At 35.0% G+C, this 72,089-nt stretch overlaps 4 protein-coding genes across 4 annotated transcripts in view; 1 reads left to right on the forward strand and 3 right to left on the reverse strand.

The window, feature by feature from the left end:
- Positions 1-23,299: 23,299 nt before the first annotated feature.
- On the reverse strand, positions 23,300-24,608 carry LOC149960377 (uncharacterized). The gene is made up of 6 exons (XM_090155081.1): positions 24,457-24,608; positions 24,262-24,375; positions 24,088-24,195; positions 23,805-24,025; positions 23,588-23,747; positions 23,300-23,518 (listed from the first exon to the last, which is right to left on the reverse strand). The coding sequence occupies exons 1-6, from the start codon at positions 24,515-24,517 to the stop codon at positions 23,376-23,378; spliced, it is 807 nt and encodes a 268-aa protein (XP_090011207.1). The 5' UTR covers positions 24,518-24,608; the 3' UTR covers positions 23,300-23,375.
- Positions 24,609-24,647: 39 nt separating this feature from the next.
- LOC149960378 (uncharacterized) lies at positions 24,648-26,171 on the reverse strand. The gene is made up of 5 exons (XM_090156168.1): positions 25,582-26,171; positions 25,355-25,513; positions 25,149-25,295; positions 24,695-25,074; positions 24,648-24,653 (listed from the first exon to the last, which is right to left on the reverse strand). Exons 1-5 carry the CDS (start codon positions 25,766-25,768, stop codon positions 24,648-24,650), a joined length of 879 nt encoding a protein of 292 aa, XP_090012294.1. The 5' UTR covers positions 25,769-26,171.
- Positions 26,172-26,235: 64 nt separating this feature from the next.
- On the reverse strand, positions 26,236-29,081 carry LOC149960379 (uncharacterized). The gene is made up of 3 exons (XM_090156179.1): positions 28,985-29,081; positions 28,779-28,865; positions 26,236-28,647 (listed from the first exon to the last, which is right to left on the reverse strand). Exon 3 carries the CDS (start codon positions 28,354-28,356, stop codon positions 26,236-26,238), a length of 2,121 nt encoding a protein of 706 aa, XP_090012305.1. The 5' UTR covers positions 28,357-28,647; positions 28,779-28,865; positions 28,985-29,081.
- A 42,231-nt stretch (positions 29,082-71,312) lies between these two features.
- Positions 71,313-72,089, forward strand: part of LOC149960380 (uncharacterized) — a 3,544-nt gene continuing 2,767 nt past the window's right edge. Inside the window, exons 1-2 of the mRNA XM_090156192.1 lie at positions 71,313-71,381; positions 71,426-71,959. Coding sequence (XP_090012318.1) covers positions 71,313-71,381; positions 71,426-71,959 — 603 coding nt within the window. The remainder of the gene's footprint in view (positions 71,382-71,425; positions 71,960-72,089) is intronic.

Consider the following 72,089-nt stretch of genomic DNA (forward strand, 5'->3'; position numbering starts at 1 on the left):
AGGAGCTCATCAAAATGTTTATTAATACTACTTATATTAAGATGCATTATTTTAAATCCGTTAATATTAAATAAATCGTAACACTCTGTTAGGGTCGTGCAAAATATTCCTTATTATTTTGAGTATTGGAAAAAAATACACTTAGTCATAAAAAAGAAGAAAATAAATTATACTACAATATTTAGTCCTCAATAAAAAATTCATTTTTCCCTTCCGCTAATGTTTTCAATATCCAAGCAGTTTTTATCTTCGACGCTTTTGAACCCTCTTCTTTCCGAATAAAAACTTGGCCTGATGCCACCCAGACATATTTGTAACCCCTCTTACTCGCGAAAGCCTTGGCTTCGTACAGAATTTTTTCCTATAACCAGTTAACAGCTCATTTAAATAAACCTTATTCTTTGGTAGCGAATTGGCAATATTAGTCGCGTAGTAGCCATCCATTTTTTGTTTTTTATATTCCATAAGCCAGTCGTCACGAGTGTCTTCGTTTTTAAATTCGAATATTATATTTCGTGGTTGATCTTTTAGACTTCCTTCCGCGTGTTTTTATAAGCTCTGTATCCCTTTTTCATCAGTTCTTTTTTAAAAGGAACTCCCTAATATTTAGAAATTGCGGACGCCATTTCCGGAAAATCTTCATTAGTCGTTTCGGGTAGGCCTACAACCTCAACGTTATTTCTAAGCTTGTCTTGTTCCGTTTCTTGTATTTTAGTGTCCATATATGATACCTTATGCTCTAAATCTGCAACCTTGGCCTTCAAATTATAATTTTCCTTTAACAAAGTGTCTGTGGCCTTGTTTAATTTATCCATATCGATAAGGAAATCATAAATTTTACCGCAACAAAAGTCAACATATGTTTCAAAATTTTTTATCCGTACTTCAATTTGGTTGAGCTTGTTAAGTTTAGTAGTTATTTCGTTAAGTTTAGCCATAATTAGCGATTGCTCACCAGAAGAATCCATTTTCTGACTCGTAGTTTCTTCCGATGTATTTTTAGCACCCTCAGTCGCTTGTGCTTACAACTAGAACACACCCATTAATTTTTCCTACTTCCGAGTTTGCTGAGATTAGTCTCCGTTTTAATATTCGTACATTGTACGTTAAATGCGCCTCCACAGTCACCTTTACAGTCTATGGTTTCTTTTAACGTACCGAGAGGTTTATTACAGGCTTTGCAACTCATTTTTCATTTATAACAATAGCAGAACGTACACTTGATAAATATACTCCGCGTGTTTGCCACTTAATACGAATTAATACTTAAAAGGACTATCCAACATACCAGGGACACAACCGGGAATTTGGGGTTTCGGGCGGGGGAAATATATCCCCCGAATTAATAGATATAAGAACCTTAATACTCTTAACGTGTTATATCCCAGAAAATCGCGTTTTTCAAGTGGCACGGATGGGAAAAATTCATCCAAAAAGGCACTTTTTCCGAGATTGAAAGTGGCACGGACGCGTGCCTTATATATATATATATATATCGAGACGACGCTAATAAAGCTGGCTAGGTATTGTCGCCTAACGGCGACGCGCACTCACTTCGCTCGAGCGCTGGGGGCGCCCCCCTTACTTTGGTTGGGACCGTTCCCTCAGGTATCGTTGCCTGAAGCGACGAGCTTCTCGACACGCCTTCAACGCGCCCGATTTTTGGCGAAAAAACCTTTAAAACGAGATAAATATAAACGTTAATTAATAATTATCCGAGCCGTCGACGACGGGACTCGCTCCATTCGCTCGGAAAAGAGCTTCGCTTCGAAAATCTCGTTCCTCTTCTTCCTCCTCCTCCTCCTCCGCCACCACCCTCCTCCTTCGATTTTCGCCTAGTCATCGACTTTTTCAGTCGCGGCTTCGAAAATCGAGTTACCCCTGGAACTTTGTTGGAATACTCGTTCCGAGTATTGACTGCATTTTACTTTCCACGTTTCCGCGGCATAACCAGACCCGTTTATTTAGGCGTTATGTCGCGGCAACGTTTCAGATCCATCGAAATGCGTATAACGGGCCGCCATTCGACGGCGTTTTTAACGAACCTGCGGTACGCGAGGACGACGGGTGGGAGTTAGCCCGCGTTTATTTTTCATTTGCCAATCCCGTCTCGGTGCTACGGTAACGCCGGGTAATTACGCTAAGCAAAGATGTAGCGCGATGATGGGCTGCAAGCGGAGGATCCCGACGAGGTCGGTCCAAACGTGGACGGTTGAGAAGACTGCATCCGCTGGCTTGGACGAGCTAGAGCCAGGGTGCAGTTTTTGGCCAGACGCCCCGTCGGAAGCGCGCCCACCAACACCACCAACAGTGTGGCAGAATTTATAGCCCGGTGTACCTAGTTACAGAGACCATACCACCGGAGGGCTATCATCATAGTGGCCTACGCCAGTGTTCACCTAGCCCGGACAGGTGACAAATCCAGTGTGGGTAGCAGAACCCAACTACTGATGGTCGCACCTTTGACGCAAGCCATTCAACCCAGCAGAAGGTGCAGCAATGGGTGGAACAATCCCCACTTCGCACACAGCACTGGGATTTAGAATGGATGCTATAGCAACTCCAGTCGACAACCTACCTACGTAGGTAAGGAGTCAAACCCTTTGGAGAGAGCTCCTAAAGGGGAACGCCGAGCACACAGCATAACCCGGCACAGCTGGCACCGGAGATGCCGGTGGGAGTCCAAAAGGCCGGGAGATGGGTCCGCCGTGCCCTCATACGGAGGCTCGCCGCCCCACAGCAGGCTACCCAATCCGCCGAGGCGACCAGTTTGCCTGGACCCTCTCCGTTTGCCTGATTCGAAGTTCAGTATCCAGCCCAAACCTGAGCGAAGTCGGAGGTGGAGATAGGACCAATTGATCAGAGCTAACATCTCCTAGTGCGCCACCGCCCTTATGGGTTACAAGAGCCGGACCCTGACTCCCCGGAAAGCCACCAGTTATTGCACACTCTAACCCAATTGGGGCCTCAGCAGCGCCCGGTCCGCCGTTTGAAAAGTTAGAAGACGTCGACTTCGACCGAATTTTAAACGACGCGGACGTGCGCGAGGAGTCCGCCCTGGAGAAAAAAGAACCACCACAATCCCGCCCCGTCCGCCTCTCGCTAACTTTATGTTAGAAATCGAAGATGAGGAACGTTGTCCCTCGACATAATGTTGGACGGGGCGGACGAATTCTTCGAAAATTTATTTGAGTAATCGTTCATTCTTATAATCTTTAACTTTCAAATAAAAAACACATAATCATTAAGTACATTATAAGGACCGCCATAGAGGGCGCCCCAGGAGGGGGCAAACTCCAACACCTCTAGTGGTTAAGTACCAGAGGTGCAGGAGAAATAGATATAGATGACGACGAGACTAGAGAAGGGAAGATATGAGACAAGCGGCGGAACAATTAAGCGTAAGAAAGTATCGTTGGGTAAACTAGTGAGTTCTAATAAATAGTAATTTATGATGTTTAACCAAACTCAGGCGTCTCTTATATTTAAAAATCTAAGTAATTTATTGTAATACTCGCTACGTAGAAGAGAGTTCATTACAAACACCAGGTATTGCTTATATTTTGTTTTATTCTAGGAAAGTTGATACCGCCATATACCGTGTTTATTTCCGAAACCATTGGCAGAAACAAAAAAAAACGATCATGACGCACCTTTTGCTGTGGATCAGAGCTGAATTGACACGTCATCTGGCTACCATCGGGATTTTGATTTCGGTAAAAGTCGATCAGTTTCAATTTAATTAATTTGTTCATTTATTTCTTTAAATAAATTAGTTTATTTAGTTTATTTAAACAAATAAATGTGTTATTTTATTTTATTTAAACAAATAAATTTGTTCATTAATTTTATATCAACAAATAAACTAAATACATATTTTCATTATTTAAAGAAAATTAAATAAATTTGTTAATTTTTAAAAAATAAATAACTATTATTTTTTAAAGTAAATAAATTTGTTCTTTTATTTTATTTAAAACAATAAATGTGTCCTGAGAATAATGAATAATTTGACCTGTATGTAATTGTAAAATCGTTATTTCTCGCTTTTCTCGTGTGAAAAATAATATCTACTTGGTTACGTATTTTGGTTTTTGGAAGTGATCATAAAATGGCATTTGAAAGTTGATTGCTCTGTAGCGAAGAAGATAATGTAAATATTTTCAGGTCTCAGGATCATGCGTTAGGGACAAGAAATTATTTTAGTTCGAGAGGGATAGCGAGTACCGGTAAAAGACATTTTAATATAGTCCTTCGCTCTTATGACAAATACATAGTTAACTTTCTACCGAACAATAAAATATCTCCAGTAATAATTAGTATTCTGCAGTACCGATTTGGTGATCATTGTAGGTTTTGTTGCTCACAGTTTCTATTGCCATTAATGGGTTTATTGATTGAGAATAAACAGCACAAAAATAATATTACTTTTTTCAATTATTTATCTTTTGAAAAGAGGTAAGCACGACAGGGCATAATCAGTTTGTCGGCCAAAAATTCGCCTTGCAATAAGTTACCCAAGAGGAAACGCTCACAGGTAATACATTGATTTACATGCCAAAACGCCTTCTCAAGCTGCGAACTTACTTCAGAAACGAAGTGAGTATTTGTTATTGGTAAGTTTTATCTTCCGATTTCAAAACTCATCTATTATAGTTTTGGAGACAAATGCTATATAAGGGCAAAATTAAACACCCTGTATAATCTTGCGTTCGCCATTCGAGTTGCTTTTCCTCTTCCAAAAAAATCAACTCTGCTGAAAATCATTATCGTGAAGCGTTGCTTGCAGATAGTCCCAGTGAAGTTCTTGTACATCATCTTCTAGCTGTCGAAAATATGACTCTTGCGCTTTTGTAATGCAGTGGTGCTCTTAAGCATTCTTCATACTAGTCGCTAGTTTATCAATAAAATCACTGTCTGACAGTGCTTCGGGTTTTGGCCTGAAACGTCTGGTTCGACGAGAGAATGCGTCTCTTTCATCAGTTTTCTTATCTTGGGAATGTCTGGCAGTCAGTGACCAACAGGCGGCATGAGGACGCAGAAGACGATTTACGGCTGCTTGACCATCATTTTCTGATTGGAATGCCTGGGATGTAGATCATCTGTGTGGTTGGCGATGATAATTTCGTTCGCGACATTGCGCGAGCGTTTCAGAGAGGGTTATAATCTGAAGTTAATTAAATAAGAGATTCGAGAGTGACTTTATAGCGCATTCTTTTATATTGCTTCCGACATCACTTCGTATTAGGGACAGAATCAGACTTTTCTCGCAGCAGTTGGAAAACCAGAATTCTGACCTTTTGAGCTCTGTCCTCTGGTTTTGTTCTGGGAATTGTTCACTGAAGTAAAACAAAAAACAAAAAATGCGTTCACTCACTTTTGACATGAGTTATTGATTAATTTGGAACTTAAGTCTCATTAACTTCGCTCATGGTTGATGCATGTTGACCTCTGAGACTTCACCCCTTAGTTGAAACTAATCAAGTATGCATTTCAAAGCTTCGTTTTTGGGAATTCGAATAACGATGTCTCCAAATTGATAATATAACCTTCTGGGAGTTCCCAAGATTATCCAAGTCTTGTGAAGGTTTCTTGGAATTTCTTTAATATTTCCAGTGCTTAAAGTTTACCTTTACCAGTGAGCGCACTCACGGTGTCGCAACCGGTGAACACGTACAAACCGACTAGAGCTTTACAAAAATAAGATCTGAGAACACTGTTTAGCTTGCAAATAACACGAAGATGTCTACAACCTTTGTTATTTACCTTATGTAACATCTGACTTGGTTTGTCGCTTGGTTGAATAATGATATATTTATAGCCATGTTTTGACGCGTGACTAGCATCAAGAAATATTCTCGTTTCGGTTTCTTCCTGAGTGGATTTTAATTCCAACACTTCGGACCAGCATTCCTCCATTATTCGATAGCACTTGTCCTTGTTCGTCACCAAACCATTTTGTCCATCAGTTTTGTTTTAATTGCAGGCTTTTTCCACTATTCGACCATAACGTATAATGGTGTCAGTAGTAGATTCTAAATTAGACTGAAATTAAGAACAATTTATTAATTTAGTATAGCGAGTATTTTGGTGTAATCGCGTGCCCTGTTGTACTTTATGTTCGTATTTTTATTTAGTCCGAGTGAAGTTGTAAATGCCGACTGACGTCACTAAAATGTCTTTATTTATTTAAACTCGTTGTATACATTTCTACCTACCTAAGTTCTAGGTTTAAGTAAAATACTAACAGGTTATGGGCCCAGGCCGTTTATAATGTTTGTTTAAAGAAGAAATACAACATTAAAGTTAAGTGTTTAGTGAAGAAAAGCACTCCTGCGAAGAAGCCGAGTATTAAGATTTGCTTTGTTCGAACCTTGTAATAGGTAGGCACTAGGAACCAACGAGGGACAATAATACTGAAGAAGTGAATAAACGGAACTATAATTATGGGAGATGAATATAGGATTGAAAATTAAATTATCAATGAGGGCGCATGGACTTTTAGAAGCAAAGGGTTGTTGGGATGCCATTGACTCTGGTTTTGGTGTTGATTTCTCAGCCGCTCAGAAGTCATTAGACCACAAGGCCATAGCTATATTTTTTATAATCGTCAACGATGAAAGCTTAGACATATGGGCAACTCTTAAATCCATACATACGAGTTTTGACACATGGCACGGCTTACTTTTACTGAAGGATTTCGTTCTAACGCAGACGAAAACTAACGAATCCATTGGCGATTATTTAACACGGCGTAATGCCTTATATCACAAAGTCAAGAATGCTGTATTCGAGTTAGAAGAAACTGCGTTGGCTGGTTTCGCAGTATTAGGACTTCTGAAGGAATATGAATTTGTGTCACGGAGTCTATGCTTAGATGACAATTATTTAACAATGACGAAACTAAAATCTAAACTAGTTGAAGAAGAACGTTGATTGGAATTTGCCACAGCAAATGAAGGCAATAACCAGAGTGAAAGTAATAAAGCGCTTGCTACTCAAAGTCATTACAAAGGAAATGGAAGGCGTCGTGGATTTTCTGGCAATGATAGAGGATTTGGTCGCCAATATTCCACAAAAATGGAAGCATAAGGCGGACGTCGAAGAGATACTCGCGCAAAGACACTACCGAAAGAAGACAATCGCGATTACTCCGATAGACGTTGTTACAAATGTCTGGAATTTGGACATTTTTGCAAGTAGTTGTCCCTATCAAGGTCAAGACCACGATGCCGATATTGAAACGAAAACTACACATAAGTCTAAAAACAGCTCTTCCAAATTTCATAGAAGTGAAGCTAACACGCTCGACTACATCACAAAGCGTTGAGGGCAACCAGAATTATCAAAGTACTGGCGTATGGGTGATGTATAGCGGCGCCACAGATCATATGACCTCTTGCCGTGAAAATTTCGTTACATTTTACGACGAACTGAAAACAGTGGAAGTTGCAAATGGTGGAGTTTTAGAAGCGACTGGACGAGGAGATGTAAGTTTAATTTTAACTAAAGATTGTGGCGGTTGGGAACTAACATTACTCAACACACTTTATGTTCCTGAACTTCGGGGGAAATTGCTGTCAGCGCCACAAATTACTTCCAAGGGAGTCAACGTACTGTTCCACGATGAGGAAGTTTTAATACAGACAGATGACGAAATAATAGCCACTGGGACGAAAGAAGGAAGTTTATATTATTTCTACGAAAACGTTGAAGATATACCGAAAACAATGGCTTCGAAAGCTAAACCTTCTGCAAAAGCCTCCCTCCATGGTGGAATATCAGAGACTGACGTTCTTTGGCACAGACGTCTTGGCCATTTGCATACTGCTGCTGTTAAGAAGTTAACTGGTCAGACGACGCTTCGCATTGATCCAAATGACAGTCGTATTATCAGTAACTGCGAAGTTTGTACGACTGGGAAACTAAAAACAAAGCCGTTCCCGAAGAAAAACCTGTCACGTGAAGCTGAGCCATTACGGTTAATTCACTCGTTCGTCGTTGGTCCTGTCACTCCTATTTCCAAAAGAGCCAGCAAGTATATTGTAACATTAGTTTTTGATTATTCTCGCTATACTGAAGTGCATATGATGACGCGCAAAAGCGAGGTATTTGAAAAGTTTAACAGCTACCGACGACGGGTTGAAATTTGCCATGGAAAGAAAATTGTATCTCTACGCAGTGACAACGGCGGCGAATATATCAACAAGGATTTTGAGGAATATCGGCAATCCTGAAGGTAGGTTCATTGACGGAAGTGACACGACCGCGGTAGACCCGGAATATAAGGCTTTGGCTCTTGGATGGGTTGATGGAGAAGTGCCGGTCGGACATGAATGACGTGAGGCAGTCTAAGAGAACACGCATGCCCACCTCGCTACTGGGAACCAAGATTAGGTCATCTGCGAAACATATGGAGTTTACTCTCGAAGTACCAATAGGCACGCCAATAGTGGTAGGGAGCAAGCAGAGTAACTCATCCATCAGAGCGTTGAAGAGAAGCGGCGAAAGGGGGTCGCCTTGTTTGACCCCGCTAGAGAGAGCGAACGGCCCGATGGTCCGGCCATCATTGAAGATGGTGGTATCCGCCTCGGAGTACGAGTTTAGGATGTAGTCTATCATTGCGGGCTCGATGTTTAACCGGGTGAGCGCACGTCGTAGGGAGCAATGAGAGACGGAGTCGAAAGCCTTGGCGATATCGACGGAGATTAGCGAGAGGCTGGAACGGGACTTTCGAGCGTTATTGACCAAGTAGTCCAACAATAAGGTGTTGGACATAGAGCCATCTTCGGAGATAAATGCTTGCTGGGCGCCATGTAGATCCAGGGCGGAACAGAGTCGGCGAGCCAGGATATTGTGGAGCACACGGACGAAGAGCGACAAGATGGTGATAGGGCGCCAGTTAGAGGCGTTGCGCAGGTCGCCCTTCTTAGGGATTAAGATTGTGCGGCATTCCTTCAGTTGGACGGGTAAGTTTTTAGAGGTAAATATGGTATTGTACAGTAGAGGTAATACGCTCTTTATTTTCGTTAGATATTGCAGAAGTAGCCCGTCCGGACCGGGCGACGAAGCGGCTTGACGACGTAGTGCATCGTCTACCTCGGTTTGTGTGACAGGGAAGTAGACAGCACCTATACGAAAAACACATCCTATTCTAAAAATCTTAAATTCAGCATTAATCGATTTACCAAACATTTCTTATTGATGAAATTTTGGATCACTCCTTATCCTTTGTTTAGCCATTCAAGTAACCACAGGTATTTTCCTTGCAATACACTACACCCCTGATACTAATATAGCTTTCAACTCCATCTCCCATATCATACGAGATGTTAACTATGGCTGACTTTTCCGTTTTTCTCACGCCAACGGCGCGAGAATATTTTTTGTATGTATTTATATCCATATTGCACGAGGGATTTACTATGCTTCTTACAAAAACTTAGCTACATGAATAACAGGAGTTATAATTCTTCTTTTACTAATAGCAACAGCATTCCTTGGTTATGTCTTACCATGAGGACAAATATCTTTTTGGGGAGCAACAGTTATCACAAACCTATTCTCAGCAATTCCTTATATTGGGCCCAATCTAGTAATCTGAATTTGAGGGGGATTTTCAATTGTTAACGCCACACTAACACGATTTTTCACCTTATATTTTTTACTACCCTTTATTCTAACCGCACTAATTTTTATCCATATTGTTTTTCTCCACCAAAAAGGCTCCAATAACCCATTAGGATTAAATAGAAATTTAGATAAAATTCCTTTCCACCCTTATTTTTCAATTAAAGATATTTTGGGGTATTATAATTGTCCTTATTGATCCGAATTTCTTCAATGACCCTGAAAACTTTAACCAAGCTAATCCTCTTGTCACACCACCTCATATCCAACCTGAATGATATTTCTTATTTGCATATGCTATTTTACGTTCAATCCCAAATAAGTTAGGAGGCGTCCTAGCTTTAATCTCTTCAATCTTAATCTTATTAACACTACCCCTAAATAAAAGAAACTTTCAAGTTGCTCCAATTCTACCCGTTAAATCAAATTATATTCTGAAGCTTTCTTACCTTAATTATGCTATTAACATGAATTGGTGCCTCCCCCATCGAGGAACCTTACCTCAATTTAGGACAAGTTTTTACAATTAGATACTTCACTTACTTCTTATTAAGACCACTAGCTATAATGATTCAAGATAATAGACTAAACTAGTCATTAAGCTAAATAAAAGCAATTTGCTTTGAAAGCCAAATATAGGTAACCTAATGATTTATTTAATTCAAAACTAGATCTTAGAACACCCATAAGCCAAAGAGATAAAGGGAGAATTAACATTCTTATTAATACTATTATATTAATATAGACATTAAATTTAACGAATTAACATATCTATACTTCCAGTAAAGACTATATAGTTATTCTTCATTTGAATTTTTACTATTTTTTTTTTAAATCTCATAAAATAGTAAAAGGTCAAATAAGGGTATTTTAATAATTTTGTTAAATAATTATATCATTATACCCCTCCAAGCTAACATTATTAACTTATCATAACGGTAACGGGGGAAAGAACCCCGCACTCACAAAAAGAAAAATATAACCACAGACAAGACTAAAAAAAAGTCTATATTAAAAAACAAGTAACAGCTAAACAAACTTATGAAAATAATATTGCCATATTCTGCAATAAAATTTAAAGCAAAACCCCCAGATCCATACTCCACATTAAACCCTGAAACTAATTCAGACTCACCCTCACCAAAATCAAAAGGACTACGGTTAGTCTCAGCAAAACAAGATAAAAACCACACTCCTAATAAAACTAGTAAAAGACCCAACTTCACTAAAGAAAAGCTCTAACTCTCCCCCAAATTAAAACTACCCACCAACTGGACAATACTCAATAAAATTAGAGCCAAACTTACCTCGTAAGAAATAGTTTGAGCCACAGCCCGGTAACACCCCAACATTATATTAATAGAATTGGAGCTCCAACCAGCCCCTAAAAGGGAATAAACCCCTAAACTCGATAAAACTAAAAAATAAATTAAACCATACTGATAAAAAAACAGCACCCCCTAAATTACATAAAGCTCAATAAGCTAAAACTAAAAATAGACCTAGCACCGGTCTTAAGTAAAAAATCATTTTATTACTATATAAGGGCCAAATCTGCTCTTTAGTCATTAACTTTAAACCATCCGAAAAAGGCTGTAAAAGACCCATATAACCCACCTTATTAGGCCCTTTACGAATCTGAATATAACCTAATACCTTACGTTTCAATAAAGTAAAAAAGCAACACTTAACAAAATTGTTAAAAAAGACATTGTCTTACAAATGAAGCATAAATTCAACGCACTAATCTGCCATATTAACCAAAATAATTTTTACTAATTAGCATTATATAAATAATTCATAGATTCTGGTCCTTTCGTACTAAGAAACTTTTTAAAAACTATAGATAGAAACCGACCTGGCTTAAACCGGTTTGAACTCAAATCATGTAATTTTTTAATAGTCGAACAGACTAACTAGTAAAGCTTCTTCACCTTACAGTTTAATTAATTCAACATCGAGGTAACAAACATACTCTTCGATTAGAACTCCAAAAGTATATTATCCTGTTATCCCTAAAGTAACTTAGTCTTATTTCACCAAAAATGGATCTTCATTAATTTTAGCTACCGCCCCAGTATAATTAGCTTAGCTGTAAAACTAGAAAAAAAATTTAAAACTAAAAAAATTAAGCTTTATAGGGTCTTATCGTCCCATAGACTAATTCTAGCATTTTTACTAAAAATTTAAATTCAAAATATTTAAAAAAGATAGACATACCCTATTTATCCCTTCATACCAGATCTCAATTAAAAACCAAATGATTATGCTACCTTAGCACAGTCAGGCTACTGCGGCCCTTTAGTACAACCAGGGGGCAGAATTTACTTTAAATAACCATTCTTAAAGAAATGTTTTTGATAAACAGTTAAGGTAAATGATTGCCGAGTTCCTCTATTAAACTTAAATCCAAACTAATTCAACTAAAACTTAACCAAAAATAACAGCTCTTATCTCTACTAATTAAATCATTATGAACAATTTTTAAAAACTAAAATCTTCTCTTTATAACCCTTCAATTCTTAACAAAAAAATGTTATTAAACAACAAGCCACTATTAAGCCTCACTAACTACCCCTAACAAAAAAATATAAAAATCATATGCTAAGCATAACCCTAACAAACTTTTGCTATTCTTTGTATCTGAATAACACCTACCTTTTTAATTTCTAAAGAAACCAGATAACCTAAAATTCGAATAGCATCTCACTACTAAGTACTTATTCCATTAATTTTGTCACAATTAACACTTAAGTACCTAACTCATTCTAATTCGGGAAACTAAAATATATCTAAAATTTTAACCTACCCTGAGACAAAAGGTACAAAAAATTCTACTTTTAACTAAATCTTTTAACACCTTCACAGTTCACACTTATCTAACTTTTTCAAAAAAATTAATAAAGCAAAAAAAATAATTAGCTTATTCAACCAAATTCCCCCTATTATTCAAACTAAAAAATACTCATAAGAGCACTCCGTTATACAAAGAACTATTTAATGTAAATAAATCGCTTTAAAGCTCTACTCTAACCTCTAGATGCAAGTTCCCTTACATCTACTTTGTTACGACTTATCTAATATTAAAATTAGAGTGACGGGCGATATGTGCATGTTCTAGAGCCTGATTCAACTCATCTTATTAATAAAAATTTACTAATAAATCCTTTTTCACATAAAAATTCAATTCACGATCCAAATCTTAACTAAAGTAACACATCTCTACCCTAGCATAAACTACACCTTGATTTGAAGTAACAAAACTAACCTATCTATAATGAAAACTAACAATTTATTTAGCTAAGTAATCTAACAACAACGGTAAATAAACTCAATTACTTAATAAAAACCAAGGTAAGATTTATCGGGGCACATCGATTACAGGACAAGTTCCTCTAGGAGGATAAAACACCGCCAAATTCTTTAATTTTAAAATTACTCCTTAAAACAATAGAAGTTAGCATAGAAGGGTATCTAATCCTAGTCTTTACCCTAACTTTTCATCCAACAAACCATAAAATGTATTAAAAGATACTATTTCACTAGTTAACCCAAATTTTTTTTTTAAATTATAGCCAAAATGCGCATAAACAAACTTTATATAAACCTTACGTATAACCGCAGCGGCTGGCACGCTTTTAGCTCACTAATTCACTTTAATCTATATATAAAGAAATTAGATAAACATAAATAATATTTCTACCTTCAAAATCTATCAAAAGGCGTATAAAACTTTAGAGCAACTATAAAAGATTTTAGCTTAAATTAATCTATCCAGTAACTCAAACAAAACAATAGCCTCCCAAAAGGCTACCTAACTGAACCGCTTAACAATAATAATAAAGTTATAATAAAACCTAATTTTCCTTTTTCTTAAAAGGAAGGTTTAAAAAGAAAAAATTAAGTTTAATAAGACAAATTATCTCCTGTACCTTCAAAGAGCACCGTGCAGCAACACCAAAACTTAAAAGTAAGCTAACTAAGCTTTTAGGCCCATAACCTAACGATGAGAATAACTCCTTTTATAATCATAAAACCTGCCAACCTAGTTTTCTTAATACTAGTTTTATTAGGACCAATAATCTCTCTAAGAGCTTCATCCTGATTCTTAGTCTGATTTGGCCTCGAAATAAACTTGATAGGCCTTATCCCCTTAATCATTAATAAAGTAAATATTAGTAGCTCAGAAGCTGCTATAAAATATTTCTTTGTACAAGGGGTGGCTTCCTCGATACTTATTATCAGATCCGTACAAATAGAAATAAATTTTTCATCCTCTTCTCTTACACTCTTAGCATTAATAACAAAAATAGGGGCAGCTCCCGTGCATTTATGAGTCCCCACGCTCTTAGAAAGCGTAAGTTGACTAAGCACATTTATTATCCTAACATGACAAAAATTAACCCCTTTACTTCTAGTGACCTTAACAATAACTAAAATAAATCTCTTATTTTATATTGTGTTATCATTAATTTTTGGGGCCGTAGGGGGGTTCAACCAAACCGTCACAAAAAAAATTATGGGATTTTCGTCTATCTCCCATTTAGCGTGGCTTCTAGTGGCACTAGAGCTTAACTTAAAAGTTTTTATGATTTATTTTCTTGTCTACTCAACAACCTTAGCTATTTTATCGAATATTTTGGATAGACATAATATTAATTCACTTAACAAAACTATATTTATACTCAAAGGGTCAAAACTACCCCTCTACTTGCTGATATTAAGATTAGGGGGGATACCCCCTATAATTGGATTTTTCCCAAAGATCCTAGTCCTAATACTGCTACTGGCGAATGCTAGATACCTCCTAATTCTCTTAATGTTATTAAGTTCTATAATCAACTTATATTTTTATCTACGAATTACTTACACTGCTTTAGCTATATTTAGTCAAAGCCCTCCAAACCTGCAAAAGGAACAAAACTGATTATCAATCTTGTACCTTTTATTAGGCCCTCAAATCATCTTAAGCTATTTAGGCTTTAAGTTAAAAAACTATAAACCTTCAAAGTTTACATTAATCAAAATTAAGCTTTAATAAGGTATATCTTAAAATTTGCAATTTTAAATTTTTTTAAACTATAAAACCATAGTAAAAGGAGTAACCCATCAATAAATTTACAATTTACCTCCTATTTTCCGACATTTTACCGCGATGAATATGCTCAACTAACCATAAGGATATTGGAACACTATATATAATTTTTGGAGTTTGGGCCGCTATAGTTGGCTCTGCCCTGAGTATCCTAATTCGAATTGAATTAGGGAAACCAGGCTCAATGATAGAGAATGAACAAATTTACAACGTAATTGTAACCTCCCACGCTTTTGTTATAATTTCTTTATAGTTATACCTATTATAATGGGAAGTTTCGGGAACTGACTAGTCCCTCTAATGCTAGGAGCCCCGGATATAGCATTCCCCCGTCTAAACAATATAAGATTTTGATTACTCCCACCTTATTTTCTCTTCCTTTTGAGATCAACCATAGTAGAGAGTGGGGCCGGAACAGGATGAACAGTTCCCCCCCCCCTATCAAGAAACTAAGCCCATAGCGGGCCTTCTGTTGATCTCACTATTTTTTCTTTGCATTTAGCAGGTATCTCCTCAATTTTAAAGGCTGTACATTTTATCACGACTGTTATTAACATACGGACCCCCGGAATAATTTTTGAACGGGTACCTTTATTTGTCTGATCGATTAAAATTACAGCAATTCTTCTCCTACTTTCGCTACCAGTTCTTGCAGGGGCTATCACAATACTCTTAACGGACCGTAATTTTAATACTTCTTTTTTTGACCCAGCGGGAGGAGGGGACCCAATCTTGTACCAACACCTATTCTGATTTTTTTGGGCATCCAGAAGTATATATCTTAATCCTTCCTGGGTTTGGAATAGTTTCTCATATTAGACACCAGACAGGAAAAAAAGAACCGTTTGGGACACTAGGAATGATGTACGCAATGTTAGCTATTGGAATCTTAGGCTTTGTAGTGTGAGCCCACCACATATTCACTGTCGGGATAGATGTGGACACACGGGCTTACTTCACCGCTGCCACAATAATCATTGCTGTACCTACAGGAATTAAAATTTTCAGCTGATTAGCGACAATACACGGATCAAAGCTAAATTTAGACCCCTCTCTGTATTGAAGTCTAGGCTTTATCTTTTTATTTACTATAGGGGGGCTCACAGGTGTAATCTTAGCAAATTCTTCACTAGATATCATTCTCCACGACACCTACTATGTAGTCGCACATTTTCATTATGTTCTATCAATAGGAGCAGTTTTTGCCATTATAGGGGGAGTTGTTCACTGAATGCCCTTATTCACAGGACTAGTTATAAACCCTAAATGATAAAAGACACATTTCATCCTAATATTTTTGGGGGTTAATTTAACCTTCTTTCCCCAACACTTCATGGGTTTAGGGGGGATACCCCGACGCTATTCTGACTACCCAGATGCCTACACCTCATGAAATGTTATATCTTCACTTGGTTCCACACTGTCCATAATTGCTATAATTTATTTAATTTTTATCATCTGAGAAAGTATAGTGGCCCAACGAATCATAGTATTCTCCTCCCATATACCAACTTCTGTAGAATGGACCCATCAGCACCCTCCTATAAGTCATACTAACACTCAATTAAATTTAGTATTCAATTATGGCAACTTGAAATAAAATTCTCTTCCCAGACGCAGCTTCACCTATTATGGAACAAATAATCTTTTTCCATGACCATACTTTAATTATTTTAATCTTAATCACTATCTTAGTTTCATATATAATAATTAATTAATTAATTAATAAATTCTCAAATCGACTCTTACTAGAGGGCCAAGAAATTGAAACTTTCTGAACAATCATCCCCGCCTTCATACTTATTTTTATTGCCTTCCCATCGCTACAATTACTTTATATAATGGATGAAACAAACCACCCAAATATAACTATTAAAACTATGGGGCACCAATGATATTGGTCATACGAATATACAGATTTTAAAGACATTATTTTTGACTCTTATATAATCCAAACAAATGACCTTTTAAGAAATAATTTCCGACTGCTAGAGGTAGATAATCGAATAGTAATCCCAACTAATATTAATGTTCGTCTTTTAATCTCAGCTACAGACGTAATCCATTCATGGGCAATGCCCTCAATAGGAATTAAAGCAGATGCTGTTCCAGGGCGAATCAACCAACTCCCTCTTTAATCCCTACGAAATGGAGTATTCTACGGCCAATGCTCAGAGATTTGTGGGACAGAACACAGTTTTATACCCATCGTTCTAGAAAGTATCCCAACACAAAATTATATCAACTGGGTTAATATAGAGGGTTGGGAAAATATATAAATAATATCATTAAGTGGCTGAAAGTATAAGCATTAATCTCTTAAACCATCCTATGGGTCCCCCCTTAATGCAGAGGGTAATTAACAAATAACAGTATTTTGTCAAAATACAATCGCAATCGCCCCTTTTATTGCCACAAATAGCCCCCCTAATATGAACGAGCCTTTTCTTCTATCCCCTCATTTTAATAAGATTAACTTTAATTGTACTAAGTTTTTACAAAAATTCAATGCGAAGGCTATAAGCAACCTCCCAATCCAACAAAACAAAAACTTAAACTGACAGTGATAACTAATTTATTCTCCACTTTTGACCCATCTACTTCACAAAATTTCTCAATAAACTGAATTAGTGCCTTTAGCCCTATTTTCATTATACCCTTATGGTTTTGGCTGCCACCAACGCAAAGCAATACTTTAATAAGTAAGGGAGTAAACTCCTTAACTAAGGAACTTATAGCCCTATTAGGGAGAACTTCAACACAAGGAATACCCCTAATTATTATCGCACTAAAATGGATAATTCTAATTAATAATTTAATAGGACTATTCCCATTTATTTTCACCGCCACAAGTCACATAGTAATTACACTAAGCTTAGCCCTCCCAATCTGAGTCACATTTATACTATTCGGATGACTAAATAACACAATTAAGATATTTGCGCACTTGCTCCCCAACAACACCCAAATTGCTTTAATAACCTTCATAATTCTAATTGAAACAATTAGAAATACAATTCGGCTTATTACTCTCGCTATCCGACTATCTGCTAATATAATTGCAGGGCACCTCCTTCTAACGCTTCTGGGTAACAAAGGAACAATTAGTTCTTTAACTAAAAGAAGAGCAATTATTTCGACACAATTCTTACTCTTGGCCCTAGAATGAGCAGTAGCTATAATCCAAGCTTACGTTTTTATCGTTTTAATCTCTTTATACTCAACAGAAATCCATTATGAAGAACTTTCACCCCTTCCATATTGTAGATCAAAGCCCGTGGCCCTTAACAACATCACTTAGTGTCCTATTTATAACTTCAGGTATTATTAGATGAATGTACCTAAAAGTTAACTTTTTACTATTAATTAGACTAATAATGTTATCTCTATCAGCCTACCAATGATGGCGAGATATCACTCGAGAAGCAACATTCCAAGGCATACACTCCAATAAAGTTATAAGAGGACTCCAATGAGGTATAGTCCTCTTTATTATTTCAGAAGTATTTTTCTTTATCTCATTCTTTTGGGCTTTTTTGCATAGAAGATTAGCCCCTAATATCGAAGTAGGGATAATCTGGCCCCCACAAAGAATTCAACCTTTTAACTCACTCCAGATCCCACTACTTAACACAACAATCCTCCTATCTTCAGGCATCTCAATTACATGGGCACACCATAGACTCCTACATAATATTTTTCACAAGCTAAATCAGCCTTAGCAATCACTCTGGCCTTAGGAGTATACTTCACACTTTTACAAGCATGGGAGTACATCGAAGCCCCTTTTACCATCGCGGATTCAATTTATGGCACCACATTTTTTGTCTCAACAGGGTTTCATGGCTTACATGTAATTGTAGGATCCACCCTTTTAATAGTTTCCTTACTATGCCATAACAACTTTCATTTTTCAAGTCTTCATCATTTTGGGTTTGAAGCCTCAGCTTGATACTGACATTTCGTAGACGTGGTCTGGTTGCTTCTATACTCAATAATCTACTGATGAGGTAGCTATCTACTAAGTATAATCAAAGTACAATTAGCTTCCAACTAAAAAGTTTGAATTAGATAATCATTATTACACTAGTTTTAATCACCCTAATAATTAGAATCTCATTTATATTACTCACCTCTAATTTAGCTTTTGCCCCCAACACTGCCCTAGAAAAAATTTCTCCATAAGAACCGAATCCCGTTCTCCCTCCAATTCTTTTTGATTGCATTAATTTTCATTGTATTCGACATCGAAATTGTAATTATAATCCCCATCCCTATTAGAGACTTTATGTCAATAACCATAGTTACATCCGTTATTATTCTAGTACTTATTTTGATACTGGGGCTACTACACGAGTTTAATTTGCAATTAAAAATTGTAAGCCTACCTAGCCTTAATCCTTAATAGAGGTATCTTATTGTTAATAAGAAAATTGAAAACACTCCTATTAAAGAGACTAAATAAATAAAGCCGCTAACTTTAAAGATGTTAATTGACAACATAGTCTTTATTTTTATGGTGTAAAAAACACCTGGGATTTTCAGACCCAAACTACCTTTGGTTAAAAATACTTATAAAATTCTTACCCTAGTTGCTTCAAAACTATATTCTAATTAAACTATACAAGTAATAAAAAAGACAACAAACTATAGATAATAAAATGAGACCTAACTGTGAACCTAAAAAGTTATACTGATAACTTTGCATTTTTACTCTTATTTCACCTTAAACTTTATAAACACCTACACCTCCTATTAATTCATTTCAACCTAAATCCCCCAGAACCATAACCCTGCCAATTTTATCCCCTAAAAACATCCCAGGGTAAGAACTAACCCAGTTTAAAAATCATATTCCCATTAAAAAATTTATTACCACATTAACAAATTTTACTAAAAAACTTCTATAGAGGACATTTAAGACTACTAAAAATAGCACCAAAAGAACACAAGTAAAAGTAAAAACTTTCCCCCAAAAAGATAAATAAACACTAGAAACATAGTCCAAAGCAAGCCATTGACTACCCCTCCGAAAATTACCCCTAAAAGTCTTATACCTCCAATAGAAAAATTTATAGTTCTATCCTCCTTATAAGTAAGTAAATATCCCCCCTGATAATCTCTTATACATAAATAGTAAACTAAACGAAATCTATAAATTATCGTCATAAAAACACAAAAAAAGCCAAAAGCAATAAAGACATTTTTAGACTCTATAAGATATAGCTCAATAATTAAATCTTTAGAGTAAAACCCGCAAGAAAAAGGAATCCCACACAATCTTAAAAAACTTACTAAGAGCCCCAGGCCTACAAGAGGAGAACTCTGTATTAATCCCCCCAATCTCCGAATATCCTGATAGCCAAATATACTATGGATAACAAAACCAGCACATAAAAATAATAAGGCCTTAAAAATAGCGTGAGTCAAAAGATTAAAATAGGCTATTTCTCAAAGGCCTAAGAAAATGTAAACACTATCAACCCTAATTGACTCAAAGTAGATAAAGCAATGACTTTCCTAAAATCTATTTCTACACAAGCACCTATACCTCCCATAATGAGGGTTAATAAAGAAATCACTATTAAAACCCCCCTTCACTCTAAACCTAAAAGACCCTCAGAACGAAGAAGTAAAAATACTCCTGCAGTCACTAAAGTAGAAGAATGCACTAAAGCAGAAACAGGGGTAGGGGCAGCTATACCAGCAGGCAGCCAACAAGAAAAAGGTAACTGTGCTCTCCTAGTTATCGCTCCTAAAATAATTAAAGCCCCAACTATGTTTAAATTTCTACCCAAATCCTCTAGAGGAAATCAAATAAATTTCATCTCCCGTTTGAGGCCAAAAAAGAAATACCTAATAAAATACCAACATCCCCAATACGATTCATTAAAACAGTGATTATACCAGAGTTATAAGCCTTAATATTAGAATAAAAAATTACTAAACAATAAGAAATTAAACCAAGACCATCCCACCCTAGTAACAAAGATACTAAATTGGGGCTTAAAACAAATAAACCCATACTCAAAACGAATAAGACTACCAAGTAAGAAAATCGCCTAAAATTTAAGTCAGTTCTTATATAACTTCTTCTATAAAAAAGTACAACTCTTCTAATAATCAACACTACAGAAAGAAAAAATAGGCCTAGTCAGTCAAACAAAAGTATAAAACTCATTCTAACACCCCCCTCATAAAGAGAATACTCTAAAACAAAACTTTGGCCATTTATTAATAAATTTAACCCAAAAAACAACACCCCTACAAAACATACTCTTAATAGCATAAATCAAAACTTAAAAATATTCACTACCTAAAAATTGCATATTATCTCCAACACCACAAATTGATATTTTTCTTAAACTATTTAAGGCTAAAAAATCTAACTTCAAAACAAAGAGTAGAAGGGGAATAATATGTGCTAAGATAATAAAACTTTCTCGCAAATTAAGACAGCTAAATAATCTATAACTACACAATAAAGGCCCATGTTGAACCAAAGAAAAAAAATATAAGGAGTATGCGATCCCTAAAGGAACTGCGTATAATCTTTCAACACCCAAAATCCCAAAAGATAAAATCAATTCCCCCACCAGATTCAAAGATGGAGGGGCAGCTATATTTCTTGCACTTAAAAGAAACTAAAATAACCCTATAAAAGGGTTAACTAATAGTATCCCACGAATTAGTATGAGACTACGTATATGTAACCGCTCATAAACCACATTAATTAAGCTAAATAACCCAGAAGATGTGAACCCATCGGCAATCATCATAATAACCCCCCCATTATAGCCATATACTCTTAGGCTAAAAACGCCACCTAAAAACATTATTATATGCCCAACAGAAGAATATGCTACAAGTGACTTTAAATCCCCCTGTGATAAACAAATAACTCTGGCCAAAACACCACCCACAACAGAAAAACTTACTACTAAATCTAATCAACTTTTAAGGGCATTCACAAAAAAAGGTAAAAATCGAATAAGACCATAACCCCCTAACTTCAATATTACACCAGCTAATACTATAGAGCCAAAAACAGGTGCTTCCACATGAGCTTTAGGAAGCCACAAATGCACCGTTTGGAGGTAAAGGGAGCCGGGTCCGGCGGCGAAGGCGTAGAGAAGAGGGTACCGTAGGTCTCGCGGATGTTGGACTCGGAAGGGACGTTGGTATCAGCGGAAGGTCGGTTGAAGATAGTTTTGGCGAGCTTTTTCCTAATGTACTGGTATAGTTTCTGGTACTTCGCGTAGCGTTGTCGTTTCGAGTCGCGGTGGTTACGGGAAGCGCGTGGGCGAGGGACAACAGAAGAGGCGGCGGTGGGAGAGGCAGTGTTGATTGACGGTACATACGCTGCAACGTCGTCGAGGGCCGAGTCATCGTTATCGAGGGCCTTATTGACGATGCCGGAGATGGCGGGCGCGATACCGGGATTAGCGGACTTGAAGTCCAAAAAAGAAGCCGTGAATTGGTCAGAGGCGGAGTCCTCGAGGATACTGAGGCCAATTGGCGAGATGTCGTCGAAGGCAGGGTCATAGGACGGCGTGTCGACAAGGTAAACGATATTCGTCGACGAAAGCTCGGGATCGGGAGTGCGCGGCTCGGCAGAGTTGCGGTATTGGAGGACCAGTGCTTGATAGGTGAGATCCCTCTTCCGTTTATCAAGGATTTGTTGGCGCGATTTGTACGGAAAAAGCTTAGCGAGATAGATATTTGGGTACGGCTCGTCTGTATCCATCGCAGCCTCAAGACGGGCGAGAGTGTCAATGCCTTCATCGGTCCAACGTTGGTAGGCGCGGTTAACGGAAGGTGCGTGGAGCTGGTGGTAGGCTTCGGTGTGGGCGCCTACTTGGTGACAGGAGAGACCGCGAAGCGACGGAAACGAAATCGGAGTGTCGCAGAATTGGCATTAGTGGTCGGTACGACGCGACGGAGCTGGACTGAGCGTGGGAGACGGAAGAGCGGTGGCGGGCGCGATAGACGGGCGGACACGACAATGCGGGAGGTGGCTTGAGGTACCGAACAAGGATGTAACGAGGCGCGCACACCCTAGTAGCACAAATCGGTTGGCCCGACTGCGGTGGTTAACGATCTGGCCGACTGGGTCGGTACGACTGTGATTTTTTGGACGCAATGACCTACCTGCCCAACTGTATGTTTTACAGTCGCTTTGTTGTTGGAGAGAGCAGTTGGCCAAAGGTTGGCTAGCCGTTGGCCAACCACTGATTTTACTACTGTTTTACCGTTAAAAACGACTGTTGGAAAAAGGTTGAGAAAGCAATGGCCAACGCCGATTTTACTGCCGTATTATCTTAAGAAATGACTGTTAAAAAGGGGTTGGATTACCCTTGGCCAACTGCGGATTTTACTGTCGTTTTAGTGTTGGATGTTTCAGGGAAACCGTTGTTGGAAACGAGGTGGAATTTGGAAGCTGACTATAAAAATACCGAACAACATATTGCACTCCAATGCTAAAAACAACCCTGAAAAAATTAAAATAAAACCTTGCCTTCCTAATAGTAATTTAAAACGGTATAATCGTGAAAATCATTTTATTACACAAAAAATTGAAACCATACAATTGGTTTAGAGATTGCATTTAATTTTTTTCTTGGAAAAAATAACTCATTTAGCTCGACTATTAATCACTGTCATCTGTGTCTTTCTTTTCTTGATTTCTTTTACTTCTACCGCCTTCTCTGTCAGGAGCATACTTGACCCATTTTTGGATTATGCCCTCTATTTCAAAAACTTTACTGCCCTTCATATTTAACTGAACAGCTCCTAAATTGGTTAATGGTTAATAGCTGAATTTTAAATGAGCACAGAATTTTAATCAAGATCGTATTTTACCAATTATGACATCTTTGAGTTTAAGCTCTTTAAACGCATATTTATTGTTAACTCCAATCCAATTAAATTTGAGAACCAGCTCGTGACACATCACATTCTTCAAAATCCTTCTTGTCATATCTTTCACCTTTTTCCCTCCAAAGGAAGCAAACTTTTTAACCTAAAAATGTATATTAGATTATTTATCTTTTAATTATCAATTGATTTTAACTCTTACAGCTTTGTCCTTCACATTTTCATTTTCAATAAGTTGTTCGAATTTTTCTACCTCTTCCAAAGTTTTGAAGGGAAACTCCGGACATCCGGGAATATTTAGATCTTCAAAATCAGGTTGAGCATTTCTGTCTTTCATGCAAATTTCAAGGGCTTTATCCATTTTTGCATTCAGATCAGTCAACATAAAAAGCACAGTTCTTTGAAATTTTTCCGGACTTAAACCTATGTTGGTTACAAATAAAAATTAAGAATCAATAGAAATGAATATACTATGTCATATATACCTAATAAATGATCACGTCTTCCAACATTCCTGACATTATAGGATGCTTTTGTACGAAGCGTGCTACTGCGGAATGTTTCATCTGTCCGGTAATCCTGCTGATCCGGATCTAAGAATTAAATTATTTTATAAGACTACAAAATGAAAAGGTTTTCGAAGTATTCCATGTAAATACCTTCGAAGGTTCTTGTTTTTCTCAAATCGTCACTCCCTTCATTCGATGAATATTTTCTCGAAGTCGAGTTATTGTGATTTTCAAGACATCTTGGTTCATATCGTTGTGAATTGTCTGAAAAAAGAAAATGGAAGCTTTAACTAAGGATATTTTTGAGAATAAGAATGAAATAAGCAACAAAATTTCGTTCAAAACCTTTGTTACAGTAGAAATTAACTTGTGGTCTTTCGGTATTCAGAGGAGATGGAGATGACATAAAGGCTGAAAACACTGGATTTGATGTTTGTGATGAAAAGGCAGCAACATTTTCTTTACTTGAAGTTTCTATATTTCCTACACTTACGCTAAGATTGTCTAAGTCATATAGCATGCCTGGTTGTTGGTTATTAGTTCTAATGGTAGTAGGTAGAGTAATGTTATTATTTAAATTTACATTAGAGACAGTTAAATCAGTTAGAATTTTAGATGGAATTTTAACTTTTTTTTTAGGCACCACTTTAGGTTGCACATATTTACGAATTAATGTAGATCTTTTAAGATTAACTTGTTTAGAGGATTTATCTTGTAGTGGGGTGCTAACTAGTTTAGAAGAATAATCTTGAAAGGGGCCATATAGATTAGAAGTTTGTAGAGGAGTGGTGAGCAGTTTAGATGCTTGAACTTGAAGTGGAGTGCCAATTAGTTCAAAAGATTGATCGGATAGTGCGGTGCTAACTAGTTGAGACGATTGTCCTGGTAGTGGGCTGCTCATTAGGTTAGAAGGTTCATCTTGTAGTACATTACTACATATTGCATCAGTCTCCCTTTCTTTTGCTGTACAAGAAAAATATGTATTAAGATAAAAAGCTAGCTTGGCCATATCAATGTTTTAGATACTCATAACTTACATATCAATTCAATCGAAGTTTGAACGCTAGTGGCTGACAAGTCTGAAGAACTCTTACTAATCGGAAAATTTGGTGGTTTTGGCAACGATATTTGTCTCCTACCTGGTCGATTTTTAGGGCATTTTTTAAGAGATTCTTGCGTGTCATCTACGATGTTAATATCGTTAAATTTTATAAACTTTTGAAAAATAGATTTTATTATTCACCTTCATCAGAGTCTGACTCTTTGCAGTTTGCTACTTTTTCATGAGCATATTGCCGTTTAAGTATTTTTCTTTTTCCACCTCGGCCAATGTCCAACTCGCTTGAAAGGTCTGAAGTATATTCAGATCTCGTTAGAAGCTCACGAGCTTTGCTATACGGCACTAATAGAAAATATAGAAAGTTTTTTTTAAGAGCTGCCTTTTCGCTTTTACTACTAAATCAAACTTACTAGTTTTGGTCATTATTTTTCCATTATATAGCTTCCAGTCATCATTCGGTGTAGCACCATCTTTAATTAATTTAATAGCTTCGTGTTGTCGTGATGGTGGCCAATAACACGATGACCTATTTGGGCACCAAGAATAGGGAACAGCTTCCACAGTATCTTCCCCATCAAAGTTGAATATCACATACATTTAAACAAAAACCAAAGATCCTTCAAAAATAAAATATTGCCTCTCAGCAAGTGCAATTAGAAAAGTTATCAATCTCGCGAGAATAAACAAGGAAAAAATTTAAACACTAATACTAAACAAAATTGTAACACATTTTGAATGTTACCACTTAAGTTTTTACAATATAAAGGGGATATTAGTAGCGGTGCTAAGATCAGGCTTGGAATTTTTAAAAGGGTAAAACATTTGGTTTTTGGGGCTACCGTTGACAAGATGACTGAGGCATGATGGTGCTGTCTTGGTTATTAGTTTAGTTGATTATTACTATTTATTATTAATTTTCAATTGGTATTACTAAAATTTAAAAAAAATTCAGTTGAAGTAAATTTTTAATTAATTTTCAAATTTAAACCATTTGTGGATATGAGTGGATGTGTAAAATATCTTAGCACCGCTACTGACAGATACTAAAAAAGTTAAAATGATATTTATGCATAATGTAGGAGGGGAACTATGGTAAACAATGAGTTGTTTTTATTTGGATAATGAAAACACTTTCTTTCAATTAAATCTATGGGATAGGTTTTTAGTTGCTTGGATACTCTAGCCACAAATATTCCAAGCAGTGATGAACGCAATGGGTATGTAAAACTGTTGTCATGAAATTTACATATATTACCAACAATTGCTATATCTTTATTTTTGGATTGATAAAGGCTTTTTATTAAAATAACATCGCCAGTAGATAACTGAAAACAATTGTCAGGTGGATACGTAGATATTGTGTAAATAGGGGACACAAATTTTTTGAAAGATTTCGCATCATCAGGTAAATTGGCTCTACGGTCTCTAAATTCTTTTTTGAGCCCATAACGTATACCCTTTCTTTTGTTTTCTAAAATATTTTGACATTCACCCAATCTTTTAAAAAGTTGTTGCAATGGCTTATTAGGAGATCTTATTTTCTTTTTTAAAAGCTGCAAAAAATTTTCAAATGAAAAAGCACTAAAGAAGTCCATCGGACCAAATCTTTGTACGTCAGCTGCTAAGTGTGTTAGGGAATGGATATTCCAACTGACAAATGCATTTCCATAAAAATCTGGGGAAGAAGAGACAAACATCTCTAAGAGATCGCCGGCGTAATTTGAGAGATTTTTACTGTGAGTCGGAGAAGCTAATATATAAATGGCACACTGTAATAGTCTAAAATGATTGAGTACATCTGTGGAAAGAATACCCTTTCCCAAAACTGGACCAGTATACAACAAAAACTGTCTAAGTTCTGTTGCTTTCCAGCGATCGATGTATTTAAGTGCTCGCGGTTTACGGGCAAATTCACATGGAATATACCCTCTACAATTTTTGAGTTTCTCTGAAAAGTGTTGAACCAATTGACTGCTAAGACGGACTACTAATTTTCCCTTTCTTACCCAACTATGTAACATTCTTCTCATACAACCAAGGCATACCAAATGCATATAGTCAAGGGGAAAATTGGCTACCATGTTAATATCTAGCTGTTCTAAGGGAGAAGGCCTACCAGCTAAATGATGCTCTTCATTATCCTTGTTACGAAATGATTCGTTAGTACGAAGTGTGACAAGCTCATCCGAACCTTCTAACTCCAAAAATACAGTGTGGTTATCACATCTAAAACCTCTAATTGTACACTTATCACAGCTGAAAAACCCCGTATGTCCCTTTGTACCTTTCACTAAAGCCCTAGCTGGCGTATCCAATATAAATGGCCCATGTAGATTGCAACTGAATGTTTTACCCCCGTAAATAAAACCATTTGCATTAAGCTCGTCTAATTCATTTATAAATGGCTGCATATACTCGTCAAGAATTCCCGGTTTAGATTCCCCACAAAACACCCCAACAGGAAAAATATTGCCTAGTACACCTCCAGAGAAACTATAAACCCCTGCCAAAATTGGCCAAAAATTTACATTAGAACTTTTGTATAAAGGTAGGCCATCTATATTTATAGCAAATGAAATTTCATCAGCATAATTCGGGTGAGAAATTATAAATTCTGTCAAACCTCTTTGGAAACCAATGTGCCAATATTCCCCATTAGTTAAAGTTAATATTCCACTGCACTCTCTCTGTGTATGTAAAAGACTTCTAGAGTCTTTCGGTAGCTCATTATGGCCATGGGCACGAAGAATTTCTAGTAAGCTATTCAGCCTGACAAAATCTAAATTATGATTAAGGGCCCAGTTTCGAATGTCCTCTTTCAAATCTAATAAGCCATCTTCAGTTGTACTACTATCGTTAATCTGAATATCAGAACTATCATATGAGCTTGGAGACCCATTAGATAGATTTTCTAGACCTAAATAGCCGTTATCATTTTGCTCCTCACGATCGGTTTGTTCAATTGCCCCATTACTATCTGATGCTATAGAGTATTCAACTATATCTAAATTTGGTTGATAGTCTGGTGGTTTTTCATTAAAAACTCTATCTAAAATGCTTTGGACATAATTAGCTCTATTTCTTCGCATCTGCCGCTGACGTAATCCCCTGGGGATATAACTTTTATCAAAATCTTGCGTAGACTCATTACCGTTATTCATTTTAAATATAAAACAGTAGACCATAAAATCAGTACAAAATTGTATAGCTACTATTCAAATAGGAAAACATTATTTATTAATACTATGAACTACTTAATAAATATTCAAATTTAATGTTTTAATGTTAAGCACTTACATGTTAATTAACTATAGCAAAATATATTCAAAAATACCTCAAATATCTAAGCGACTGAATACCCAAATAATTTCAAAATTAATTACCTTTACAAGAGTTTGAAACTTGTGAAAAAAAAAGAATGAAAATTTAAAGTTCCACGATACAGTATAGATAAATGGTGAACCTTCTACCACGTGCTGTAAACAGGAATATTTAAGGTTATAACGTTAGGCAGTGAAATCTTAATTAAAAAGCTATAACCAAATATATTTAAAATAACTATAATAATTGATGGACTGAATACCAAATTAATTTGAAAATGAATTACCTTTAATAAGAGCTTGAAAATATAATGGAAATTGTTAAGTGCCACGAAAATAGCTGAATAGTAAAATGGCGACCCTTCTACCACGCGCTATGGAAAAGAAAGAAAGAAAATTTCCTTATGAAAGTTTCGTCTTCCTCTTGACCACTGCCAATGTGCGATAGCTCATAAATAAAGTTGGCCGTGTAATCATGGTAACGTTTGCTTACTCTTGTCGATGGTCCTGCCATCTGTAGCTCATCTAAAAAATGTCACAATTGTTATAAAATATATTTTTACTATATTAAAATATTTAAAACTACGAAATAAAATAACTTAGTTATAATATTATATTTATTTTTGTTAGCGATTCTTGTAATAACTTGTCTTCTATAATTTGTTCTACACGTACGCTAAATTTTAGCTGATTCTGGTATGTTCAAAGTATGGAGTTTGCCCGTGATATAAACGCGATTTTAAAATATTTGGCTTTCACTATTTCGATTAAGTCCAAAATTTAAGTTCTAAAGATATTATGTGTAATAAAATAAGAAAATATATGTACTTTCAAGGATTAAAAGTATTAATATTGCATATATTTTAATATTATATTATTATTAGATATAATTTAAAGTTCATTTAGGTGTGATTTTACATTTATATAATAAAATTAAGTACAACTCGATCATTTAAACTTAATTAAAATGTTTAATTATAAATTTATATTGATTAAATTTTTTTTATTAAATACAATACTTAATAATAATTAATAGTACACGATAAATACATGGCTGTTATTGATAAAAACGTATTTTATAAATGAAAATGTAGCAGTCGGTTTACTAGTTGGTTTACAGGTGGAAAGAACGCTGGCGGGTTCTGTGTCGTTTTATGGGTGGTAAGAAAACCAAACCAAAATCTACAGTCGGTAATAAGTCAGGCGCTGACCACCAGCCAACTACGACCGCATTTCCAACGGTCTGACTCTTTCCCAACCCTAAAACGGAAGTGCTGTGCTACTAGGGCAATACCGGCACTGATAGGAAATGTTGGCACGGGCGACGCCGTGGCTCAACACGTGGTTAAACCAGGACCTGTGGTCAAGGAAAACCCGCGCACAAAGAACACACGGGCTATTCTCGACGAGCGGATAAAGAAAGGTAGGTGTTGTGGTAGACGGAGTGATGACGGTGTTAGCGGTAGAACAAGAGGCGAGGACAGGGTAAGTATTCGTGGTAAGAGTCACATTGGGGTTATTTACAGGTACAGGGGGGCTACCGACTATGGACGAGGCTGGAGCGTTGGCCAGGTAAGTAGGTGAGGTAAGTACATTTTGAGTGGTACCGCGTGGTGTATGATGAAAATGTACAGGTATCATAATTGTAAAAATTGATAAATATATACAGGGAAGACTAAACACGATTAGGCGAAGTGCGTGCGAGCACGTCGAGCATTGCGATGTTGCAGGTAGATGAGACAGCGCGAGTTCGAGGCGTAATGATTGGTTTTAATTTTATGAGTGGTAGAATGGTTGTGATCCATACAGTTGACGCACTGAGGATCGTCCTCTCGGCATTCCTCCTAAGGGTGGCGACGTGCGCAATAAGAGCAGTTAGGGAACGCTTGTTTGCAAGCTTTTGCGTAGTGGCCGAACTTTTGGCAGTTGTAACAACGAGCCACGGGGGTGCGATCACGAAGGGGGCAACGGTGGAATCCCAGGAAGACATGCGAAAGGGGGGCTAATTAAGTGTAGGCGTCACCGGTTGTGGCGATGACGCTACGACGGTCAGTTCTAGACGCGTAGACGGACTTAACGGTAATACTGGACGGGGGGCAAGAGAGGTTGTTCTGGTCAACGACGAGGGAGGGTATAGCGTCGTCATCGACGGTAGGGTCGAGGTTCGTAATGAGGAACTGAGGCAGGAGGGTAGGCGGGGCGTCGCAACGTAAAACTGCGGACAAGGGACCAGAGGTATTGATGGCATCCCGTAGGCGATCGAGACTCTCTTGGTCATTGCACTCGAACATGCAACCGTTATCGGAGATGGTCCGGATGCTGGGCCTCTAGGACGGTAGCGCGGACATCGGCGGAGCTGTAGACTGTGACGGATGTATCTCTCTGGTAGACGGCCAGCTTGAATCGAGGGCAAGCAAAGTCGGGAGCGGGCGCCTTGGTAGTGGGAGGCTGTGGTCTAGCGCGATTAGGGAGGGGAGTCTGCGGTTTGGCTTGGTTAACCTGGGAAGTTGTAGCGTAGGTTTTCACGAAGGTAGCAGTGGGATCGACGGGGGCAGCAGGACTAGCGCAGGTGGCAGAGGGAGGGTGGGAGGAAACTTCGGAGGGAGCGGGACGACAGGACAACAACTTATCGATTAACGAGTCCTTCTCGGCCGGCAATGCGGGCGAGGTCCAAGTGGTTAGGTACCAAAGCAGAGATCAGAGGGTCAAAGATCTCAGTGAGCTCGTGGCCGTGGAAATGGACGAAAGCTCAGAGGCGAGGAGATGGTGAAAACGCGAGGTAACGTCAGAGATGAAAGGACCGAGGTCAGACGTGGGGTGAGAGAGCGACGGAGGCAGACCAGAACGACAGTCGGGCGGGAAGTTAAGCGGAAAAAAACGCGGGGTAGAAACGCCTGAGGGTGGAGGAGATGAAACAACGGGAGAGGTAGGACGCGAGGGAACAACTGTGACAACGGGGATAGTGCAAGTAGCGGGTAACCCGGAAACCGGAGCCGCGGTTTCAGAAAAGGCCGGGAGCCCAGGGGACAACTGGACGGGGGTGCGGCGTAGAGTGAATCTGGAGCGAAAAGCTGGGTCTAACATCGTTAGAGATGGCCGGGGAGTGCTGTGGGGATTCCTCTTCCGAGGAAGACTCGACCTGGAGTTCAGGAAAATTGTCGGACTCGCCAAGAGGGTCGACGAGGCAGGGGGAAACGTTGCGGGGGTGCTTGCTCCCGGAGAGCGGCAGCCGCGAACCGGCGAGGGAGGAGCTAGACTGAGCGGAAGCGGAACGGCGAGGAGTCTTATTGGGGTCGGGGGAATCGGTGACCTTCTGGCTACGCGCCCGTGAAAGTTTAAGAGAACCCCGAGATTTTTTCGTTGGAACGCGTGGAGGCTTCATGGCAGAACGGGAGGCCGCAGAGGAATGGCCACGAACCGGAGACATCTACGAGGGGAAAGACATGCTCGCACGCGGTAGGGCAACTGGCAATGGGGCTAAATTATACATTATATACACTGAATAATCTAAAGTTATATACAGGAAAAACACTAGAAATATATACAAAAAGAACACTAAAAAATATATACAATAAAAATACAAAGAAAATAACCATTGGAATCGTTTAAGGATATAAAATAAACGTGCACAAAATTAGCGCCCTAAAAACAAAAAGTTAAAAGATCGGTACCGTCTTTGTACTCGAAATGTGCGCAATAACAAGGGCTATAATAAGGCGCTGACAAAAATAAGAAACAAAGAGGGGGCTAATCAAAAAACACTAAAAACGGAACGCTTAGACGTTCTTTGAAAAAAGTGCATAAATAGGTTCCCGGTAGTAAGGGCAATGCGTATATACCATAAGGTTAAATTGAACAAAAAAAACAGACAGTTAGGGAGAAAAACTTGATTTCTACCATAGCCTGAACGCAGCCATAATTGAACGCAGCCACAAAACGAAATAAAAACAAAAAACACGGCAAGTGAAACTGGTAGGTGTACCAGCGGCGACGGCCGGGCCTAATGTAATAGGGTTGGCGAGAAAGTTAGCGCGCAATATGAAAAAGTCGGCGTCCTTTCGTAGACAGAACCAACCGACAATGCAGCGACTTATCGCGTAGGGTTTTTTCAGACAAAGGAATCAATGTTATTTAAATGGGCGAAATTAAAATTGAGATAAAAAGATAAATAATGGTCCCAGTTTGGAAAATCACATACCAAAATGTAGATCTCTGCGAGGTACATCCGATGCAGCAGAAACAATTGGAGAAAAACCGAGAACACACTCGGTAGAAGCGAGAACCGGCGACGGGCAGTGATGGGCGCGCTCGTATCTTTGGATACTTTTAGGATACGAGATGATACTTAATCCAAAAAATTAAAATTAAAATATACGATTTTGATATGATCTTCTACATTGCAAAATGATCGCGATAGAATTTTGAAGAAATAAATTCGGGAGCGAACTATATTTGAAAAGATTCTTCTCTTACCTAGCCTAGCGAAAAAAAGAGCGGAATAGAGCTAGTGCTTCCATTTTTTGTATTAGAAATTACACGATAGATTTTTTCTGGTTTCTCTTCAATTTTGTTTGTATTTGAGAGGAAATATTTTAGCGCCATCTAGATATGCCGATATACACTATTTGAGCGGCGAACGTATCTCACGTGATACCGAAATATAGGCAACCCGAAACAATGTTAAGTGATAGAAGGGAGAGGAGCGGTCAAAGGTCGCGCCGTTTTTCTGGATGTTTTTTAACGGGGGGGGGGATAATTCCCTCTATCCCTAGGCAGACAGAGGAAGGAAAGCAAAGACTGATTCTAGCGATAAAAAGCTGCGCCGCATAGCCTGAAAGGCGATTTCAAAACTAAAACCAAAACTTCCAAAAGTTATTTTTCCCACCGTCCCAACTCCCACGCAGTTAGAGTGTCACGTGTGTTGCAAACTGGCAGCGTGGGCTGTGGCGATGCAATAGCTTTATTTATTTTCCATAATTTACTTTTTGAAAATACGAAAATTAAGATCGATTCTAATCCATAAAATCAAAATCAAATATTGGAGGGTTTACTATTGAATTAATAATCAAAAGATAAAAATTGAAATATTCATTTTAATACTTCGAACTTTTGATATGAAAAAATTTGATTCTACTTTCTCGTGAAACGTACTTGAAATATTTTTAAATATACTTTTCAAAATAATGAAAACTAAAGAAGTGTTTGAAATGATACTTATCTAAATCTTTAAAGATTTCTTCTGAAATTTTTCAGGCAAGGGCAAAAAAGAATTGAAAATAATTGAAACTCTCATATCTTAAAGAAATTTGAAAGATCGTGAAAAAATCAAAGGGCCAAAACTGAATAAAATGAAAGATTGTGAATGATTTTGTCGCCATCTATGCTCAAAAATATCAAAAATAAAATATTTACAGAAATTTCAGAGGGAAAAAATTGAAAGTATAGTATAGCTGCTGCCATCTATGTAAAAAGATACGAAAAAGATAGATAGAAATTTTTTTGTGCATCACTGGCGACGGGTTCTGCTAATTAAACAAAACACAAATTAAATCCCATGGCGCGCACAAAAAATCGCACAAAGACGAGAAGCACATCGTTGTGTAGCTGAGACAATGGCGCTCCAGAAAAACATCAAGGACGAAGGGGTCACAGATCGTTCCGAGAAGTTACGGCCAAAACACGGCGACACCACACTCAAGGCTCGGTCCAAGCGCGGGCACGGTTAAAATCCCATAGCGTTACGGGCAAAACGGAAAAACTAATTATCATTAAAACTAATTACAATAAAAAAAACTAATAGCGCCATTAGAAAGAGTGTCCAAAAATACATAAGAATAACTATAATCCCGATGATTATTTAAGAAAAAATCGCACGATGGGAAACGATGATACGGAGCACAAAAAACTGCGACTTACGAGGTGAAATGTTAAGAGAGTCCTAGTTGAATTTCTTCACTTTGACATTCAGAGCACTGGGCAGAAATCACATTGCGTCAACACCGATCAACGGCCATCGCAATGCTTTGTTTTAATTAGACATGTTGTCAAAATTTACAGCCCGGTGTACCGGTAAGAAAAGAACCACAACACCGGAGGCCTATCATCAGAATGCCCTACGCCAGCGTCCACAAGCCCGGACAGGTGACAAAACCAGCATGAATAGCAGAACCCCACTACTGATGGTCGCACCCTCGACGCAAGCCGCTCAACCCAGCAGAAGGTACAACAATGGGACGACCAGAGTAGAGAATAACTAAATATAAACATGTAAATCCAAGATGGCCGCCAAGATGGCCGCCATAACCCCCCAAAACACCCCCAAAATATTTTCCAAAAACAAAAATTTTGTCCTTGGAAAAAAATCAACATAATATTTTAAATTCAATCTCAAATTTCACCTTGAAGATGATCTTTGACCTCGACGCTCGAGCAATGTTAACAACCTCTAAGCCTCGGTCTATCACCCCAACAAGTTTGGTCACGATCTGACAAGGTCGAACCGAGATATCGGTGGTAATATGTAACCCCACCAAATACTTTCACTTATTTACTTTTGGTGTTACTTTTTTATTTTTTTCGTTTTTTAGCGGTTTAAAATGCTAATTAGTTATTTGCGAGATGGGGAAACGAATTCGCGACCTTCGCTTTATATCCTTGGCGGTTTTGGCCCCACCCAAAATATTTTAAACAACTAATAAACGTGTCTAAACTTGCGATAATAACTATTTCTATAAATAATAATTGTTTTTACATTTAAAAGTCAAAGGATATGTGTAAGCGTAAGACGTCTCAAAAATCGAGCTCTTTAAAGGTTAAAAAAATTAAGTTATTTATGGGGAAACCAGAAATTAAATGCAAATCGCCTAACGAGAATCCTTGTTATTATAATGAGCCATGTCGCAAACACGCTTTTAATTTCTTTGATAATTTAAACTTTAGTGTTAAATGCTGGATTTGTCAAGAACAATATCTTGACAAGACAATTTTTAAGCAACACTTAAAGGATCACTTATCGAGTAGTTATAAAAATCAAATTCGTATTGATGTTTGCGATTGTCTTCATTCAAAGAAACCAGAATATACAACCAAAGAAGAAATATTAGACGATCAAATTATTGATTATTTGAACGAGTTTAACGTAAAAAATCAAGAATGGCTCGACAAGTTTGTTAATGGTACTGGAACTCCAAAGAAAATCCATCGTAAAAAAAGACAACTGGTATTAAGAGTGAAGAAACTTTAAATTCAACAATGAAATCAAATGTTGTATTTCCACCGGACTTTGTCATGCCATCTGATGAGCAGATGGAAGCTATTATTTTTTTTCAAGAATATTGTAAAAATAATCAAATTTTAACTCTTAATTAAGTTGAAACGCCCATCGAGGTTTTATAAAATCTTGAACAAACTTGTCAAATGATTGAAAATATGTGAATAAAACTGATTTTCTAATAAATATATTGTTCTTATTTTTCCTACGTAAATTAGATATTTTAACTCTTTCGTGTTAAGGTTTAGCGTGGTAGATCGGTAGCGTTGCATGATGTTATTCAAACAGTCTCAAGTTCAAATCCCAATCCTTTCGATCTATCACGCTAAATCTTTTTATTAGTATGAAACGAGATGTCGCCCAACTAAACTGTCATTATAAAGATGTCAAGTTTCGTAGTATTTCTACCTTCGAACGCATCACCCGATATTTACCCGGAAAATACGCCTTCTAACTTTAAAGTACAGTTATCAAAACCTTTAAATTTTAACAATGAAAAATGGTCTTGTGCATTAGCAGAAATAATTCTTCCTGAAACTTATTCGAATATAACAAATGAGTATTCGCATTTCCAAGTAGGACACGTGTCAGATGTTATTTCACCCGAAGAAAATCAATGGGATTATATTAAAATTGAAATTCCACCCAAACGTTACGAGGGTGATCTAGACCGAAATAAGAATAATATTTCAACATCTCTTCAAAATAATATACTCAACGAGTTTGCTAAAACTATTGAGGCCAATCAAACACTTAAAGGAAAAATACAAATAAATACGGTAAAAGCAGATGAAAACGAAGACAGTTCAAAATTAAAAATACAGTTACAAAAAGATGTGCAAGTAAGAATACCTCAAGCATCGCCCCTAGCGTCTGTTCTGGAATTTCGAGAACATGATTTTGTCGACAGTGATTATCTTTCTAATTATCCTCTCTCGAATCACGCCAAAACTATTTCTTTAACTTACGCAACAAATTTTATCGAAGTACGAAATAAAAAAGCGTTAGTTGTGAATAAATATCAACAAAAATATTTACCACGACAAATTCCCGTGGAAGAAATACAATCACAACCCAGGAGAAAAAAACAGAAAATTAACAAGAAACCGAAACTAAAACTAAAAGTGAAAGAAGAAGAAAAACGAAAACTTGAACCAAAAACAAATTTAGAAGAAAAGTCAAATTTGAAACCACAAGAAAATCTAAACAACATTTTACCAACAGAACCTTTAATTCCAAATATTAATGGAGACGTCAACCAACCAAAAGTTTTAAATCCTTCCGAAGAAAATAATTTACCAAGTTCTCTTCCAATACCAGTTAATCTACCATCTCAGCATGTTATTAAACAAATACAATGGAATAATTACACAATTGTGTTTGAGGCGGGCAGATATGAGGGAGAAAGACAATATAATAATTAAATTCAACCGTTCACATTACACTTAATTATACGTGATTTATTAGAACGATGTAAACCAAGACAGTTTGATGGATTAAAAACCGCGATATCGTCCGATGTTGAAGATAATTTATATTTTAATTTAGAAATACCGGTAGGGATGGAAATTAAATTTCAAAATCCAGTAGCAGACCTTTTTAAAATTCCAACAGACACTTATTTTACGGGAATTCAAAAATTTGGCCCGTTAAATAATTTAAATAATATTACTTTTAATTCACGTAACAATTTTATCGACATACGTATTGAGACTACAAAAATTCCGCAATTTGAGCAGGAAGATTGGGCTTTTTACTCCATATCAATTATCCAGCCTTTTTTATTTGAAGGTCAGAGATGATTTTGGAAATATTATCCCATTATCTTTGCATAGGCAATTAAAAAACGAGATTCAACAAGCTACAAACTACCCACCTTTGAATCGGTACTAAATTAGTTACGCAATAGAAGAAATAAATCGAGGTCATTACTTAAGAATTTCATTCCCTAAAGATCTACAGATTGCCTTCACCGGAAGATTAGCAAATATTTTTAATATAAACGCGCCAGAATTTCAAAATGGTGTAATTAGCAGTCAAAATCCTTTAAAAGTGTATGAGGAAAAATTTATGTCAGATGAGGAATCGGTTATAGATTTTAGGTATAATAAAAATTTTCCAATTGAAGCCCCTAACTGGGAAAATGACAGTTATACGTTTGAACGTATTTATTACGAGTCTGATAAGGATTTCAGTGGGAATTTTATACCGTTATCTCTTCATTTCAAAATTTTAAATGAACTTCAAAAATATTTTGATTCGCATATCTCACTTAAGGCTGGATTTTTTATTTTCAAAGAAAATGGAAATTATTATTTTCAAATTGAATTAATGAGTGGCTTGGAAATTAAAATATTTGGTCCTTTAGCAGACCTCTTACAAATTGGGTACAAAGTAGATTATATCTCCTCAGTTTATAAAAGCAAAGCATTAGACCCACTTCAAATTAGATAAGAATTAGATAATACGGTTAATTTTATAATTTTTCGAAACGATTTAAACAGAGTTGAGAATAGTCGACGACAAAAACGTGATATTGATTTCAACAATTACGAACATGGTAAAAATAATAAACTAAATATTGTAGACAAATTCCATTGTCGAATTCCAACTGGTGTTTACCACACTATTGATGATGTTTTAATTGCAATGAAACATTCATTACCACATCAGAGTTGGGCTAAATTCGAGTTTAATTTAAATTCAGATTCGACAGTTTCAGTTAAAGGTTTGGATGGAAACAGTTTTTTAACCTTTCCAATAGATAACCCCAAACTCAGGCAAATGTTAGGTTTTTCAAACAATCAAATTGAAAGACCTCTTTTTAACGAAATAGGTATGTACCCCGCAGATCTCAACCACGAAATATCTGGAATTTATGTCTATACAAATATTATACAACCTATAATTACAGGCCACACTAATACACCCCTGCTGAGAATTATCAAATTAAACGAAAATAAAAATCAAGCGCAAGTTGAAAGATTTCATTTTTTAGACTATTTTACAGTTCTCTACGATCAAATACAAACTATAGAAATTTCTTTAAGGTCGGATTACGGTGAACTCCTGCCATATAAAACAGGCAAGACTATTATTAAATTAATATTTAAAAGACTGGATGCTTAGTCTAAAGTACACTTAAAACAAGCTCATCATGGAAAGATATTATCATCATTATGTACAAACAGGACGCGGATATAACGTCTTTCGAGGAAGCCAATATCAGACCGGTCGTGGATTTGGGTCAATTTTTAAAAGTTTGGCAAGATTCGTAACACCTCTTTTTCGACCCGTAGCTAAATCACTCGGTATTCAAGGGTTGGTTATGGGGAAGAGAATTATGGACGATGTTGTTGCTGGTCAAAATTTTAAGGAGTCGTTAAAAAAAATAGTAAAATTGCTGGAACAAATTTTTAAATAGTCTCGGTGATACCATATTAAATACACAGAAAGGCTCTGGAGCTCGGAGAGTAAAGAAGCGCAAATCAAAATTACGCAATAATCAAAGAAAACGCAAGAGAACAAAAACCGATTTTCTTGACTAAAGCATTATGCCTCAATTTGAATCTATGTGTTCAGAGTTAGAGCTTTTTAACGAACCCCTGATTAATGGCAATATTGAGGATAATAAATTTGTAGATTATTTCCCTATAGCTCCCTTGTCTAATGCTACACAGATTGATTTTTCTATCCCCGGGGGAGATTATTATATTGACATGTCAAACTTGATGCTTAAAATTCGAATTCGTGTTAATAAAGAACAAAACGGGATTTTAATAGATATTCCTGCAGTCGAAAAAAAAGTATCCCTATGTAACCTTCCATTGCATTCTATTTTTAGCCAAATAGACGTATTTATGAATGAGACTTTAGTACAATCTAGCAACAACAGCTACCCATACTTAGCATATTTAGCAACAGTTTTAAATTTTGATAAGGGAGCCAAAAAATCTTACAAAACCGCCGAGGGTTATTACGAAGACGGGTTTTGCGACCCAACGCTAGCGTTTAACGATGTTCATAAGGATAAAAAAATGGAATTTTAAAAAGAGGTAAAGATATTGCTGGATCGAAACTTTGTGAATATATGGGAAGACTTCATGTAGATTCTTGTAAAATAGACAAATTTCTTTTAAACAAAGTGAATTTAAGAATTCGACTCTTGAAAAATTCCGATGAATTTATAATTATTTCACAAGAAGATGTTAATAACAAATATAGATTATGTATCGAAGATGCGGTTCTTACGGCTAAACATATTCTCGTAAATCCAGATCTCCAGCTGGCACGTAATGCGATATTGCACAAACAGAGAGCTTTGTACGATCTAACACAAACTGTTGTTAAAACTCTGACAATTTCAGCAGGCGCGAGCGATTTCGTGAAGTCAAATATTTTTTTAGGTAAAATTCCAAATCGGGTAATAATCGGTATGGTAAACAATTCTACTTACAATGGTTCTAGTCGAGAAAATCCCTTTCAATTTAACCATAATAATCTCTCGTTCTTACAACTTTCATTAGACGACCAGAATATACCAGAAACTGCTCTAACTCCAGATTTTAATAAAAATCTCTACACTAGGTCATATTATTCACTATTCTCGGCAATGGATTTAATTGGAAATAACTCTGGTAATTGTATTGATTACGAAAATTATAAAAACGGTAATACATTATTCGCGTTTGATTTAGCTTACGATTCCTCGGCAATTCTAACAATCTCTCAATTCAACGAAATGGTAGTTTACGGATGGTAATGAAGTGTTCTTCCCCCTTAACTAATATTCAAAACATAATTATTATTGGAGAATACGAAAACCGATTTGTCATTAACCAAGAGCGTCAAGTTACGTATATTACGGAATAAAATCAATCAACGAGAGCAAAGATTGGTTAGTTGTTTCGCGAAATCGTAGTGGTAAAGATGTCTCGAACTCACAGTCTCTCGCCTAAACAAGAAGTATCGGTGATAGGTTATGTAAATCCATACATCAAAATTTACCGACTAGACACTTGCGCCGAATTTGAACTGAATTTGGAAGCCTGGCAATCTCTATTCTTATTCGAAAAGGAAATAACTGATTTTTTTGAAGACCAAGTTGCTAGTTTTCACACCTGGCTTCCTCTTGAAGGTTCAAAGATAAAAATCGACTGTTTCAAGGGACAAAAGGAAAAACTCGTGGATGTACGCGCTTGTGCCAGAGGAAAAAATCATCTATATCATCTTTTTTATTCAACAAATTATGGTTTTACTCTCAACCAAGCAGGGTGGAAAAGATTGAAGCATTGTAAACATACAATCGATCAGGAGATTAATTTAATTTTGTCGGCAAAAAATATTATGCGTGACATAATTGTACATGAGCTCACGGATAAAATGTTTTGAAATTACCGAAAATTGTGAAAATCCGCATTGTAAATCTTTGATTACTCACGATGTCTCTTGTAAACTAGGATTTAGCACAAATTTTGAAGACCGAGTGCAAAATATGATATTTATAGCTATCCCCCAATTAAACTACGATCATATTGTTGTTAGATTCCAAAAGGAATTTGGTCTTGACCCCTTAATAGTAGAAAGTCAATTATATTTTGATATTGTTCAAAATGTATCAAACTTAAAATGTGATTTAATTTATTAAAATAAAAACTTTTACTATAATCTGTTTTTATTATTTATATTCATACATTTAAAGATGTTGTTGTCAAAAACAGACAAACAATTAAGTAAAGTTTATTACGATGTTGAAAGCCCATACAGTTATTCTGACAGTGTTACTTTAAGAAAAAAATTTCCCAAAATTTCGGAAAAAGAAATTAAAAATTTTCTCAGCAAACAACCAACTTACACACAACACAGAGCTAGGAGGTTAAATTTTAAACGTAACAAATTATACGTAACAACGATTGATGAGACATTTATGGCCGATTTATTAGACCTCCCTATTTTACAAACTTTTAATAAAAATTACCGTTAAACGTTATTAGTTCAGGATATCTTAAGCAAATTCGTTTTTATTCTGCAAATTAAAAATAAAACCTCGAGCGAGATTGTGAAGGCTTTTAGAGAGATTTTCAAAAAACGGGTACCCCTTAATTTATGTACCGACGCAGGGCCAGAATTTCGAAACGCCCTATTTCGCGCTCTCTTAAAGCGTTATAACATCCACCATTACCTCACATACTCTGAGAAAAAGGCTTCTATTGTTGAGAGACTCGTTCGCACGGTAAAATCTAAAATTTTTAAAATAATTACCAAGACCGGCAATTTACATTATCTTAATAAACTACCATTAATTGCAAAATCTTATAACGATCGAAAACATTCTACAACGGGAATCGCCCCTAAAGATGTCAATAAAAACAATGAATCGGCAATTTGGGAAAAAAAACTATGGCAACCTTAGTATGATTGGGAAGTCAAGTTTAAAAATTGGGGATAAAATTCGATAAGCCGTTGCAAAAGCAACATTTGATAAAGCATACAGAGGAACGTTTACAGCCGAAATATTTGAAATTCATAGAGTAATTACGAGAGATCCCTGTATGTATATTGTGAAAGATGTGACCGGCAATATAATTAAAGGGTCGTTTTACGCTCAAGAATTAGTTAAAATTCAAGTGTAGAGCGCTAAAGTCTTTATTCAACATTTTGTTAACCATGGGTGAAGTACACATTCTCCTGGGTCTCGCGATTGTAATATTTGGCGTTAGTGCAACAATAGTAACATCCGCGATGAAATTTAAAAAAAGAAGTCCCGAATACAGCTTAGATATTGGAGTTTGTGACAAAGCCTACGATTTAGGAAGAGACACGTACCTCGTAAAATGTAACGAGACTTTCGACGTGCGACATTTTAAAAAAGAAGACGGGAGTTTGAAGCCATCTATCAGGGGAATCAACTTAACAAAAGATCAATATGAGAAATTATGCATTTTGACAGTGACGTGAAAGATGAACACTAATCAAATCCAATCTATACTTAAGTGTGACCCCCGCTCGAGAGATAAATTTATCGGAGTGTTTCCCGCTAATAGATTACCAAAAGTTCCAATTAAAAAAATCATAATGTTTCGTAATCAACACCGATCCTGATACGCTTCCAGGCTCTTATTGGACGGCTGTTTACAAATCGGGCAACACTCTGGACTTTTTTGTTCTCTAGGAAGATCACATCCTGAATATGGATTTTTGCTAGAGCGATATAGCAATCGTATTCAATTCAATACTCATAAATTTCAATCAAATAAAAGCCAAAACTGCGGACCTCATGTAATTTATTTTATAACTTCGAGATGTATGGGGATTTCTTACAGTAAAATAATTAACGAATTGTATAATTTCGATTAACACGACTGAAATTTCATAATGATGACTGTCTACGGTAACCAATTTAGCAATTTGATCATTTTTGTAAAGTTCTTCTGCTAAGTCATAAATAATAAGTAAGGAATTTCTATTTGATTCCCAAAACTCGCTGTCCATTGGAGGAAGTCCTTGAATAAACTCTATATCGGTTAAAAACTGAGATAAAGCATCGTAACCTGATTGCCAAACCGAATAACAATAAATAATTGTAATAGGAGGTTTATCGATTAATTCATTCCTCCATCTAATTAGTGAGTTCCTCCATGATGATTTGCCCGACATGGTAGGTCCTGACACCATCATTCGAAATGGTGAAAGAAATTTTATATAAGACATTACTGTTTAAACAAAGACAATATACTACGTATTTTGTTAGTACATTGACTGATTTATAGAATATATGTTAAAATAAACAAACACATTTTAAATTTAAAAAATTATTTTATTAAAAGTAAAATATGTTTCTTATCAAAAACATTCCTTCACCAGTTATATAAACTTCATAATAACATACAAAAATAACATTTTTGAATAAAAAATAAATCATAATATCTCTTTCACCAAAAAAAAATTATTAATTCCCGTTTTATAGTAAAAATTCAATTTTGGAAGTTAAAAGTTTAAATCTTAGGTTATTTAAAAATAAAGTATTTACTCGATTTTCGGAAGAGATTTCATTTACGATAACTATGTTGTTAAATGACAACTGTTTTGCAAGTTTTTTTGTTACTAGTTTTTTAGATTTATAATTAAAAGATGACAATTTAATTTTACAATTCACCATTTTCACATTCTAAATAGCCGTAGGGGACACTAGAAATATTCTCTTGTAGCACACGTTTACAAAAAGTTTTTTTGAAAGTTTTACTTAAGTTGCCAACACGTAAAAGCATTTTGTACTTATCTTTTATTACGTTAAAGGGAATTTTCACCTTACACTCGGTATTTGGTACAAAAATCATTTGTTTGAAGCGTCGAAATGTATGATTTCTGAATTCTCCCTGGTAAGAGTTATTCCTTTAAGTTTTATAATTGTCTGATTATTTTCAAGTTTATAGCTGTAGCTTTTAGGCCCAGTTGATACGAATTTTGTGATATATGTATTCGGAGTCTCACACGTAAGTTCACCTAAATTACCACCGAGGGGGGGTAGCCACTCGTTTGGTTTATGTGTAAATTTTACTCCGTCAGTGTCATAATAAATTACACTCTCTCCCAACCTATTAATTAACTTATGCAGATGAATACGGCCGTAACTGGTGACAAAAGAAGCTAGCTCACTTTTTTTTATAGCCTACCATGGCAACATCGTTGTTGCTTAAATGAAAGTCTGTTAATTTATTCGTTGTGTCTGCTATAATCTCGGTTAATTGGGAGTATCTATGTATAATTTTAGTTCATGATTTATCCATTCTTAACGCCATTCTGCCATATAACGAATTTTGCGCCAATTTCGCGGAAGTTCTTAAGGATGTGTTATCAACAATTTCCTCAGGCTCTAACCTTACTCCATCAGCTTCGTATATCGCGTCTAAATACTCTTTTTGCTCTTGATATGTTTTAATATTGGGTGGAAATCCTGAATTTTTAACTTTTGCTTTAAAAAAAATATCAATATATGTTTTGAAAAAATTTGTTGTAATACTATAGTGGTATACTTCGAAAATTTCTAACAGTTTGTAGTTACATTCTTTTATTGAATAGTAGATTTCCACCGAGGGTAAGACTACCGTTATAGCGCGTTCGTCAATACTGTGGGTACATTTGCTGTCATTTTTTATTACACAACTTCCGCATAAAGGATAATAAAGTTTTTTATTAAATCGGTATGGAAGAACGGGTAAGTAGAGGTCTCTGGGGGGGAGGATTCGACAGCTAATTATTCCAAAATAGGCGTCTGGTGCATAATAAAAGTTGTGTGTGATAACTTTAACATTTTTACAACCATACTCCATTTTTTGTAAGCAATACGCATACAGACTACAAAAATCAAAATATCGGATTTGTTCTCCAATTAAGTGTTCTACTTCATGGTACAGCTTAATTGTTTCTACACGCCCTCCAACTAAAGAATCTCTAGGGTTAATTTTAGGAATAATTTTAATTGTATTAAAAAAGTTTTTGCCTAGGCATTTTTTCTCAACAATTCTAATATCTCACATTCAAAAATTTGAATATATGTGTGGTTTGGTAAATTTTGTTCAATAAATTCTTTTCGATCTAATTCTCTTTCTCTAATTTCTTTGAATGTTTTTCCGACAATTGAATTAAAGCTCGAGCCAGAAAAATGTTTTGGACAACCGTGCCAGAAATCACCCATTACATCAATTACTATGGGTGGATTTTCACAGTAGCCATCTACAAAATACGGACCTACAGACTGTTCTCCCCCTGAACTTCTGACAGTTTGCAAAATTAAATTGTTTTCCTTCTCGTACCAAGATAAATATTTTAAGGCAATCTCGCTTTGATTCTGTCTACTTGCCAAACTGATAGCCGGTATAGTACATAGTGTATATGGTTCTAAAAACTTGTCGATAAATACATTATTAAGTGCCCCAGAAAGAGAAATACCCTCATAATTACTGATATCAATTTCCATTAGTTCTTTATATAAGATGCGAAATTTCTGCATAGCTAAGCGTAATAAATTACAATCTAAAAGACAATACGCTCTGGATTCTGATTTAATACAATAGACCGGTTCGAGCTGTTTGTGTGAATACCAATTTTTAAATTCTCGGTATTCAAATTCTTTCATTTTATGGGGTTCAAAGTATTTTTCGTCCGGAATTTTACCTGAATAGTTCAAAGTGTCTTTCGTCCAAAAAATATAGGGCAAATATCCTTTAGATTGAGGCAAAGAAAACATTTTAGGAAAATGCCTTAGTGGAGCACTAACAAAGTTCAAAGAATCTACAAAACGAATGTCTACCCCTTTAATATAAATAGTAAGTATCTTGGCTCCATCGTAAATAACCTCGGGAATGACATGATTAATTAATTTAGAAATAATAAACATTCCGTCGAAAGATCTTAGATTATGGGCCATTACGATGAGGTTGGTAAATTTCGGCCTAATTGTTTTTCTGTTCCGTTTCCCATCCGTAAGTAAAATAGTTTCATGTTGAAACAAAAAATTGAGAAAGTTATTTACACAATATTGTCCTTCAAAAACCGTGGTTTCCACAGGCTGATTTAAAATTTCACTTTGTGCCACTAACAGAACAGGTTTATGCATATTATTCTCAATTATAGTCTCAATATCAAAATATACATAGGATCGTGGTTTTTTTTAATGTCGACTGTTTAACATAATGTTGGTTTGGAGGATGTTCAATTTTACAAGACTCGCAAGCTGTTTCACATTTGTGAGGTTTCAAAGTTTCAAATTGAACACAGCATTTTTCACATCTGTGGAAAAGCTTGCAAGTTTCATTTTTAAGGTGAAAACTGTAACATTCACCTTGTTTTAAATACCTATTACAAAGTTTACAACGAATTAAAGGAATTTCTAAAATTTCGTGAAAATATCGACCTAAACACCTTTTACATTTAATATTTCTAGTGTCAAAGCAGTGGTGCTTGTTTCTATGTGTGGTGGAATAAAAAAAAATTTCACAGTCTAAGCACGAAGCTACCCCACCCCAAATGGAATGTAGATTTTTAGCTAAATGAACAAGCGTGCCAATTTTTACAAGTAGAATTTTGTTTTCGGCAGGGGGAAAACCCTTGAAATAAATTTGAAAATTATCCGCTGTGTTAAATATTATTATCTGATACTTTGGGGCTAAATATGATTGAAATTTAGCTATGTCACCAATTTCTACAGCTCCTTGTGCAATTCCTACATCATTATGCAATTTCTTAGCGGCTTTAGTTTGCAATTTACTACGAAATAATGTTAAGGCTCTATATTCTTTAAGAACACTTGTTAATGGAAGTTTTTTCTTTTTATACTCGGCAATTTCACAGAGTTTTATTCCGACTGTGAGGCCTCTCGCTACGCATAAATTATCGATGTTGTTTATATAGTAAAAATTGGATTTAGTTTTTAAAAAAGCATCAAGATCGATAATGTCTCTGTTTTTTAGAGCTAAAAATTTTTTTCCCATTTTCTGTGGGGATTTCAAAAGAATTATACTAAATTTAATTTCTCCATCTAGTAAGAAATCTTTTTTCGATTGAGCAATGCGAGCTATATGGTTAAATATTCGAGAAACAGTTAACTGATCAATTTTAATAAATTTAATGTTAATTGGATGTTCTAAATTTTCCGATTGAATTGCAAATCTGAGGAAATCGAAACCTGGTGCCTCTTGTCTTACGTATTTGATAATTTTGGACAGAATCTTTTCAAATACTGTAAAAAATAAATGTGTGGGGATTTCGTTTAAATCTATTAGTTCTAGATCAATATCCAGTTGTTTACATTTCCACTTTTTTGAATTTCTAGGGCTTAATTTTTTAATTTTATAAAACTTTTTATAATTTAAACTGTTTAAAGATGAAAAGTCTAATTGAGAGTCCGAATAGTAATCACTGGAGTCTTCCATATTCTAATTTCGTTTCCAGGTCTAAAATATTATTATAATTACTATTACGAATAATTAATTAATGAGTTTAACTTGCCTTCGTGGGTGGGCAAACAATTTTTCCTTCCGTCTGGTCAATTATCTTTTTCAGCCTGTTTGTTGAGTTTATGATTCGAATAACGTCCATGGATAGGGTGTTAGCTAAGAATTTCACCGTTTTATAATCACCCTTCCAGAGTTCATCTTGGGGAAGATGTTTAATGTTTTTATACGAATATATCTGAATATCTAGATATATTCCCTTGTCGCTCGCTTTTTTTCTCGGAGTTTTAGTTTCGTAAGACACTCCACCTTTTTTAACTTTCACTGATTGTTCGATTCCAACTTCTTCGATGTTTGACATCCTACGAACCTCTTGAATAAAGTCCCCATCAGATTCGTCCGACTCTAATAACATCTCCTCTTCAGGCCTATCAAAAACTGAAACTGCTTGACTCGCGGAGCTTTGACTATTGCTTGTGGAAGCCATTTTAGCCTGTTATGTTTTAATAGTAAAATTTTGCCCTTTTATACCGAAAGTATTTATTTTTTCATTAATTTTTTTCAAAAATATAAAACCTTGAATATTAAAGTGATTAATACTACAAGGATAGAACCTAGTTATAATTTATTAGTTGGTAAATGGTATTTAAAATTGTTTGTGAATGTCAATTTAAATATAGATATGTATAAAAATATAAAATTATTAATTATTTTTTTTGAAGGACTTATATTTTTGCTTTAAAAGCGATTATAGATGTAAGAATTTTGTTAATTACAGGGTTAGATGTTTTAAAATTCTATGGGAAGAAATATATTTCTGCGAGGTATAAAATTTAAACGAAGGGATAAACTTATATTTCTGCAGGGTGTATTTGATAAAAAATTGTCTTTTGACTTGATTTTAAAACAGGTTAAAATCAGGATGTAAAAATTAAATATTCTGAAATTTTTCTTATAAAAAGAGTGTTTTTCAACGTATTCGTTTTATAAACCATGGACTCTCGCGAAGTTTTGACTGTTTCTGGTAAGATTTCTCATCCTCTCGCTATTAACCCTTTTTCACTTAAATATCTAGCATTACGCAAAGTTAGGAATTGTAATCTTTTTAAAATTAACGAAGTTTCAATTAGAGTTGAAAATTACTGTATGAAAACAGTCTTTCTTGAGTATTAAGCCTTAGTAGAACCTTTAAAAAAAATCATTTTTGCTTGCCCCTTTATAAAAAAATCTTTCAAATTATCACCAGCTGTTTTTGCTTCGGTTTTTTCTAGAAGAATCAATAACAATTCTTGTCTATTTGACGTTCATTCTATTAATTTTTTCTGTCCCCACGACGGTTTTGAGTTTGACGGGTTACTGTTCCACACTCAATACACTCTTGAAGGTTGGTTTTTTTACGAAATTTTACGCTTAATTGGAAAACATATGCGACTATATCAAAATTTAAATAAGATCCCATGGTTTCGTCAGCATAGAAATCGTAGGAATCTTCAACACAATCTTCTAATTCTCTACCAATTACAGCAAGTTTCTTTCTTTCGAAAAAACAATTAACTTTATCTACCGACTTTCATCTAACGAGATATACTATCCGTTTAGAATTAGGAATGATAGTTCTTTTTTTTATTAATGATTTGGATCGACAACAAGTTAAAATAGTTACAACTTTAGAGTAAGGAATACTAATTTTAAAAAAATAATTACAATAATTAAGATAAATATTTTTATTTAGTTGCAAATTATCTCGGCCAATTCAAAATTTAAACGATCGTCGGCAACCTTTCCAACTACGACTCAAGGTATTTACAATATTTTTTATTTATTTAAAAAAATTAAATTTTTTTTTAAATAGGACTCAAATCTTATAAAATTCTAATATTGTACAGCAGACTATTTTATTTAAAGACTTTGTGTTTTTTACTTTAATTGTTTTATTTGGTGAAAGATTTTAATTTTTGAAATGTTTTATATTTTTTATTTAAATTGTTTTTATTTTAAAAGGTTTAAGTGTTTTTTTTAAATATGTTTTCCAAAATAACTAGTTTTATTAATTTAATTCAGGCGGTGGAGGCTCTTTTTAATACTTCATAATCTACTTTTTCTTTTTTAACTAGTTTTATTAATTTAATGTTGGGATTGGTGTAAAGTCTTTTTTTCTCTATATTAAAAATCCTTTGTTTTCATCTTTTTTTATCCAGTGAATTTTCAAGAAATTTTATTCTTATCTTTTTTGTCAGGTATCAATTTTTTTTGGTTAAATTAATTCGGTTATATAAATATCTTTTTGTTTTTTTATTAATATTATCTTTTTATATTTTTTATTATTATTATTATAATTATTATTTAAAAAATTTCTTGAAAATTTCTTGTTTAAAACTGATTTAAACAAAGTTCATTTGGGATACAATCTATCGCCTGTATCAAACGACCCATTGCTTGTTTCAAACTACTCATTGGCTATTTTTTGATCTTTTTGATTTTTTTCATGTCCTCTATGTACTTTTTTATACTAATATCGGTTAAACTTTAATGCTTTATGTTTTTTTTGGTAATTGATAATTATATTAACTGAAATTGTATTTTGTACTAGGTTGTTTAAAAATTGAATATAATTGATTTTATTTATTTATAAAACTTGTTTAAGAAGGATAGGGATAATTAGTTAACCTTAGTTGTATTAAAAAATTAATAATTATTCCCAAAGACAATATTTTTTAAATTTAAAATAAAGGTCGGGCTTAAACTATAAAATCTCAATGTAAAGGATTTTACCAGGAGAAATCTAGTATCAAGATGTTTGGTGAATTACATCTAAAGCCTGTACTTTCTTTGCCACGATATTTAAAAATTATCTCTCTTTGAGTAGTAAAAATGTATAATCTTTTGTAATATTCGTCAAATTTCTTGGTGGAATCACAAGAATTTAAAAAGTTTGAGTCTGAACTTTATGTGTTAGATCAAATTCAACATGTTGGCACTGTACAACATACCGTTCGATCTGTTTTAATTAATTCAGACATTCTCGAACTATATACTTCCGAAGCGATTAAGACCAAAACCCGTGTTTTTATTCGTGCGATGATAGAGGAACAAAAAGAATTTTTGTGGTAAATATTATTTAGATATAATCGTTTTTAATAGATTAATTTATTTATATTTATAAATTCTAGCCCGAATTTCCAACCCTACATCTCTTTTTGTACCGAAGAGGAAAAATACCTTCTACGAATTGATGTGATTAAAATATTTTTAACATTGTGTTTTTTATATTTTTTAGCCTCAAATTATTTATACACCTAATTCTTTATTATTTATTAATTTAATTTATTAGATTATATTTTAGTTTATTTGTAGTGTTTCATATGTTGTTAAGTGTTTAAAAAATATATTGTTTGAAATATAATAGTTATTAAATATTATAATAACTAATTGTGTTTTTACTTTTACTAAAACTAACATTGTTTTAAAATAATAAAATAAATTCGAAAAAATGAAAACTTATTTATATTCGTTTATTAGTTGTTTAAAGTATTTTGGGTGGGGCAAAACCGCCAAGGATATAAAACGAAGGTCGCGAATTCGTTTCCCCATCTCGCAAATAACTAATTAGCATTTTAAATGGCGAAAAAACGAAAAAAATAAAGTGATACCAAAAGTGAATAAGCGTAAGTATTTGGTGGGGTCACATATTACCGCCGATATCTCGGGCCGATCGTGTCCCAACTTGTTGGGGTGGTAGACAGTGCTCGAGCGTCGAGGTCAAGGATCATCTTCAAGGTGAAATTTGAGATTGAAAACAAAAATATGTTTTTGATTTTTCCAAGGACAAAAATTTTGTTTTTGGAAAATATTTTGGGGGTGTTTTGGGGGGGGGGGGGTTATGGCGGCCATCTTGGAAAAAATTGTTAATATTTAGTTATTCTCTACTGTCCAGTCGTCTTTCAACTAACATCATGGGAAGATTGCATACCAGGGGTTTTCATTGCTTGTACCTATGATGAAGAGTGGTACGTTACGTAGGAAACGTTATCGAACGATCAGAAGAGCAGAAAGATGTCTCGGTAAACTGCATGAAACGGAAAGGGCTTTCCACGCAGAATGGGTGTATGTTGGATACCGTCATAGAACATATTAGGAATTCTTGCTCCGCAATCGACTTCAGACTGTAAAAAATACGTTCTTAAAAATTAGACTATGACAAAATAGTATCTTGTTACAAAAGCCACAAATAAATATTTGAGAAACGGTCAAAGTTGACGTTTAATTTTGGACCAGAAAAACCTTAATAGTCAACATTTTTATTTTTACATGTTGTAGATAGAAATCTTGCCTTTTTATTGGTATAAGATTTTTTGTGATTTTTAGTTTCCCAACAGTCTTTATAACACTAAACGTATTACCATGTTTTCACGTTTTTGGTAAAAACGTCTATATTGAAGGAGGTTAAATTGGAAAAGTTTTACTGAGATCCTGAATATTAATGTATTTTCTGGTGAAAGGCATCCTTTAGCAAAAATATTCAAAGTTTTATAGTAACCGTAAAGAAAAAATTAGAAAATCTTGACCTTTTAGCTTATCTCATTTTGCAATTTTAGTTAAAATTACGCCGACTTTGACATTTTTTTAAAAATTATATATATCCCACAGTACAAAACTAATATTTTTAAGCGAATTTTCAACAAGTCTTTAAATGTTACAATTTTTTTCATAAATGTACTCCTTTATATTAATTAATTATAAAGGCTCAAACATCGCACTTTAAAACGGCGCAAAAAAAGTTGCGTGCACTAACAAATTTCAAAAGACCATTTCTCCAAAAGTTACAAGAGTTTGGACCTAAAACTTTGGATTTCTTCCTAAATATGTTCATTTTAATTGTGTTTGGAGTTTCAATAAAATCGGAGATAGTGCCGTGGGGACGTTGGTCGATTTCACATGGAATGACCCTATTTCATTTTGTTATATTCTATATATTGGATTTGGAATTCCAAAAGTAAGATTTGCATTGAATTCTCCGAATGTTAGGGAAGGTTCGCTGTTTTTAAAGTTCATTTCGGACCTGTACATGTTTCAATTTAACTTTTTAAGTTTATTATTCATTACTCTCACTGAGTGTTTTGCCTAAAGCTTCATTTCATACTGTTATATTTTATATATTGAATTTGGAATTCCAAAAGTAAGATTTGCATTGAATTCTCCGAATGTTAAGGAAGGTTCGCTGTTTTTAAAGTTCATTTCGGACCTGTACATGTTCCATTTTAACTTTTTAAGTTTATTATTCACAACTCTCACTGAACGGTTCGCCTAAAGCTTTATTTTATACTGTGATAATTTATACAATTAAATTGTAATTCCAAAAGTAAGATTTGGATAGACATTAAAATTAAGCTTCGAGAAACAGTAATTTCTAGAGTACATTTTTTATTCGATAGTCTTAATTTTGTTTTAAGGAATAGTATTAAATGGCTTAGTTTTATTTTGCTTCTGATTTAAAAATTAATTTTATTGGTTTTTTACATTTGTATAAGGAAGGTTATTTAATTTTTTAATAGTTTAGTTCGAAATTTATTTTGTTATATAAAAATTAACTATATAAGTTTTGTAATTTATATGTTAACTGCTAATACTTGCAGAGTTCGTGTTATTATAATCAAATTGTACACTTGTTGCTGGATTTTTCCATTATCTTGTATTTTAATGTTTTGAATAAAATTTTAATATCAAGTTTGGCTTTTTAAATTATTTGTTCAGAATACGATATCCAATGAACGTCCTAGTTTCATCCCTATTGAGCCATGATTGAACCAAATTAAAGGCCCAAAGACATCTCTAGGTTTTATAGAAAGACATCCAGGGGACGACCGCCGTAATCGCCGTTGGACGTCCGAAAACTCGTCCCCGGGACGTACTATGGCTATAGACAATCCGGACATTTGGACGTCCTTTAACGTCCAACCGACGTCAACCCCGGATTATGGGATGTCCTACGGACGAAGGCAAGATCCGAGTGTGACGTCTATCGGATGTCCATAGGACGTGTTTGTGTTTGCTGGGTTGTTAACTGGATTATAACCCATCTTGGAAATCCAAGATCAGCAGAAATAATTATCTGATTAAGATATAACATATTGGCCAAAAGAATGAACGTGGAACTCATGATAGTGCTTATAATATTAGGAGTAAAAACGTGAACCAGTAATGAGACCAAGAAGTGAGGGAGAAAACTAAGCTTTATTGGGGAAAAATATGCGGTACTTCGGCCGATATAAGAAAATAATATTATAATTATTATAATATTACTTTTAATTTACATCGAATACGATTTATATCAAAATTAGTTTTTCATGTAGATATTTCTTAAAATCTTCGAAACACGTATTTTCAGTTGCATCTAAAGAATATGGGTTTACTTGTAATTCCGTTTCAGGTATATCAATCAAAACATGAAAAATTAAAGACTTCGAACTCTTAGTGCAAATTTAACTTGAAATCCTATTATTTTTAATAACATTTTTTTGCAATAAGTTAAAAGACCATCAAGATTTCTTACATTTTGGTTTTACAAAACTATATATTAGACCTCAGCGCTTATTTTTACACTAACAAGGAGTCATCCCGAAGTGTAACCCACCGTTTTTGTTCACACTCGGGGGATTCGTAGACCTTATTGTAACTTGAAAAACCCTAAATTTAATTTATTCAATGGGCAAATGTTTTGCCATGGCAACAAAAAACGTTTTTGACAAAAATGATTTGAATTTATTCCATTGAAAATAACATGGGATTCTGACCGATTGCTAGGGTCCCCCCTGTGAAACATTTTTACAAATTTCAAATTTTTTAAAATGCCAAAATAAAAAAGTTACTGCTTTCGATAAAAAATTCAAAATTAATAATATTTTTAAATTTTGAAAAAATATTTATTTTAAACTATTTCGAAATATTTTTTTAATGTTTGCACCTTTTTCCAGTTTTAGTCCATTTGGTTCAATTTCAACCATTTGGTTCAAATTGATCAAAAGTTAATTAATTTTGATTTTTTTTATCTATTTTTTATTTTTGGCATTTTAAAAATAGTTTATTGTCAAAAACATTTGGCAAAACGGTTGCCCATTGAATAATTTTTCTTTAGGATTTTTCAAGATACATGAAGAACAACCAATCCCTTGTAATTTTCAGTGCTGTTTAATCCAGCCACAAAAGTGAATGGCCCTAATGACTTAGGCTTAAGAAGGGACCAGAGGTTTCACACAATCTGGTAGTTCTTAAAAAGCACCTTTGCTTTATTTTAAATCTAATAACGTTGTAAGGCTTCGACGGGGTAAAATACGATTTGTTTTTATTAAAATCCCTTAAACTTTAAGAAAGCAAGAACATAAACTCTCCATCAAGTGCCTCACTGCTGAACGATTCTGTTTATATTTTAATCCATATATGAACAGCTTGTCATTACCCACTTTTGAATAATATACATTGCACTTTTAATCATTAAAAATGGACAAGAACTAATTGTGTTCTTAATTTTTCAGAACCTTTTACTTTTTAAATCCTGGAATCAACCAATCGATTTCTTTGATATACTGCGCAACAGATGTAAATAAATCATACCATATTAAAAATATATTAATGACTGTGGAAAACAAAAGATAATTAACGAATAGATATAATTCATTTACAAATTTTAAAGAATTTTAAATGAAAATGAAAGGCGATGAAACTGACCAACAGCCACTCTTCGAACCATTATTTAAGTTAATTAATTAAATCTTTAAATGATAAATAAATTCAAAACATTTTCAAACCATTTTAATAATAAAACTATCAGCTTTAACTAAAAGAGTCCATTTTACACTACCTTTTCTTACGAGGGCTCCGGAGTTGGGATGGGTTGAAACAAAGATTGACCTTCAAAAACCTAAAATAATCTTGAGAAAAATGTATCCACCGTATTTTTAATCAACGATATCACTTGTTTCTTTAAATCCCTCTTGTTATTTGACTATATCGTAAATCCATTCTGCTTATTTTCGCCTTAATGCATATTTACTTTATTTTTAAATAGGGCGATTAATTGAAATAATGTCCGGTTATAAGAAATAACTTCTTAATTTATTTAATTTTTAAAAACCTTTTATCACATGAAATTCCCTTCTTCATTTTGTTAATAAATTTAAAGCAATTATTTAATATCCTTATTTACAATTTATTCTCAACCCAGCAAACACAAACACGTCCTATGGACATACGATAGACGTCACACTCGGATCTTGCCTTCGTCCGTAGGACATCCCAAAATCCGGGGTTGACGTCGGTTGGACGTCCAAATGTCCGGTTTGTCTATAGCCGTAGTACGTCCCGGGGACGAGTTTTCGGACATCCAACGGCAATTACGGCGGTCGTCCCCTGGATGTCTTTCTATAAAACCTAGAGATGTCTTTAGGCCTTTAATTTGGTTCAATCATTGCTCAATAGGGATGAAACTAGGACGTTCATTGGATATCGTATTCTGAACAAATAATTTAAAAAGCCAAACTTGATATTAAAATTTTATTCAAAACATTAAAATACAAGATAATGGAAAAAATCCAGCAACAAGTGTACAATTTGATTGTAATAACACGAACTCTGCAAGTATTAGCAGTTAACTATATAAGTTTTGTAATTTATATGTTATTTAATTTTTATATAAAAAATTAAATAACCTTCCTTATACAAATGTAAAAAAAACAAATTAATTTTAAAATCAGAAGCAAAATAAAACTAAGCCATTTAATACTATTCCTTAAAAAAATTAAGACTATCGGATGAAAAATGTACTCTAGAAATTACTGTTTCTCGAAGCTTAATTTTAATATTTATCCAAATCTTACTTTTGGAATTACAATTTAACTATATAAAATATCACAGTATAAAATAAAGCTTTAGGCGAACCGTTCAGTGAGAGTAATGAATAATAAACTTAAAAAGTTAAATTGAAACATGTACAGGTCCAAAATGAACTTTAAAAACAGCGAACCTTCCCTAACATTCGGAGAATTACACGCAAATCTTACTTTTGGAATTCCAAATTCAATATACAAAATATAACAAAATGAAATAAAGCTTTAGGCGAACCGTTCAGTGAGAGTAATGCATAATAAACTTAAAAAGTTAAATTGAAACATGTACAGGTCCAAAATGAATAGACTTTGATCAAACATATTTTCTTCCTACCTCTGTAAAAGACACATTAAAAAAATCGAGTTAAAATCATTTAAAAAATCAAACAGTTTTTAATAAAATACTTACTCTTATGATATATTATCAGCAATACTAGAGATTACTATGTTATAATCTTTATCGTTTGTGTAGAACGCATTTTGTACTTTATGGTGACCGATTCCAAACTATCGAGTAATGGCGTCGTACAAAAGAAACTACAAACTGGGCTACCAGATATTTTAAAAGGACTTTAGCTCGGCCAACTTAGATCAGCTTTTTCGCAGTAATTGGCTGTGATTGTAGAAATAATTCATAAAATGAAAATAATGGAAATAAAAATTAAGAAAATAATAATATAAAAAATATAAAAATTAAGAACAGAAAAAATTAATTAAATAATTAAGTAGTTTCGATTTAACACGTAATTTCAGTAATTCACGTTAAATAAACTCGTAAATTTAAATAATAATATTCTTAATAAAATTAAGATTTTGTTGTTCATTAATCATTATCAGCTCAAATACAAATACAGTTGAAACAAATTAAAATTAATTGCTGATAAACGCGCCTCTAGAAAGCATTGATGGACGACACATTTCGGACGAATAGTAGAGATCCATGCGACGTCGATTGGGCTGAATATCGGATGTCACGAAATTGGTTCTACGAGGACTAAAATGGGACGTCCGTTATTCGTCCCGTAGAACGAATTTTGGACGGGACCAAGCTGGGCTCTAAGGACCATGCTGGGACGTCCCAGGGACGATTTGTGTTTGCTGGGCCTGTATATATAGTTTTGAAGAAGTTTTTTGTGTGATCCATTTCCAGTAGGAATTTTTTGTGGTGAAGCTAAACCGGGAAATTTATCAGAGTATTTGAAGTATTTTATAAGTGATATGATATGTCTAGAAAATGAAGGATTTCAGTATGCCGGAAAAACTTTTCCTTGTAATTTAAATGGACCATTTGTATTGGATACATCTGCTAGATCTTTTTTGAAAAGTTCTAAAGGTCATACCGGCTATGAGTCTTGTGATAAATGCACGATTCACGGGGAGCGAGCTGATGGTAGAACAATTTTCATAGAGCCTGAAAATGGATCCAATCTAAGATCTGATAATTCCTTTAGAAACCAAAATAATGTAGGCCACCATCTAGGAGAACCAACTCCTTTAACAATTTTAAATATCTATTTAGTACAACAATTTCCGTTAGATTACATGCATTTAACGTGTTTGGGTGTAATGCGAAAGCTATTAAATTGTTGGGTTAAATCAGGGAAATCCACACAAAGATTAAGTGTTCAACTTCGTAACATTCTTTCTGAGAAACTTATTTCCTGTCGTAATAGAATTCCCAGTGAGTTTTGCGGAAAACCTCGCTCTCTCAAACATATTGATAGGTGGAAGGCCACTGAGTTGCGTCAATTTTTGTTGTATACTGGTCCAGTAATTTTGAAAGATGTTTTATCGGAAGAAGTTTTAAATCATTTTATGTTTTTTCATGTGGCTATTTATATCTTAGCAAGCCCTCAACTTTATTTGAGTTTAACCAGTTATGCAAATGAGTTGTTAAAATTATTTGTTTTTAAATGTCCAGATTTTTACGGCAAAGCATTTATGAGTATGAATGTTCATTCTTTAATACATCTCTCAAACGATGTGACCACCTATGGCCCTTTATATTACTTTAGTGCTTTTCCCTTCGAAAATTGCCTTCAGTTATTAAAGAAAAAAATTCGATCACCTTATAAACCATTACAACAGGCAATGAAGAGAATAAGTGAATCATCTGGACTAGTCAGCGGAAATTCTCGACCCAAAAAAAATTGGTCTTAAGGAACCATTTGATGTAACACGTGACTATCTCCCTCCAAATGTAAAATTTTAAAAAGCTTTATGATAAATTATTTTTGGTATCAATTAAATCAGGGGACAACTGTTTTAAATTAGATACTGGCGAAATAAATGAAATATCAGATATATTTCAGAAAAGAGCTAGTTCTGAAATATTCGTGTGTGGAAGAATTTGCCAGTTTAATGGGGATCTTTTTAAATTACCAACGGATTCGTCGAAACTGGGAATTTTTGAGGGTGTTATTTCTCGTCGGAATAGAATTTTTCAAAGTTCTTCGCTGAAACAAAAATGTGTTTTGCTCCCAAGCAAAGACAATAAAGTAGCAATTATTCCATTATTACACAATACATAGTCTGATATTAATTTTTAACCTTCATTTAAATTAGGAGATAGTTTCATACCTTAATTTTTAAAATAATGATTTTAATTTGGTTTTGTTAATATTTTAAAGTTGTATAAAAACACTCATAATTTTAGCTAATTTTAAAAATACGTATCATATATTTATCATGGATTAAGGATCTATTATAAATAAATCTAAATTTTCAGTTTCTTTAGAATATTTATTTCCGTTTTTAAAATGTTTTTAGATGTATGGAGTGGTTAAATTTTTGGAAGGAAATTCAGCTGACGTAATCTCTCTTTCGTGGCTGACAGGCAATAAAACTTGTAAATGGCCCCCTAGCAACTGTGATATTTCAAAACTTGCGAGAAAAGGAGTTCATCCTGAAGAAAATTGGCCAGAATATGAAATTGATTTGGTTTTTGAAACTTGTAAGATAATGTTTGAAAATATATTTACTGAATTTAAAACATTCTAAATTATGTTCTTTATAGTTTTATATGAAAGAGCTCGTGAAAAGTTAAACAAATTATTGGTAGAGTCCGATATTGGAACTACAAGTGAATCGGAAATGCTTTAAGGGAGAGGAATGCGTGTAAAACCAGCAGTAGGAAACAGTAAAAAACGACAAATATCTGATGACGACGAAGAAAATGGTTTGTTTATTTTAAAATTTCAATAAAACTAACTTCTAACAACAGAAACAATTTTAGATGAAATAAATGGAACTAAGAAACCTCTTAAAAAGGTGAAGCAAAACACCCCTAGTGGTAGTACTAAGCCCACTATCGGTATGCCTCCGCCATTTAAGGAAGTTGCATTAAAAAGAAGTAGGTGTTTTTGTGATTCTTATAGAACACTATCCTAATCTCATTTTTAGTGTGCTAAAATTTAATGAATTTTTATTATTATTAGACAGTGTAAAATCCACCCTAAAACTTTCGCATGCACCTTCTAAGAATTTGTGAGAAAGACAAATTGAAATAATACTAGATAATGAACAAAATGACAGACCTGAAGAATGTAATAATTAATAGTCATGTTTATGTAAAGGTCGAAAGATGCCATATTATATTTATGTTTTATAACTTCTTATTGAAACCAGCATCGAAAGTAGCTGAAAAATCACCTAATTCACCTCAAGAAGAAAGACAAGCAACAATCTGGTCAGTCGGAGCCAAAATAATTTGGAAAACTGTGATCCTTCAATTCAAAGCTGTACTAGTACTTTAAATCCTGATACACCAGGAAGTGTAACTTCTATGCAAGCACCAACTACAAAAGAGAGATTTTCTAAAAAATTTAAATCAACTAACAAAGGAACACCTTCAAAACACACCAGGTGTTTCGGCTCTTAACCACTTAAACTCAAGCGAGGAAGATGGCAACACTCAGGATATCATAAATTTGGGTAAAACTTATACTTTTTGGTTTAAATTATTTTAATAATCAACCTTTTTTTCAGGGACAAGGATCGGTGATTATAGTTTTAGTAAAAGTTCAACTTCTATAAACAACGTGTTAACTTATTTAAGATCAGAAAACTTCCAATCTCCCGGACTAGCCACACCGCTTTTAAGAAGTTCAAGAGTGTCAACTATTGGTTGGTTGTCATGAGCTTATAATAGTAGTTTTACTTCAGTTTATGGACTTAAGAAATTAAAAAAATTTTAATTCCTGTATTAGGGTTCAACCAGATGGACAGAATCTCTACAATGCTTATAGATATTAACGTTAAGTTAGATAGCATAACCAAATTCCTCCAAGAGAACGTTGGTGCTGCGTCAAATGTTGCATTTGAAGTTGGAGTGGAAGTTCCATCGATGCCGCTGACTTCCATGGAACAACTAAAATCATTTGAAATTTTTTTATCAGAACAAACTGCAAGGAGTGCCGCAGTAAATATATCTTGAAAAACATATATATTTCTTCAAATATTTTTAAAGTTGAAATACTTTTTTTAGTCACGAAAATTTGCAGTTTGGGGAGGAAAAAACGTTCAAGATACAACCCGGAGAATCGTAAGAAACGTGATCTCACATGAAGTAATTCTACAGTGTAATTGGAGTGGTGCTAATCGCAAACAAGCATTTCACAATTTATCTCTAAAGACTGATTATTGGTAATACTAGTTTTTAATTTATATATAAATATTTAGTGTTTTAAACTGCGCCTTAAGTTTTAAAATTGGTTTTCCTCTTATTCTTGTTATATTTTTAGATGCTGTTCGATTTAATGCAAAACTAAGACTAGTTACAGACTTTCAAATTGAAGGAGTCATAAAAAAGTGGATTAAGCATGCTAAGGATCGAGAAGGTGGAAGGAGCGTTAGAGCTGCAGCAACTGCGCGAGCAAACAACAATGAAGATAAATTTTTTTAAAAATGTTGACAAATGAATTAAATATCTTTTAATAATTCTGCACTGTACCTGAACTATTTCCAATTCATTAAATATTTTTTTACAACTGAAATTTGCTAATTTTTACCAATTTAGAATGTAAAGCACAAATTGTAGCTTCTAAATTAAGAGCCAGGAAGTTGGCCCGACTCTTTTACGGACGAATGTTATTCCATATTAATAAGTTGGCCCGACTACGAAAAGGTCGTATTTACCCGTAGTAATATGTCGTATCTGAAAAAAAAAGGCTTATAAAAGAGCTTTTTTAAGTAGGCCCGACTACCAGAATATAGTCGGGTAATAAACTCTGCCAACCCTAAAAGATGCGTTGGGCCTCCTAGGACATTTGGTACTGTCGAACGGATAGCTACCCGACTGAGTAGGCCGATTTGAATCCGTGGTGGTTGGGCCGACTCATATTTGCTACTTGGGAAGGCTCAATGTTTGGAAAAAGTAGAGTTAGAAATTCATCTTTTTTGGGTGATCTATTTTAACGCATCATTTTTTTACAGTCTTTTTGTGTAATAATTTTTTTTCAGGAGCTCTACTTCAACTCCTCTACATAAAAGACCCGAGAAAGGCATATGTTTATACTTCAATTGAACAAAAATCATATGTCTACTACAGTGGCTTTTATTTATAAATAACCATCAATTTTTCTGCACATACTCTAGAAAATCTTCTTTGAAAAAAGTTTTTTATAGTCATTATAGAAACCGGAACTTTCACGAATAAAAAAAAATTATAATTCTACGAATACCAATATTGAGCCATCTATAATTTCTAAAATCAATAGAAAGAGTGCCCAAATTAAGGTATGGGTAATGGCCAAAATAATTTGCCGCGGGACCCATGATAGCGCTAAGGATTAAATTAAAATAATTCAAGAAACTTAAAGGGGTCCATCACAGGGATGAGGGGTAGGAAAGAAAACGGCCCGTTTTTTTTGTTTTTATATTTTTCCAAAAATTCACCGTAGGGATTTGCGGCTGGTAGTCTTAAGTGCTTGGACATAGCGGCTGCTTTACTTACTTATTTTTTGGCTACGATCATCAAAGAAAGTAGAGCAAATTAGCTTCCCTTATTTCCAACCCTCAACACGCTGATGTAACCCTTTAAGGGCGACGAAGATACTTTCTGTGGCATAACTGAGTACGCCCTTTCAATAGTTTTAAAAGAAGGCAAACTAATTAAATCGTGGGAGATAAAATTGCGAGAATCCGACGGAGGACCTATATTTATGAAAGTCGTACTGTCTCACAAAGTTAAATAGTGGAAAAAGTTATTAAGAGTTTCTCATAACAATATGAGCCATATGTTAGTATTTTACTAAAACCTAGAACTTAGGTAGGTAGAAATGTATACAACGAGTTTAAATAAATAAAGACATTTTAGTGACGTCAGTCGGCATTTACAACTTCACGCGGACTAAATAAAAATATGAACATGAAGTACAACAGGGTACGCGATTACACCAAAATACTCGCTATACTAAATTAATAAATTGTTCTTAATTTCAGTCTAATTTAGAATCTACTACTGACACCATTATACGTTTATGGTCGAATAGTGGAAAAAGCCTGCAATTAAAACAAAATTGATGGACAAAATGGTTTGGTGACGAACAAGGACAAGTGCTATCGAATAGCGGAGGAATGCTGGTCCGAAGTGTTAGAATTAAAATCCACTCAGGAAGAAACCGAAACGAGAATATTTCTTGATGCTAGTCACGCGTCAAAACATGGCTATAATTATATCATTATTCAACCTAGCGACAAACCAAGTCAGATGTTACATTAGGTAAATAACAAAGGTTGTCGACATCTTCGTGTTATTTGCAAGCTACACAGTGCTCTCAGATCTTATTTTTGTAAAGCTCTAGTCGGTTTGTACGTGTTCACCGGTTGCGACACCGTGAGTGCGCTCACTGGTAAAGGTAAACTTTAAGCACTGGAAATATTAAAGAAATTCCAAGAAACCTTCACAAGACTTGGATAATCTTGGGAACTCCCAGAAGGTTATGTTATCAATTTGGAGACATCGTTATTCGAATTCCCAAAAACGAAGCTTTGAAATGCATACTTGATTAGTTTCAACTAAGGGGTGAAGTCTCAGAGGTCAACATGCATCAACCATGAGCGAAGTTAATGAGACTTAAGTTCCAAATTAATCAATAACTCATGTCAAAAGTGAGTGAACGCATTTTTTGTTTTTTGTTTTACTTTAGTGAACAATTCCCGGAACAAAACCAGAGGACAGAGCTCGAAAGGTCAGAATTCTGGTTTTCCAACTGCTGCGAGCAAAGTCTGATTCTGTCCCTAATACGAAGCGATGTCGGAAGCAATATAAAAGAATGCGCTATAAAGTCACTATCGAATCTCTTATTTAATTAACTTCAGAATATAACCCTCTCTGAAACGCTCGCGCAATGTCGCGAACGAAATTATCATCGCCAACCACACAGATCTACATCCCAGGCATTCCAATCAGAAAATGATGCGGCCTGTTGGTCACTGACTGCCAGACATTCCCATGATAAGAAAACTGATGAAAGAGACGCATTCTCTCGTCGAACCAGACGTTGCAGGCCAAAACCCGAAGCACTGTCAGACAGTGATTTTATTGATAAACTAGCGACTAGTATGAAGAATGCTTAAGAACACCACTGCATTACAAAAGCGCAAGAGTCATATTTTCGACAGTTAGAAGATGATGTACAAGAACTTCACTGAGAATATCTGCAAGCAACGCTTCACCCATTCGCGGTTTACCACAAAAAAAATTAAAAATTAGAATACTTAAGTGAGTGTATAGTAAAAGATTAAATGGAGCACTCCAATCCCGTGGGTCCCTGTCTTATCAAAACGGTTCTTAAGTCTCTTAAAACATCGCTATCCAATTTAAACACATCCTTTATTTCCGTGATGAAGTGGCTTCACAATTTAAAGAACTTCATTTATCTATGCCACCACGATAATGATTTTCAGCAGAGTTGATTTTTTTGGTATGAGCCACAGCAAGTGTGACGCCATTGAAGATACAGTGAAATGTTTGGTAGCCTGAGCTTCGTCGTAGTTGCTGGAAGCCAAACAAATAGCCATGCCCTGACAATATTTTTAATGGGCTTACAAAAACCCTAAGAGGAGTATAACCCCCTCTTGCTTGATATTGTGCACTTGTTAGACTATACCGAGTAGCTTCCAAAAGCCTTCTTAGCGAGAACTGGCAAGGAGTTATTTTGTTCGGGTTTAACCCCCAAATTCCGAAAAAAAGGTTATAACCCTACACCGAGAGAAAAATATTGGGTAGAAATTACATGGAACTCCTGGACGCACAGTAGCCAGGAATGTTATGAATTTTTTACAGAATTTTCGTAAATATCTTTTACTTGAGATTCATGTAATTTATACAAATATCTCATAGTAAAATTTTCAACCAGAATCATTGTATTGTATACATCTGAAATAATAATTAAAATTTCTAACACGCCTCTAAATTTTAGGAAATTACATTTAAAAACTGCGTGAATATAGCCAGGAAATATAATATATTTGATTTGTTCTTACTACCCTTTTTTAAAACAATTTTATGTACACTAAACATTTCCGTAATTAATTTTTAACCAATAAGGTACTTTAATTGTAAAAACATATTCAACACATTTGCTAAATATTTACCAATAAGCTCCAGCAGAACTAGATAACAAAGCAATAGCCATAATCGAGTGCACAACATAGTAATGCAACTCCTTGGCTCGGAATCCAGACACTTATTAAACTTAGTTCAAACCACAAACACTAACGAGATGAATTGGAATTTGAAGGTATTAACATTAATTTGTTTTATTTTGATGGGTAATTAAAAATATGACTCCATTGGTGCTTTTACGAGATGTCACTAAAAATCTTTTCTTCATATTAGTTGATTTACAACAAATAATGAATTTTAATGGTTTATTACTTTTGGTAGCAATTCAACTTCGACCACAATAACTACAGGAACTACCTGTATTTTTAATACCTTAAAACGTCTTCATTTTTTACTGTAAATACAAAGTAAAATGTATTGAGCAAATATGTACATATATAACATTCCTACCATAGAAACTAAATGGCTGTCCTTTATTCCAAATATATGAAAAAACCTAAAATTTTTACTATAAACAAATAGCAATATATACTGAAAATGTATGTATATATGACAATTCAACGATAAATACTACATGAAGACCTGTATTTTAAATACCTAAAACATCCTGTAATTTATTCTGTAAAACAAATTGTAATATATACTGGAAATGTATGTATATATTACTATTTAACGATAAATACTACATGAAGCCCCTGTATTTTAAATACCTAAAAACTTCCTGTATTTTATACTGTAAATATTTCTTGAAAATAGTAATTTTAACAGTACAGTACTGTATTAAAAAAAGAACGGGTGCTGTAAAATATTTCTGTAAATTCTACTTTTTATCTCAGTGTATAACTAAACTAACTCCTGGCCGCCCTTCGCTAGGAAGACTTGTGGAAGCTACTCGACACTGTCTAAGCGCAGCCTACCAAACCAGAGGGGTTATATTCCTTTTAAAAAAAGTTAAATTGCACAAAGGTCAATTGGAGGAGATATTTTTAAAGGCATCCTGTGGGATGTGTTCGAGAAACCAACACCAATTTGTTACATTAAATAAGTTTGAAATTAATATGCACAGAATATCACCAGACACTTTTATTTCTAAGATTTTCGAGACAAGAATAAAAAAATCGGAAATTACATTTGCTGATATTCCCACGAGTCAGTATGTTGCTGCTTTGTATGGCGAAGAATGGTACGTAGTCATTGTACTGGAAACGTTGGAAAACGAAAATTCTTATCGTCCAAAATTTATGGTCAGAAACCAAGGAGAATAGAAGCCACTTTACAAATATTTTACCTTGGCCTAATTATATCAGGCCCGTACACAGCCGCCAAAACTCGGGGGCACTCAAATTCTTTTTCGGGGTGCCAATTCCTTTAGTCATTTTTATCTCCCCAACTAGGAAATTAGTAAATTGGGGATGCTCAAATACTCATTTGGGGGCGCTGAGCATCCCCTGGCGCCCCCTCATGTACGGGCCTGAATTATATGCACATCAAAAAGACATTTTATGCCTTTTGCGCAAGCCACAAGCTTCTAGTACTGAGTAGCTAACTGTTTTTGGAAATCTATATTATGCAAGGCAGCTCCAGTTTCTATAAAAATTAAAAAATATTGAAAATACAAAAGGGTTCGCAATATGAATAATAATTTATTTTGAAAAATTTAAAACTGGCAAGGGTTGTTTGAAAAATACCAAATACGAAACGACTTAAACTTTACGCGTATGTGGCGTAGAATTCCGTGTAAACGTGTCATCATCTGCCTAAATACGCTTAGCTCCCTATTTTAAACAATTATTATTTTCGTATAATTTGGTTAATCAGTATCATTTCTTACAATAATTGCAATGGTACAAGTATAAGATGACTTAAAGCCTCTGGCGTTTAATGCCAGCTTTGTATTTTTTACAATGAAGATCAACAAAGATAACTTAAAAAATTATTGGCAAAAAAACAATAATAATAATTCAGAGTTGTTTATTCAGAACACTTCTTAACGCCATTATTGCAAACGTTTAAAAAACAATGTATCTCTTTATTTTAGGTAAGATATCGTATAATTTCGTTTTAAAGTAATTATTTAACATTATTACTCGCTTCAATTTTTGTAGTGTAACCTGCTAGAAATTAGGATCATTCGGATCTACTATTTAATACTTCAACCAATAGGGGTTAAAATTGATCCCTGATTTTGGCCAGTTTTTAAAATACAAGGATCTGAATAATTTTTTACCAATTCTCCTGTTTTTTCCGTTTATCTAAAAAATGCTCGAAGAGTGAAAGTTAAATTTCTTATGAATAACTTATATTTACAACAATACGAAAACCTTACAATTTATATGATAAGTAATCCAATATTGCGAAAAACGGAAAGAACCTTTTAAACTTACATTATGGTTGGTGGTAAATTCGTTATCAAATCTAAAAAATTTAAAGAGCTGGTATTATTAATAGCGTTTTATGAAACTTTTAATAATGGTGAAGTATTTGAACTGATCGTTAAATATCCTTAAAACAATTAGCTTGTATCATTGAAAAAAGAAGCGAGGGTAGGTATGAGCTAATTAACGGTTTTCTCTTGTGATGGTGTTTAGCATTATTTTAAATTGACTAGTTCCCGAGCGAAGTAGAGGTAAAATCGCGCGAATTTTAATTTTCAGGAAGAGGAAAAGCCACTCGAATGGCGAACGTAAGATTATACAGGGTGTTTAATTTTGCCCTTATATAGCATTTGTCTCCAAAACTATAATAGATGAGTTTTGAAATCGGAAGATAAAACTTACCAATAACAAATACTCACTTCGTTTCTGAAGTAAGTTCGCAGCTTGAGAAGGCGTTTTGGCATGTAAATCTATGTATTACCTGTGAGCGTTTCCTCTTGGGTAACTTATTGCAAGGCGAATTTTTAGCCGACAAACTGATTATGCCCTGTCGTGCTTACCTCTTTTCAAAAGATAAATAATTGAAAAAAGTAATATTATTTTTGTGCTGTTTATTCTCAATCAATAAACCCATTAATGGCAATAGAAACTGAGAGCAACAAAACCTACAATGATCACCAAATCGGTACTGCAGAATACTAATTATTACTGGAGATATTTTATTGTTCGGTAGAAAGTTAACTATGAATTTGTCATAAGAGAGAAGGACTATATTAAAATGTCTTTTAGCGGTACTCGCTATCCCTCTCGAACTAAATTAATTTCTTGTCCCTAACGCATGATCCCGAGACCTGAAAATATTTCGCTACAGAGCAATCAACTTTCAAATGCCGTTTTATGATGACTTCAAAAAACCAAACTACGTAACCAAGTATATATTATTATTCACACGAGAAAAGCGAGAAATAACGATTTTACAATTACATACAGGTCAAATTATTCATTATTCTCAGGACACATTCTTTTAAATAAAATAAAAGAACAAATTTATTTACTTTAAAAAAATAATAAATTTATTTATTTTTAAAAAATTTGCAAATTTATTTAATTTTTCTTTAAATAATGAAAATATGTATTTAGTTTATTTGTTGATATAAAATTAATGAACAAATTTATTTGTTTAAATAAAATAAAATAACACATTTATTTCTTTAAATAAAATAAATAAACTAATTTATTTAAAAAATTAATATATTTATTTGTTTAAAGAAACTAAATGGCTCAATTAACAAATTTATTTGTTAAATAAATAAATGAACAAATTAATTAACAAATTGAAACTGATCGACTTTTACCGAAATCAAAATCCCGATGGTAGCCAGATGACGTGTCAATTCAGCTCTGATCCACAGCAAAAGGTGCGTCATAATCGTTTTTTTGTTTCTGCCAATGGTTTCGGATATAAACACGGTATATGGCGGTATCAACTTTCCTAAAATAAAACAAAATATAAGCAATACCTGGTGTTTGTATAAATCTCTTCTCAACGACGTCCATTTCGAAAATATAGTCAAACGTTTATGGATAAAACGGAATTTACGCAAGATACGGAACATATACTTCTTTGGTCGAAAAAAGCAAATTCGAACTCAAATGTGCCACCAAAGAATTGAGGGGCTAACCACTCTTTAAAAGTCTGTACACTGTTACGCCCGATTACGCTTAGATTAGCACTACCAAAGGCAGGGACTTCAAAGGTACGGCTCTTTACACTGATTACGCGGAGTGATCAGCCCCTCGCAAAGAATATACCTGCTAATCGAAATTCCACCAAATTGATGAAGCGAGAGATTATCACTAAATTAATGAGTGAACCTGATATGTTAGAAAATAAAAAATACATTTACTTAAACATTAGAAGAAATAGAAAGACAAAAACTGGAGGGAATACTCATAAGAACCATTTCTTTGCCTGTTAAATCACAACAGTTCCCGTTACATATTAATTTAATATTAATGTGTAATTAATTTGGGTTTTTTTTTAAACATTTAATTCAATTGGTTTTCTTGTACGGCAATATTTCAAACACCTTGTATATTTTCCGTTCTTTTTATCGCCAATATTCTCCAAGGTCGTTTTACTTTGTCATTGTAGGAATTTTCTCACTCCTTAGATGGTGGAATGTAACCCCATTTTTTCCCACCGTCTTATGTACTTTAGCCCGCTTTCGCTGGTCAATCCGTCCTTGGAAAACCTAACCAGCCCCCCCCCATTTTACATCCTTTGTAACGGTCGTTCTCGGGCACTACCTTCTTTTTTGTTTAGTAAAGAAAAAATAGATCTTTTTCTCACTTCCAACGGGTCACACGCGCCCAATTTTCCTTTCCGCGATTTTGGAGAATAAATAGTACATTTATGTTACCAGTCGCAGCGAAATTTAGTAAGATTATTGTAATTTTGTAAGTATTGCCCTCCTGTTTATTAACGATAGACGATCCCACTCGATAGGACCTTTAGAAATTCAGTAAAACCAAATTTTCATCCCCTCCGTCCTAGCGGATTGGCATCACATTATTTGGTGCCGAACCCGGGAACTCTGGCAACGGCGAACGTAGATTATTCGGGTTTATTGCGTGATTTACACCTACAATGCCGGAAGATTTAGTGACATTAAAGGCGAGACGAAAAAGTACCACGGCGGCCACTACAAAAATCAAGGATTAACTCGATGATGAATTAAATTTACCTAACCCAGACGTAGGAGTCGTCGAAGGCTTCTTAAAGGTACTGGAAAGGAAGGAACCAATTCTCTCGCGGATTTACGAACAAATCGAGCCTCTGATTGAAGCAATCGACCTCGAAAAGGAGCTGCAAGACGCCCAAGAGTATATGGACAATCTTACCGTTACAATGGTGCGCGCTACGCGTCTCGTAACAGAATCCAATCAAAAGGCAATGAACAATCGACAACCAGTGCCGGAAAAGCTACCCAAACTACAGATTCGACACTACAGCGGCATACCCACCGAGTGGCAAACGTTCTGGGGTACCTTCGAAAGCCAAATTCATAAAAACAAGGACTATGACAATGGAGCTAAGTACAATAATTTAGTATCTCTTTTGGAAGGGGACGCCGCTAGGGCTATAGAAGGGTTGGCGCAAACAGCACCAAATTATGATGAAGCTATCACCATTTTAAAAGAACAATTCGGGAGTCCAGTGCTCTTAATAGGCAAACATATGGAAAAGCTTTTGAAGTTACCTGAAGTTAGAGAAGCGAACGACGTAGAAGGCCTACGAAAATTGCACGATACATGTCGGATACAAATAAGAAGCCTCAACTCGTTAGGATTAGTCAACGATACGTACGGAAGCCTTCTTTGCCCCATCGTAACGCAGCGCCTCCCAGCAGAAATTAACCTGGCCTTTAGTAGAGCTTACTCCAATGTCCAACATCTCAAAATAGAAAACCTCTTAGAATTTTTACAAAAGGAAATAACTAGCCGAGAGCGCGCTAGAATACTAGGAAAACATGAAACGGAAAGGAAGCCAAAACCTTCGTCCGTATCGCAACGACCAAGCTCAGGATCAAGCACGCGCGATCATTTCAGTCGTAGCCACCGCCCGATATCAAAATCGTTGCCCAGCGCCGGAGCTCTAACCTTAGGAAACACGCTACGTCCTTGCCTATTTTGTGACACCAGCGATCATCTAACCTCTAGTTGCGACAAGCTGTCCCTAGACGTTTAAAAGAACGTTCTTATCAAGAAAAGACGATGCTTCGTATGTCTGCGCGAGGGCCACCAATCCAGGGATTATCATCCGAAGTCCATGAACTGCAGGAAGTGCAGTCGCCGTCATCATTATCTTATCTGCGACACATCTCCAGATACGGAACCCAAGCGGCAATGAAGATTCCGAATCGCCCAGTACCAGCTTAGAAGTAGCAGCCAGCGCGGCAGGAGTTCAAGTTCCCACTGGAACGATACTACTACAGACAGCCGTAGCGATAGCGCAAAGCCCATCAAGCGGCAATAGTTTCCAAGTACGCTGTCTGCTAGACACTGGTAGCCATGTGACATTTGTCAAAGAAAACATATCAAAGCAGCTCGGCCTCGAAGTAATCAATGAAGAGACTCTCGATCTACACAGTTTCGGTTCTCCGATCGCGGTACGAGCCAAGAGAAGAAGGGTACTCCTCAGTCTACGGAGTCGCCACGATCCCTACCAAAGGGTAATTCTAGAAGCCTACGAAATTCCAGAAATATGCGGCTCAGTTTTCGCAGTTCCCAGCGACGAACTCGCGCAACAATTTAAGGAGAAGGGATTGGCAATGGCAGACGTTAGAGGCACCGAAAATAAGCGACGTATTTCGTCTTCTATCGACGTTCTCATCGGCGCAAATTACATCGGAGCCGTCCTAGTAGAAGATGGAAGGATAGAGCGTTTCGGTCCTACGCTAATCGGGTTGGAGACAATTTTTTGATTCACAATACAAGGTCCGACGACAGTAGGGTCATCCACAATGGCAATTAACACAGTTGCAGTCATGC

The sequence above is a fragment of the Leiobunum rupestre genome, chromosome 1, assembly GCF_980474605.1.
Source record: "Leiobunum rupestre chromosome 1, qqLeiRupe1.1.hap1, whole genome shotgun sequence".
Lineage (NCBI taxonomy): Eukaryota > Metazoa > Arthropoda > Arachnida > Opiliones > Sclerosomatidae > Leiobunum > Leiobunum rupestre.

Bases quoted from the DNA above. Each gene is read 5' to 3' on its own strand.
- LOC149960377 (XM_090155081.1), bottom strand. From the start codon at position 24,517: ATGTCATCTCCATCTCCTCTGAATACCGAAAGACCACAAGTTAATTTC. The intron at 24,376-24,456 runs GTTTTGAACGAA...TTCTTTTTTCAG, and splicing joins TAATTTCTACTGTAACAAAG to ACAATTCACAACGATATGAA. The intron at 23,748-23,804 runs GTAAGAGTTAAA...ATACATTTTTAG, and splicing joins AAAATGTGAAGGACAAAGCT to GTTAAAAAGTTTGCTTCCTT.
- LOC149960378 (XM_090156168.1), bottom strand. From the start codon at position 25,768: ATGTATGTGATATTCAACTTTGATGGGGAAGATACTGTGGAAGCTGTT. The intron at 25,514-25,581 runs GTAAGTTTGATT...ATTTTCTATTAG, and splicing joins AAAAATAATGACCAAAACTA to TGCCGTATAGCAAAGCTCGT. The intron at 25,296-25,354 runs GTGAATAATAAA...TTAACATCGTAG, and splicing joins AGAGTCAGACTCTGATGAAG to ATGACACGCAAGAATCTCTT.
- LOC149960379 (XM_090156179.1), bottom strand. From the start codon at position 28,356: ATGGTCTACTGTTTTATATTTAAAATGAATAACGGTAATGAGTCTACG.